This window comes from Nuphar pumila, chromosome 7, assembly GCF_984573655.1.
Source record: "Nuphar pumila chromosome 7, dmNupPumi1.hap1.1, whole genome shotgun sequence".
NCBI lineage: Eukaryota > Viridiplantae > Streptophyta > Magnoliopsida > Nymphaeales > Nymphaeaceae > Nuphar > Nuphar pumila.
Window position 1 is genome coordinate 19106394 of NC_143255.1, and position 72089 is coordinate 19178482.

The 72089-nt window shown below is 37.0% G+C and overlaps 2 protein-coding genes and 2 pseudogenes across 4 annotated transcripts; all 4 read left to right on the top strand.

The window, feature by feature from the left end:
* The first annotated feature begins 1483 nt into the window (after positions 1–1483).
* LOC149831387 (auxin response factor 16-like) lies at positions 1484–10659 on the top strand. The gene is made up of 13 exons (XM_090012044.1): positions 1484–2646; positions 3977–4089; positions 4183–4281; positions 4384–4440; positions 4678–4833; positions 4923–5007; positions 5265–5355; positions 5489–5653; positions 5754–5952; positions 6040–6178; positions 6931–8633; positions 9536–9726; positions 10073–10659. The coding sequence occupies exons 1-13, from the start codon at positions 2523–2525 to the stop codon at positions 10212–10214; spliced, it is 3264 nt and encodes a 1087-aa protein (XP_089868170.1). The 5' UTR covers positions 1484–2522; the 3' UTR covers positions 10215–10659.
* A 12606-nt stretch (positions 10660–23265) lies between these two features.
* LOC149831388 (20 kDa chaperonin, chloroplastic-like) lies at positions 23266–31897 on the top strand. 3 transcript variants are annotated; one of them, XR_016433281.1, is made up of 7 exons: positions 23266–23362; positions 23433–23616; positions 25843–26022; positions 27045–27200; positions 27992–28069; positions 28985–29228; positions 31620–31897. XR_016433281.1 is itself a non-coding variant. In XM_090013864.1 (6 exons), exons 2-6 carry the CDS (start codon positions 23452–23454, stop codon positions 29156–29158), a joined length of 753 nt encoding a protein of 250 aa, XP_089869990.1. In that variant the 5' UTR covers positions 23266–23362; positions 23433–23451; the 3' UTR covers positions 29159–29384. The 3 variants fall into 3 exon arrangements, 1 of the variants encoding a protein (XP_089869990.1); XR_016433280.1 differs by having other exon boundaries at positions 28985–29219; XM_090013864.1 differs by lacking the exon at positions 31620–31897 and having other exon boundaries at positions 28985–29384.
* Positions 31898–38201: 6304 nt separating this feature from the next.
* LOC149831389 (tyrosine--tRNA ligase, chloroplastic/mitochondrial pseudogene) lies at positions 38202–39809 on the top strand (annotated as a pseudogene).
* Positions 39810–62701: 22892 nt separating this feature from the next.
* LOC149831390 (ethylene-responsive transcription factor ERF018 pseudogene) lies at positions 62702–63747 on the top strand (annotated as a pseudogene).
* Positions 63748–72089: the final 8342 nt, after the last annotated feature.

Here is a 72089-nt window from a genome sequence, read left to right on the forward strand (position 1 = left end):
GACCTCAGGCTCGACTCGAGTTTCGATTAAGATCTATAATTTTCTCAATATAAAAAAATAATAAAATATTATTTTCTCAGGTGTGATTCATGTAGTCTTTATATGATCCAAGTATGGTTTCTCTAGATCTGTCTGGTACCATCATTTCAAATCTGGTTTGAATTTGGTTTCACCTTAGTATGAACCAAACCATACAGATTGACACCCCTACTTACCATTCTTTTAAAACTTGGATGGCTCTCAAAAAAAATTGTGAGACCTATGGAAGCTATTCATGATATGTTCTGGTTGCCGTTTGAAAGCAGTTTTGACGCTATACCACAGCTGCATCTTACCAGATCCAATCATGTTTTTTTTTTATCTTAATTCCTCGTTTTCCTTTTGTCTTAACCTATTCACAGGGATTCTTCAACTTGCCCTTCTTCGTGTCCCTTTGTATACTATTTTGAATAGAAAATTGCACAAAAATAGTGTGTCTTGTGTCCTTTTACCGGTGTCCCTTGTGACATAGGTATTAACTGTACAACTCAAGGGCCATTTGTTGCCTTGACCTCTACGGTTTTATAGTCCTAATCATAGTGACAAACGTTTTTATAAGCAATTTCTCGTTTTTAAAAAAAACTCGTGAGAAATTGAAAACAATCCATAAATCTTGCATTTTTTTGGCAAAATCTTGGCAATAAAAAAACTAATTAAAAAATATATAAAAATAATTTTTTTATAAAAACTATTAATAAAAATATTAAAAAATAAAAATACGTGATTTTTTTCACGATAAATAGTCATTTAAAACATAAATATCCCGTTTAAATCATGGTATTTATGTTTTTTCATAAAATCTTGCGATATTTTGTAAATCCCATGAGAAATTGCCATCTTAAACTTTCAGGCAATTTCTCACGAGTTTTTCATAAATCTCGCGATATTTGTCATACTGGTCCTAATCCTGGCTTCACTAGCTAATCGGATCTTTACTTGTATTCGGATATCAGTTGGATTCAAATTGGCTTTAGACTCTAATAAAGAAAACTATATGCAAAATCTGAATCCGGTTATTATTAGGATGTTCGTTGGGTGAAATCTGATTAAAATGATTCAAATTCATTCTAATATCCGACCCTAAGTCCAAACCAAACCATTGGCATTCTTCAAGAAGAAATGTAAACGGTTTAAATTTGGGTTGAGGTATTAGCTAAACAAGTTTGCATTCGAAAGGAGAAAAACTCATACTGAATCTTATTTATTTATTTGTTTATTTATTACATGTAATCAAATTTGGATATCCATCAAACCTAAACATCCCTCGGATTTAATTGCAAAATTTTAAGATTATATTAAAATTTGATTATAATCGAATATTGTTTTGGCTGAGTGAGTCCGACTAGGAGTCAGATTCGGTTGGATATCGGATAAAAATCCGATTCGTTGACATCCTACACCAAAGGGAGACCATCTTTTATATGGCGCCAGCGAGTCGGCGCGTGCGAGCATGTCATTTTCCGGCAAACAGGGAAGGTTCTCGGGGTAAGTGTCCGACGTATTCTCCGGAGACCTTTCTTTCTCTCCTTACTATACTTTTCGGGAACCGCTCTTCGGCGTCGTTTTATCGCCTCCACTCGGGATTCCCTAGCGTTTGGTTCCGGCCGTCCGGTCGGCGAATCTCCGGCGACGGTGGGGCGGGATCTGTACGGCGAGTTTCAGCTTTCTGGCCGGCTTCGGAGTTGTCCGTCCGGCGTCGGTGGGTCGAGTTTGACGGCTGGGCCCCTCTCTGGAGTGTGTTGGCCTTCTGGCTCGTTGGCTGAGCTTTCGGACGGCCGGAGAGTGGCTGGAGAGAGTTCCTTTCGCGGTCGTCTGCTCGGAGTTCCGGCGACGTTGTCCCGCAGCGCCGCTTGTTGACTTGTAGTTGGCCGGAGAGAGAGAGAGTGAGAGCTTGGTTGCGGTCGGTGTTCGCCGGAAAAGTGAATCCCAGGGGACGGGAGCCGGTGAAGTGGGGGAAGGGGGAGAGGAATGAGACTGAGCAGCGAGTATTTTGGTTGATGACGACGGCCGGAGAGTGAATTTCCAGTCGCGCGAGGACTCCCGGTAATCGGGGTGGAGGAATTCGTCGTCTCCTCGGTCGGTTGAGAGAGAGAGAGAGAGAGAGAGAGAGAGAGAGAGAGAGAGAGAGAGAGAGAGAGAGAGAGAGAGAGAGGTGGTTCCCCTGTAAGTAAAACGACATTAGCTCAGGTTAAACGGCAGGAAGTTGCGTTCCAGTTTTGAATCGAACGCACGAGAATTCGTGGAATTCCTCATCTATCTGTTAGAGTTCTCGCTTTTACGAGAGAAAATTTTGTGGCCGAAGATTTCCGTTCGCTGATTTCAATTCTCTGAGTTCGAGTTAAACTTTCCGGCAACGGTGGTGGGAGAAATTTCATGTTGTTGCGCGAAGTAGAGGGTGAAGAACGATTTTTCAGGGAATTTCCAAATATTTTTTTGTTATTGAGAGGGGAAGAATCGGTCTGGCAGCGGGATGGCCGTAGTTGATGCCAACGTTGGTGGGAAAATGCTCGTTTGATGCGTTCCCCACGGATCCTCCAGCGGACGATTTGCGAGCTTTTGAGATGAAGGCTCCCGCAGCCGGTGGGGTTCCTGCCAATTCCGGCGAAGGTGAGTTCCCTGAGAATTTGGGGTTTTCCCGTTTGTGCCCAATTAAAAGGTTCACACTAATAATCGCTGTTCGGACCCATTTTTTCTTCTTCTTGGGGTTGCGAATCGATGGTGTTTCTTCAATTTGATGCAGAAGCATCGTAAATCGTTGAATTCTGATTTTTGAATCCTTTTTTTGGATTTCTATTTAAAGAGAATTTATGGACAACAAATTGCATTAAATTTTCCTTTTTGTGAGCTTCTTTTGCATTTAAGTGCCTTCCCTTTGAATTTTACTTCCTCTCAATCCTGAGTTTCTTTTAGAACCAAAAAAGAACTATAAAAGCTGAAAAGCTGGGTGTTTATGAAGGTGGAGTCAAGAAATTAAGTTGTTGTCTATCTATATATAATTTGATCATGCATGAAGATCTTTAGGTAGAATAGGGGAAAAAATAACAGTAATTTGGAGGCATGATGGGTGCATGGCTGAATCCTATCTGGGGCTATCCCCAGCATAGTTTGGGTTTTCTGCATGTTCTGCTGCTTATTGAATTTACAGAGTTGTGTAATAAATTGCACTATTAAATCGCATGATAGTCTTAGGATTTACAAAAATCCATTGTTTCCAATTTGTTCCAATTTTCTGTTTGCGGCTAGCTTTATCCTCACCATAAATGTGAGCAAATCTTTGAAATTTTTTGAACTCTTATTTTCGCATAGGAGTGGAGCATGTCCTTACTATCTGTGACAAATGTGATTGGGAACTTGTTTCACATAATTCCAGTGCTGTAATTAAGGTTTTGTTGTGTCTCATCTAATATGAATTTAGGGAGACATCTCAATATCCTAATTATAATTTAGGACTTGATGTACACATGCTGCAGGTGAAGTGGTTTCTTGAGATTTTTTTTTTTGGTAAAATTTCATGAGAGTTATACATGATTTATCAAAATTGATCTTGCTGGTCGAACTGTCTTAGTATTTAAACCAATGCATTTACCAATATGCTTGAGCTTAGGTGGTGTAAATTAGCTGCATTTGGCCAGTTTGAGAGTTTTTGTAGCAGTTCAACTGCACAAATATGAGACTGATAATAAATTACATGCTTGTTAATAATATAGTTGATGGTTTGGTATACTTTTGTTAGCAAATATGGGAAAGGCAAGTATAAATAAATAATAAAATCAGTGTTTGTGTGCACGTATAGACATATATTTTTTAAAACAATACACTTTTAGATATTGAATTGTTATTGTGTTTTGGCATGTCGGATTTGACCTGTGTTTCCGTATACTATGTAGACATTGTATTGTTTTATTTCATCATTCTGTATCTTTTATTCTGGTTGCAGGAGAACGGAAAACTATCAATTCAGAGCTATGGCATGCATGTGCTGGACCACTTGTTTCATTGCCACCAGTTGGCTGCCTTGTAGTTTACTTCCCACAAGGTCACAGTGAACAGGTGTGCATTTTGACTTTGATTAAGTGCAGCCTTTTGTGCTTTTGTTACCTGTGGAATTGAGCCTGAAACAGGCTTTGGATGTTGTAATTCTAGGTTGCGGCCTCAATGCAAAAGGCAAGTGATGGGCACATCCCAAATTATCCCAACCTTCCTTCAAAACTGATTTGCATGTTGCACAATGTCACCCTCCATGTATGGTAGTTTTCAAATATCTTCTGTTCCTTGTTACTGTCTCCTCTGCTTGATGCGTGGATTGGATGCTTGTTGCTTAGCAGAGTTCTATTTGATATTCAGGCTGATGCAGAAACAGACGAGGTTTATGCTCAGATGACTCTTCAGCCTGTAAATAAGGTTGTGCTTGGTGTGCTACTTGCTACTGTAATATTTTCTGTTTATCTGATTGTATGAGACTCTTCAGCCTGTAAATCAGGTTGTCCATATTGTGCTACTGGCTACTCTAATATTTTTTCTTTATCTGTTTGTATATTCTGGTTCTTTTTGTTATCTATTATCCTCTTGAACCTTATTTTGGATGTGTCTTATCTTTGTGAACACCAAATTAATGCTTTGGTTCTTCTGGTACTGCAGTTTGACAATGAAGCATTGCTAGCATCTGATCTTGGTCTGAAGCAAAGTAGGCAGCCAACAGAGTTCTTCTGCAAAACACTTACAGCAAGCGATACAAGCACACATGGTGGATTTTCTGTACCCCGGCGTGCAGCTGAAAAAATCTTCCCTCCTTTGGTATGTGCTTGTCTTTCTCTATGCTCATCTGGCGCATGATGTTTTTTTTTGGGTTTCTTGCTTGTACTTATAGTAACATGGTTGTTTAGGACTTCTCAATGCAACCACCAGCTCGAGAGCTAGTAGCCAGAGACTTGCATGATGTTTCATGGACATTTCGGCATGTTTATCGCGGTATATGGCCATTTTGCACTTCTAATTTGTTATTGCGACTTCTAGGCTGTCATAATCATGGTTGTTTGTGATATCTGACCACCCAGATATCTGCAAGAACACAGTCAGTACGACATTGTCCGTGTTATTTGGCAATTAGTTACTGATTCGTCCTGGAGTCCTGGACAAAGTTGATGTGCCAGATCAGTTGCAGGCTCACTGTTGTTCTTGTATGTTGCGCTTTTACTGATGGGATACATGTAGACATATTTTTCCAGGTCAACCAAAGCGGCACCTACTCACAACAGGTTGGAGTGTGTTTGTCAATGCAAAGAGGCTTGTTGCAGGTGATTCTGCAATATTTATAAGGTATTTTTTTTGGAAGATCTTGAGTGCAAGTATTCATGTTACCTTTGCTTTTTAGTCTTCATCTTCTTTGTGGATCCTGAGCTCAAAAGTTATTAGCTTTTACATAATTACCTTTTTTTTCTTTCTCAAACAGAGATGAGAAATCACAGCTTTTATTGGGGATAAGACATGCTAATCGGCAGCAACCTGCTATTTCCTCATCAGTCCTATCGAGTGACAGTATGCATATAGGAATTCTCGCTGCTGCTGCACATGCTGCTGCAAACCATAGTCCCTTCACCGTATTTTATAATCCAAGGTAAATTAGACAGACACATAATTCTTACTCGTTTCCTAGTACCCACGAATAAATTTCTTTAATCTGGTGTTGCCATCCATGGGTATGCATGGTTTTACAGAGCAAGCCCCTCAGAGTTTGTTATCCCCTTCTCCAAATATCATAAAGCTGTATATGGAACACAGATTTCTCTTGGCATGCGATTCAGAATGATGTTTGAAACTGAGGAATCTGGTGTGCGGAGATATATGGGTACGATCACAGGCATCAGTGACATAGATCCTATAAGATGGAAGAATTCACATTGGCGCAACCTTCAGGTTTTCTTTTGTTATCAAGTTCATTAGTTTGGTTTTAATATATCTACATTGTCCTATAGCCATTCTGTTATTTATATGCTTGAGCAGGTTGGATGGGATGAATCTACTGGTGGCGAGCGGCAGAACCGGGTTTCTCTTTGGGATATAGAACCAGTTATAACTCCATTTTATTTATGCCCTCCACCACTTTTTAGACCGAAATGCTTCAGACAACCAGGAATGCCAGGTACGTCTTTTGGAAACCAAAGTTGAAAGTATGCCAAACTGGGTCAAGTCTGGTTGGGCCCCAGAGTCCTGGGCTAACCTTCTTACTTGAAGTGTGTTTTACTAGTTTGCAATCAGATATTTTCCCCCTATATAACTGCTATTAGGTTCAAGTTCAGTTTTATCTTAAAGCCACAAAAGGGCCATCGGTTCGCTTGTTGTTGATACTTCAGCCATTATATTCCGAACAACATTCTTGTTAGTTATGATTAGTTGCCATCTGTCTTTTCTTCATAATTTTTGGTTTACAATTGTAGAATTTCTATCTGTTTGTTAATTGTAGTACCACCACTTGCTGTCTATTATTGTCATCATCCTCACCCTTGTCATTATCATTGTTGTTATCACTGATGATGCTAGTAAATCATTCTTTGTTCTCCGAATTGCTTTATCTTCTGTTTAGACTGAGTTGGAGATCAATCCCTTGAACGACCAATCACCAGGTCCTATCTGTGAGTCCATTGATCTGTGAATCCTGGATTTGCTTTCACACATCTGATCTACTGATGCTGCTGAGGTGTTAAACATGTCTTAAAGATACTGCCATATTTGTTCTGAATTGCTGAGCCTATCATCTTGATACTGCTCAAAACTCCAGCCCTCATTAAAATTTTGTAGCTGAAAACTGGTTGATGATCTCTTTTAACTTTGAGTTCATATGCTTTGAGGCCCGATGTTAACTGTTATTGACCAGGAGTTGTTAATGTTCTGCAGATGAAGAGTTAGAGATAGAGAATGCCTTCAAAAGAGCAATGCCTTGGCTCACAGATGGGATTGGCATCAAGGATGCTCAAAACCCTATACAACAAGGTATGAGTTTAGTCCAGTGGATGAACATGCAGCAGAAGCTGCAGAACCCACAATTTCTTGGTTCAGTAACTCAAGCTGACTACTTCCCTTCTATCACAACATCATCACTGCATAAAGTTGGGATCGATGACCCATCAAGGCAATTGGGTTTCCAGGGCCATGCCCTACCCTCACCTAACCTACAGTTTGGACTGCCCAACTTGCAGCAGCAAACCCAACAACTTGATCACCTTCAGCAGCAAGATAGGACTCTGGCTAATCCTTACCTAAAGCCAGACTTTATTGATCAACAGCAGCAACAACAACAACAACAACCACTGCCACCTCTTCAATCCTTTGTTAATCAGCCATCAGCACAGGCTCAACTACAAAACCAACTGCTGCAGCAGAGCCTCATCCAGTCTAAGCTCCAACAGCATCAACTGCTTGGACAAAACCAGCAGCTCCAGCAGCAATTCCTTCTTCCCATTCAGAACTCCGTCCAACCTTCTCTTTTACAGCAAGGCTTGCAATCTCAGACGCAGGTATCTGAACAACAGTTACCATTAACTTCAAATCAACTTCAACTGCAGCTGTTGCAGAAATTTCAGCAGCAACAACAACAACAACATCAATTACAAGTAAGTACAAATTTGCTGCCTCAGCAGATACAGCCACCACAAGCACAGCTTCCGAACCAGCTAACTTCTCCAGCACAACAGCAACAGCAGCAGCAACAACAACAACACCGTCAACATCAACAGCATCATATGAACCCTTTGTTGCATCAGATTGATGTTGTTTTGCATAATCAATCACAGCAGAAACCACTACAACAAGAGGTTCAGTTGGTTAGTCCACCTCCAAAGTTGTTGCCTATCTCATCCAGCCAGCTACAAGCTCCAGCCAAGGGGTCACTGCCTGCACGGGCTCGTTCAGCGTTTACAGATGGTGATTCACGATCAAGCTCAATGTCACCTTCCGCTAATAACTGTTCTGCCTCTTCGAACTTCATTAACAGAGCACAACAGTGTTCTGTCAGGGCAGATGATCCCAAACCAGCTGTGAACAGCAGTTTAGTTCAAGAACCTCAGCATCTAAAGCCTAATGTGCAGATAAAGCATGAGTTACATTCCACAAAGGAAATTGATCAAGCATCTTCCCTATTATCATTGAGGAATAATACCGCTGATCACTTGGATGCAATTTCTTGTACACCGTTTAGCTTAGAAGGTGGCCAACAGAATTTCCATATGCCTTCTTTTCAGCTGTCTTCAACTCTTTTCAGAGACAATAATCAAGACGGTGACATTCAGATTGACCCTCGAAATAATCTCCTCTTTGGTGTCAACATTGATGAGCCTTTGCTGACCGGCTTGGAGACAGATAGTCTGTTCTCTAATGGATTTGGTTCGGGGAAGGACATTCAAAATATTATCTCTGGTTATAGTACTCCAAGAGATATTGAGCCTGAATTATCTACATCAGCAATGTGTTCTCAGTCCTTTGGTGTTCAAGACATGTCCTTTAAGCCTGGATGTTCAAATGGCACTGCCGTTAATGAAGCCAGCTTTATTAACAAAAGCTCACGCCCTCAGACGTTGCAGCGTGTGCGGACATTTACCAAGGTATGTTTCTACTGCATGCTGCAAGTTTCACAGAAAGCCTCAGAATGTTGCTTGAGCGTAGAAGAAAGTTTCTTGGGTGTGGTGGAATGTCAACTATATATGCCCATATTCATTCCTCTGTCACTTTGTATGAGAAGAACATCAGCATGGTTTTGACTTTTGAGAAATTCATATGGCTGCCTTTGATTTGTATGCACTCTTGATGTATTTGAATCTTCAATCTTCTCTGCTTCTGCGACCTGACACCTTTTTTAAAGACCCAACAATCTTATTTTGCATTATCTAGCAAACTTTTGAGTGGTTTTGACTGAACCATCTACCAAATATTTGATCAGCCTGTGTTCCCTGTGTAGCTATTGCTACCAAGTAGTATTAGACATGGTGTGACGAGGTCACAAGTCAGAATTTTTGCCCAATATTTGACCAGAACATAGTCAATGTCTGCGACATCTTCTGTTTGCTACATTGTTGTAATTCAGGGAAACTTCCAAAAATAACTTGAAACACCGACAACTTTTACAAGTTGGAACAAATGGTGGTCTCCAATGAGCATCCGTTTGGTTATTATATTGGAGGAGTTTTGCCCATTTCTTATTCATCTTTACTGTATGTAGTGGTCTCAGTCTACCCAACCAAGTTCAAGTTGTCAGTCGCTGATATGATTCTTCTCTTTTTTGAATGAAAATATGATTCTTACTACTGTTAGTGCCAATCATGTCTTGTTTTAGCTGTACCATGCAACTTTGATTTTTATTTTCTTGCCTGTTTTCTTTCCTTCCAGAGAGTGTTTTAGCTTTGTTTGGTTGTGAAACTTTTTAAGAGGTGTTGTTTAGACCTGGACTTCGAGAATTTCATGACAGAAGATTTCTGTTAACCATGTGGACTAAAACCTTCCTTTACAGGTGTACAAGCGGGGTTCAGTGGGGAGGTCAATCGATGTCGCACGTTACAAGGGATATGATGAGCTTCGTCATGACCTTGCCTGCAGGTTTGGAATTCAAGGGCAGCTTGAGGTTCCACAAACTAGTTGCTGGAAGCTGGTCTATGTTGACCATGAAAATGACGTTTTGCTCGTGGGAGATGACCCTTGGGAGTAAGTTTCTTGTTGAATTATTGTCCCATCTTCCTTTATTCCCATCTATAGATCCACCCACGTGTTCATGACTCTTCAATTAATTAGATGACCACATAGGTCCTGGAATAAAAATATGGTTGTACACCCCTGGTTACAGACCCATGCATTTGTGGCCCTCAGATGCAGGTTCTCTCTCATCTGTGCCCATTGGACTGTCTCTTTACTTCATGGCATTTTTTGCAATGCCACAGCCACTGTTGCAGCAACTCGAATCTATCTGCGTGAATATTGGCATGTTCAGGTGCATAGATCACCTGAGAAGATCAAGCTGCAGATTGTTGAATATTTCTTTGGTTTTCTTCAGGGAGTTTGTGAGCTGTGTTCAGAGCATCAAAATACTTTCATCCGCTGAAGTCCAGCAGATGAGTCTTGATGGTGATCTGGGGAACATGCAGATACCAAATCAGCCGTGTAGCGGATCACAGGATAATGTAAATATGCAGTGAGGCTACTGCGAGGATAACTCAGGCAATCACTCCTTAGCTTCATTTGACCAATAGTGCAGGGCTACAATGGCGTCACCATGGCGATGTTTGGCTTTTGCTTGCCCATGGTTGGAGATGGTGGGCATTAGCCTGTATTCGTCGAATGAGCATTACCATGCCCTTACAGTCTACCCCAACAGCAGATCTGCTGGTTGCTGTTAGTGTGGGTTCATTGTCGCACAGGCTTGTGCTAAGACAGACAAGCAGGGAAGATAGTCCCACAAAGGTAGGCGATTTCCCTCTCTGCCAACCGGGTGAGCTACTGTATGGTAGAAATTTTTTTTTGAAGCTCACAAGAGCGGAAGTATCCATCTTTGCTCTTATTTTTCTGTTTTTCTCTTATGTTCTTCAAATGGTTGTCACAATTCTCAACTTTAATGGTGTATATAAGAAAATGTTAAACCTACGACAGAATATGATTGGGCTTCTTGCCTTCATGGCGCAGGTTTTCGGAGTGCCTGCACTGTGAATTATATATATATATATATATATATATATATATATATATATATATATATATATATATATAGAGAGAGAGAGAGAGAGAGAGTAATGCGCTGGTTCTGCCCCAATTTCTCCTTCTACCCAATTAGGCCCTTTTGAAAATCGTAGTTTTTTGTGTTTTTTCTCACATAACACCATGTGATCTATAGTTTTGTTTAGTGGGAATGGCTTTTGGATCACCCGAATCTGACCTGTATATGGGTTTTTTTGGTGATCCAAAATCAATGGCTATGAAGGTATCAGTTTTTCCCGGCTCATAAAAATATATTTTTTAGTCAAAAAAACATGATCGAAGAGTTGATTCTCACTAAATCAAGCATGTTAAACACATCTAACGGTTTAGATCTATCATAAAATGCTTCAAACTATGGGGTTTAACGGTGCAGAATGAGTGTATATATATATATATATATATATATATATATATATATATATATATATATAGGCCCAATTTCTCTTTCTGCCCCATAGGTTTTAAGTGTTTTATAATAAATCTGAACTGTTAGATATGTTTAGCATGTTCAATTCAGTGGGAATCGACTCTTGGACCATGTTTTTTAAACGAAAAAGTTATTTTTGTGAGCTAGAAAAAACTGGTCCTTCGTAGCCATTAATTTTGGATAACTAAAAAAACCTGTATACAGGTAAAATTCTGGCAATTCAAAAGCTGGTTCCCACTGAACAAAACCTATATATCACATCTATGGTGTTGGACTTAAGAAAAAAAAACGTAAAACTACGATTTTTGAAGGGGCCTAACTAGACTTAATGAAAAAGGGGGCTTAAGGAATACATTACTCTCTCTCTCTCTCTCTCTCTCTCTATATATATATATATATATATATATATATATATATATATCACTTTCTTTATTTATTAACCTTAGGTCGCCATGCTTTGCGAACCACTTGTGGTATATATATATATATATATATATATATATATATATATATATATATATATATATGAGTAGGTAAAGTGATGTGTGAAATATTATCCGCCACCAGAAAGAATGAATATTAATTATACTTCACTCTATATGATTCAACTTTGAACCACTTATCACAATAATCCTTTAGTAGGTTACTCTCATACAAAATGAATGTAATCACATATTTGTAAGAAATCTCGCTAACCTGCCACCCTTCGCAAGAGCATAAGCATCTCTGAATATCAACACTATAATTGTGAGATCAGTCGCGGGCTTTGTACCATTGTTAGAGGTAATTCACTCATTCTACATGTATTTATTGTGCATTTTTCTTCAATTTTTCTAGCTTTTCTTTTAGCTTCGGCACCACAATGCCTATCATATGATACCTCGTAATCTTTTTTTTCTCAAACTGTTTCATCAACATGAGATGAAGCTTTTCAATGTGTGGAATTAGGGGCTTATCACATATGACGAGAATCCATAAATTGAAGCTCTCTACTATATTACATGTTAACCAGTCATATCTTTTTGCTTGAAAGTAACAATTAGCCCAACGTTTCGGATTCATGTCAGTAGAAATATAATTGTATGTGTCTATGCTTTGTTTTATAACTTTGTCAAGAAAATAATTGCATTGTTGTTTTGTGGTTGTTCGAGCTGGACTTCAGCAAAATGCACTAAGTAGTAAACTAAATTTTTTCAAAAAGTTCTTCGTCAAATGCTTCATGCAAGGTGATTCCATATACTTACCACCAATGTGTTATGATTTCCTTAAAAGACTAGATTGTGGTGATATTTGCAGATGACCCAACTATCATATTGACTTAGCCCATGCTTCTCAGAATTGATAAGTTGACAGATATGCCCACAATATAAGAAAAGGATGAAACTTATACTTTGGGAGAAATCACATCCATAATACTTTCAGGGAAATGGTCCATAAACGCCATCTCAAGACAATCATCATGATAGCTCGATATGAAGAGCATCATCCAAGAAACTTCTAGAGAATTCCAAGTCATGATGAGTTTGACCCGCCAAAAGAGTTTAAACCTTCTTTGTGTTTCTTACTGGAGGAAGAAGAGGATTTTCCAGAGCCATGTTGAGGTCACATCATATTCACTTTTGCTCTAGTGGAGATCATTAATGAATAGGTAGATAATGGATGCATCTTTTCATTGAGCCAACCAAGCCAAAATCAAGATGAGAATTCAAAAACCCCAATTGCAAGGATGGTCTTTTGTCCACACCTTCCTCTAGAAGTAGTGATGTACGAGAACAACTAGAAACATACCAATTGGATCAAAAATCTCAAATATGAGGTAGAAATGCAGAGAAAGTATGAAATGTGATAAGAAGAATGGGTTGATGAATTTGAAAGAAACCCTACATGGAGAGAGTGGGAACCATTTGAACAAAGACACTTACGTCAATTGGTTCATGTGGCAGAAGAGTCAGATTCTCTTGAGTCAGCTATGGGTCATATCTTCATCTTTTATGAACCAATAGAAACCCTTGAAAAGTATGCAAAAAAATGTGACCTACTTCAGATAAACCAATAAAATCAAGAAGTTGATGAACCAGAAGAACTCATCTCAACCATAGTTTTTTGACCCTACCTCCAACCTAAACTCATCACTTTTAGAAATAATGCTGAATATGAGAATTGGATTGGAGATTTGAAATTAAAAATTGAAGTTGAAGCAGAATATGAAATATGGTAAGAAGAATGCTGGGTAAAATATGAGAGGAAACCTATTGTGAAGAATGGGTACAGTTTTGCCAAAGCCATTTGGACCAAGTAACCCTGATAAATTTTCAAGTTATAGATATGGATTGAGAGAATTATCCAACCTGATGATATTGATCATTATAAAGAAATGTATCATATCTTCATGGCAGTCCAACATTCTATAGACACCCCAATTTTGACCTAGTTGTCTTGTGTCAAGGGTCATGTCTCGAAAAACAGTCTTACCAACAAACTTTCAACTTTCACTATATTTTTGACTTAAAAAAAAGACATTTTTGAAGTTTTTCTAAAAGAAAGTTGAAACTAGAGAGCCCTAGCTTTCAAACATGATAAAAATCGAGTTATTTCAATGTTTGTGCACAACCCTACCCAATTAAAACTTGTTTTTAGGTAGGCTCCACTTTGAGTTTTATTTTAACCTTTAAATCTATTGAATTCGATTTTTACTTAAAATATGATTTAAAGTAAAGAATGTTATCTTTCCAACACACAAAATCTCACCTCAAAAGGATACCCAGTTAGAAAGATATGACTAAAATAAGTCAACTTATCGTAGCAGTCCAAGCATGTTTGTCTGACGGCAAGTCAATTGTCATTAGACCCGGATACCCTCATTGTCATCAGACTTGACCCTTAAACCCTACTTGTTGTCCGACAAAAACTTTCAGCTTTGGCCGAAAATGCACAAAAATAAGGATAAACCTTATCTACACCTTCCAAAAACCTTGGATTTTGTGGATGAACCTTTCTTAAGCCAAAACTTATCCTCCCAGCCTACCAAAAAGCTTATTTATGATCCTTTAATTAAATCCAACAGGCTATCAAATCTACCACATTAATTTTTTGGCCAATATTGCATATCAAGTAGATATGGATATATGGATGTAGAATTTCACCATTTAGGATCCAAATTCACCAGAAAACCTATAAATAGTAATCATTTTCTCTCTTTCAACATCTAAGACCTAGCATCTAGAGTCAAGAGCCTATCTATACGAGTATTGTTTTGAGAGATTATCTTAGCCTTAAGCCTCACCTTGCTAAGCTCTCTAGCCATCCCCTATATAATGTCCTGGATTTCCAAAACAAAACTTTGTTTAAATTTTATGATTTTTTTTCTTTGCATCAGAATTGGAAAAGGACTTTAGCAGCAGAAATAAATGATAGTTAGTCATCGATTTTAGAAAATGTCGGACAAGTCATAGGTATGTGACCAATCTCTTATTGTCTATCAAAATATTTCATTTAAGCAAACCGAAATGAGTAATTTATTATAAATAATAGTATTTGGTAAAGCAGTACTAAATAAACTAGATTTGTAAATAAAATATGCAACAAAGCTTGGAGAAACCTTAGATCTTGATGCTGCTCTGCTCTATATATCAAATTGCGGGTCCAGTACCCGTATCCTCCATAAAACATGGTCAGAACCATTTCTGGTCTAGTAGAAAAGCAATCAAATTCTAACAAGTATAATATGTTAAAAATATAAAATGTCACTTAAGTGCTGCAGTTGAAAACATCGTAGCTCAAGTCTCCATGGCTTAGCATATAGGTATCCCATGGAATAAAGTAGGAGTTCCTTGAGCCTAACCTAGCCATACAATTACAATTTGGGTCATTCACGTGATCGGTCCAATAGTGTATCGAGATCAGTACCTTATATAAGGTGATACATAAGTAGTACTAACGGACATACATTCATTTATTCGTCAGTGTACCTATAACTAATGCATTATTTCGATAATTATGAAAACATTGTAGATAATTATGAAAAAAACCTAGTACGCAGGAGAACTAAACTTCAACAAAATCAAGTTGTCTAGGTGTTTATTATTTTATATATTATTGTGTGCTCAGAAGCTTGAGTAACCTTGTCTATAACGAGGCGACAGATTTTATCGGACAACCCTCGTTAGGTCATTTCAGATGCATCTTTCTATTGCAGTAATTGGGTCTACCTTTGAATCTTAAGGATAACTCGACCTACTAACCTCTGAGTGACCGGAAGACTGAAAGATCGCCTGAACTCTTTGGTTCATAAAATAATGTATATCACTCAAGGTGGAACCATTATCGTCTTTCACGATGAGCATAAGTCCTGAAGGGGTTCGATGACATAATCATTTTTATTAAAACATCGAGGGCTACATAGGCAATCCAGTGCATTCTGCGTAAATAGAATATGAACCCAACCCCAATCAGTTTTTTAAAGCACGAACTGGTTTTCGTGTGAAAAGGGTCTACTGTTATTTTTGTTTATATGCTTGTAGACATCGTTCGTGACATCTACGACCTTCATGAGCGCTTCACCTCTTGCGGGTGAATAACCAACTCTGACACAACAGTGCTTACGAGTATTTAGTAGATGACAAAGGTATGCATAATAAACAATCACTTTTGATTGACTACTTAGACGTCCGCAATAAGCATTGACCTAACAAGGTGCAACAACTACTCTAATGCAATGGCCCTTCTTACAAGTATGATGTCCTTGAAGGCAGAAATAAAATGAGTCATCTTGGTAGGGTTCTAATCATCAAGCCTTCCATACTAACTTAGGTAAGTATTTTGCCAAAAATTTTGGCACCATCTCCAATATTTAACAGGCAAAGGGCTATGTTCTTTTTAGCTCAACGAACATCTTATCAAAAATTTCGATAGCATCTTCCCTATTTAACAGAGAAATCACTATGTTCATTTTTGGATAAATGAGCATCGATGTGCATACTTTTCATCTCTCATGATTTATCAAAAACCTGGACCTTAGTTAGACCTTACACTAGTGACTTAGATGTTTACGTAAATGAGGTTTTGCTTAAATCTAAAACATTTTCAATAAGGGTTTCTTCGTGAAACAATATTTTGAACGAGACAAAACATTTTGAATCGCTTTAGGTGATAGAGATCAGTCACCATTTGTACTCTTATTATAGCGCAAATATATTTATTAAAAACATGAGCCTATACACATAACAACATGACAACAAAATAAAGTGCAAAAAGCAGGGTCGAGTGAGTGAAACCACATATTGAACTAAGTAAAATGCATAAACAAAGTCTAGTGAATGAAACCACGCATCGAGCTAAGTGAAGTGCACAAAATAAGAGTTTATGCTCATAATAGTGCAATGACAAATTAAAGTATGTAAAACAGGGTCACGTGAATGAAATCACGCATCAGGCTAAGTAAAATGTGTAAAGCAATATATATATATATATATATAATAGAAAAGTAGTTATAAGGATATGCACGTAGACTGAAGCAAACTTGCGGTTGTTTAGAGGGCATAAACTAAGGACTAAGACCTTACGACACATAATTCGTTGTTAATATCGAAAAATACTTGCAATGGCACACGCATGAATACTAAAGCAAGCTTACAGTGGCCTAAAGGGTGTGAACTAAGGACTAAGGCCATATATTGTTTTAGAAAGGTATACGGTAAGAAAAATCCTACTGTACATAATAGTTATTTCAATAAAATAACTTGAAAGAGAAAGAACGGCATGAAAACCTACCAAAATCCGACAGAGATGGCTTAGCGCAACGTAAAGGTGCTCGTAGGTCATGGCCAGCACATCCTTACATTCGATATGTTCATAATCAAAAGTGTGTCATATAGAACTTGTCGGCGTAGTGAATCAGAGAGGTATAGGCAAAAATTAGATTGAACTTGTTTAGGTCCAACTAGGTTCAAACCTACCTCAAGTGGGCTAGTCTAGGTATGATGGGTTGGACCTAGTCAAGAAAAAAATAGAGAAGGTCAAACGGTTAAGGCCAATGGGTCTTAACTCAACTACTGGGTTCAGTCTAGGTGAAGCAGGTTTAAGGTACATGCTAGAACCAAGAGAGAGAAAGGGGAGAGAGGAGAGAGAAAATAAGAGAGAGGAGGGGACGATTTTCTAAGAGCGGGGTCTCCGCTTATTTATAGCCAATACTATGGATCTTAGGTGTGGGTAAGGACTGGATCCGATCTATCCAAACCATCTGATCAAGATCTAAACTTAAGGCTAAAGTAATAAAATGATATGTATATCCCGATGAAACTTACTAGATATTTTCATGAGATATTTATATGGATCCTAGAAGATATTTTTGTGAGATGTTTATGTAGGGCCCACAAGATATTGTAGTGGGGCCCACGTATTTTTGGATTTTTGTTGATATTTTTTGCCAAAAATAAGAGAGTACATTTTTTTTGTCTAGACAAGATAAAATAGATTGGCTTCGCAAAATTCTCTCATTTTGTTAAATTAGTGAGATATAGCTCCCTGAGTGTTTGAGCATATATCCTTGAGAATACATACGTCCTAAGTATAATTGGCTATGCAAAATTCTTTTTGTTTCATATTCCATGTCAATATGATGAAATTACATAAAAAATACTTTTTATTTTTATTTAGAAATTGACTAAAAAATTATGAATCTTACAACCTATGTCTAGATTCACTGTCCCACCAAGTCCACCTTACCGTACCCAAGCCCTTTGAGTCTTAATCTTGTGAAAGCTCTACCGGATTCATCATGCTCATTAGAGTCATTAGGAGGGCTACCTAAGCTTCTGTTAAGCTCCATCTCTTCATCTATTTTTATTATTTTATTTAATTTTATTTATTAGGGCATGTTTATCTCTAATTTTACTTTTCTATCATTTTTTGTGTTTTCGAGTATTGGCACCATCAACCTCACTTTCTTTTTTAGGAGATCAAGTCAAGTTACATCAGATCACAGGCTAAGAACTCTTAGACCAAAAGTTGCACCCTTGAATCAGTTGATCACTGCTCACCCCTGCCTCATGTGTCAGACTCTGACTCCATGTCTTGAAAACCTGAAGCTTTTATTTATGCTGTCAATTTTAAGCTTCCAACCCTTTGGTTTAATCAATATGGACTAACGTATATCAATTAGGGATATACTAAATTTGATTTAGTCAAATCTTGTGTACTTGGACTTAGATTTAGATTCTGAATGGAAAAGGGTAATACCAAACCTGGATCCAGATAGCTTATTAGATATGATCTATATATGTAACCACTTCAGATTATCTGTTGGTTTCAGATTCAGTTCAGACTCATATTAGGGTTTGGATACAAAGCTGCATACCAAACTTGAATCCTATTATTAATTGGGTGCTGGTTTGTTTGCCAAATCTCATTAATTGGACTCAGATTTTGTTACATCTCCAAGTCAAAGCCGATCCATTGACATCCCTAATATTCTGCGCATCTGCTTACTTTTATTTCTTCTGCAATTGGTCAGGTTGGAGACGGATCCACCATTTGCTAACTCAAGGGACCACAACTAAATATATTGGATATGGCCCAATTAGTACAATAAAGAACTACGACGAAATTAGGGATGAAAATAGTTCGGATTTGGGTTGTATGCGAAACAAAATCGGATATTTGTTAAATCTGGACATTCGTTGAAATTGGTAGTAAAAATTCAAAACCATATATGCATCTACTTATAAACGGATGTGGTTTTGACTTACCAAATCCTACTAAATGCAGTTGAATTTGGTCGGGACATCGAATAAAATCTGATCTATTCATATCCCTAGATAAAGGTAGGGCTGCAAGGGTCAGATCGACGGAGGTTTTGCAATTTTTGATTGTTCTGGATCCAAGTATGATTTTACTTACAAACTTAAAATTTTAAAGTTTTCTTAATTATTATTATTATATATATATATATAATGTTGGTTACGATTTAGGTTTTATATTTAGTTTTTTTAAATAACATAAATATTTAATTAAGTTTTAGTTTTTTTTTTTTTTACTTTTTTTTCAATTAAAATTTAGGTGGCTTTTTAAATGAGGTGAATATTCAATACCTTAGTATTTTTATTTTTAATCAACCAAGCGTGATTCTATGTGCTTAATTTTAATTTTTTTATATTTACATGAAAAACTACCATCAGAATCAAAGACCTAACTAGCTTTGCTTGTAGTACTTATCACTAGGGGTGGCAAAACCTGACACGACCCGCCAACCCGCCTCTTAGGCGGGTTCGGGTTGGGCAAAAATGAACCCGTTTAATAAATGGGTCGACCCGCCTAACCCGTTTATTAAACAGGTCGGGTTCGTGTTAGGGGTATGCCAACCCGCAAACCCGGTTGACCCGTTTAATAAACGGGTTAGGCGGGCGGGTCAACCCGCCAACCCGACGACCCGACCCGCCAACCTGCCAACCCATTTACCCGACCTAACCAGTTTATTAAGCGGGTTGGCGGGTCATGTCGGGTTACCCGTTTAATAAACGGGTCGGGTTCGGGTTGAGGTATGCTGACCCACCAACCCTACCAGATTGCCACCCATACTTATCTAGTTCTTCTGACAATGTAAAACTCTGTGGACTTATCAGTTTCCCTAAAAAGGCACCATAGTTCGACTTGCAGAAGGTGTGACACATGGGATTTGAACTTAGACCACCTACCTAGCCGCTTAGGTCCCATCCCACTATACCAAACCCTTTTGGGTGCTTAATTTTAGTTGGAAACTTAAATTTTAGTTTTTTTAATTATCGTATATATATGAATGATGTTTGCTTGGGATTTAGTTTTTTATTTTTTAAACAACATGAATCATGAATATTTTATTAAGTTTTAAAATTTTTAAATTATTTCTAATTTGCATTAGGTATTTATGTATTTTTTCTTTAATCATCATTGAACTTGATTATAGGTGCTTGATTTTAGTTATAAATTTAGAATTTTAAGAGTTTGGGTTTTTTAATTATTATATATATATTTAATTTTTTATAGGATTTAATTTTTTATAGCACAAATATTTAATTATAGGTTCATTATACTTTTTTCCCTTTTTCAATGTGCATTTGTGCCCACCTTACTTTTAGATTCGTGGCTCCACCACTCTTTTATACCTAATTAAAAATAGGTCTACATAAAACCTAACCTGTTTACATATGATCGGAGTTATACTCCGAACCCATTAATCCATGCGATTCTATAATTTCGGTTATATCAAGACCTACACCTAAACCCAATTTAGATTGGATAGGGTTTTAATCCAATTTTTAGACCCATCTGAACCCACCCCGTTGCACTCTATGTCACAGGGACACACCATTTTGGGTGTGTCCCTAGTGACACAAGCAGACATGCTTTGGACACGCCGACATGGACACTGATACGACCTATTTTAATATTTTTCAATAAAATTGCATTTTTACCATAAAATATTAAAAAGGTTTGTAATGATTAAAAAAACTGAAAATTTCTGTGTCCTCGTATCTTATTTTCTGAAAAATGCGAGTCGAACCCTCGTGTCGACGAATCTTTATGGCATAGGTTGCACTCAGTCGCACGTCAAGCACGCTGTGGGCACGCGTCCGACGAACGAGTCTGTGACGATGTCAAAAAGTAGCGGTTCAACCCCCCATTGGCGTTCTTTTGACACCCTCGTGACGCGAATGCGGAGTTCGCTACAACATTCCCGAACTCTCCATTGACCGCATTCAATTTCGAGCACTTAACAAATTTGCCCTTGAACAACTTTATTAATGACAGGACACTCCTGGAAAGTTCATCAGAATGACCGAAAAGCCCTTACTTATGTATTCCAGTGACTGAAACCCCCGGCACACCCTAGGTGTCGTGATTTCATCATATTTACCAAAATACCCTTCACTTTTCTTAAAACTTAATATCCTATCGGTCAAGGTTGACCCAACACCGGATCCAAATTTAACAAGTCTATGTAGATGTGCATTTGGATCCGACCTGGAATACATAGCAAAAATCTGGATATAGATGTGGCCTGACCCTCTCTAATTCTGGATCCACAAAACATAGGTCAAATGTATTGATTTTCATGTGAAATGGATAAAACGGGTCATGTTAGACCAAAATTTGACTTGGCTTAAAAAATACATATTTAATCAATTCCGATCAAGCCTGACATTATGGTGTAAATCTGATCCGGATTCGGATATGAATTATTTGGGTCTAATAATACAGGTTGGATCCAGTTCAGAACTGGGCACCTCTAGAAAAAGGGGTCTAATAGAATAGCTAGATTAGCCATAAAATAAGAATTTAAAGCCAATTTACCAAATCCAATTAGCCCTTCTGACCTTATTATAACTAAATTTGCTCAATGATCTTCAATCAATCCATATATGAAAGCAATGCATGGAATACAATTTGATTATCCAGTGAACTAACTTGATTAATGTTTACCAAAATGAATTTCACCTTCGCTTAATAATCCATATTATCTAGCAATCGCAATGCGTCCGTAACTAGCTCATAACCACAATCAACAAATAACTAGTCATTCTTAGATGTATTTCTTCACCTGCAAATGGTTGGGCTATCCTTAATATTTCCAATCCAAAAAATCAAAATTAAAAAAATCAAAGCAATTGTTTGCCTCGTTAAATTGTTTGAGGTATCATCTAATTGACAAGATGGGGTAAGTTCAAAATCCATGAGTATAAATGTGCTATTTGTTGATTGGTCGAAATTAAGTAATTTTTTTTTTATAAAAAAGTGAGTTGGCTTGAAACCCCCAAATAAGATTTAAATAATGAATGTCATTTGTCATATAAAGATTTTGAATGCTAATCTTTTTTGAATAGTATTCTTACTTTTCAAAAGCAACCAAAAACGTATCCCAAGTATACTCTCTTGTGAAAAAGAAGGGTCTTAGTGGTATGAATAACTATGGGCAGGATATACAAGTTTATGCTGTTTGCATGTGTTTTATATACGGGGTATGACTTATAAGTTTTTTTTAACAATCACACATTTTCTAAATACAACAACAACAACAATTAGGCCTTCATCTTAAAACAATTGGGGTCGGCGATATGAACCAAAAAAGAAATGGCGATATGAACCAAAAAAGAAAATCATTCTGGGTCTTTCACATGAATCCTTCTCCTCCAATCATTTCTATCCAATGCCATGTCCTCGGCGAGGTTCAAAGCATTCATATCCTTTCCTATCAACTCCATCCATGTCTTCCTAGGCCTACTCTGACCTCTTTTAACTAATATATTTTCTCATTTCTTCATCCTTTTAACGGGAGCATCATTAGGCCTTCGCCGAATATGTCCAAACCACCGTAAACGATTCTCTCTCATCTTATTTTCAATGAGTGCAATGCCTACCTTCTTACGTATTTTCTCGTTCTGAATCTTATTTTTTATTGTATTTTCACACATTCATCTCAACATACGCATCTCAGCTACACTCATTTTTTGAATATGATGTCTCTTGGCAGTCCAACATTTCGTACCATATAGTAAATAGTAAAGCGGGCCTAATAATCGTCCTATAAAACTTTCCCTTCAACCGCAATGGCATTCTACGATCTCACAACACTCCAGTTACACATTTTCTAAATGCATTTCAAAAATTATATCCAGAATAATATTCACATCCGATATTAAAATCCAATTCAAACCCGTTCAAATGCTATTTGAATATTGTGGGTTGGATCATATGATCCAAAACAAAGTGACCTGACCCAATACTTGTTTATGTGCATGTGTGATTTCAATGAATCAAACAATGCAATCCCACCCAGCTTGTCCAGCACAAATTTTCGCCGGACCAACAGTGTCCAGATTGGACTGTTTGGAACACACCCTTACCTAATGAAATGATGCGGGTTTTTTCTCAATATCCAAAAAGGAAAATTTCAAAACGTAAGGGCAATTTCTTGCATCGAATTCCAGACTAAGCTCAAAAAGCGATAAAGGAATAATGTGGGTCATCTGAATTGAAATTAGGGGCATTATAGTAATTTCACTTTCAATCTTCCACGATAAAAACCCTGGTACTACCGGGCAGCGTTGGGAGGGTTTTTAGGTTTTATCTTCGTCGTTGTTGCTTCTTCGCTCACGAACGCGCTCTCACTCGCACACAGTCCCTCTCTCTCTGGTTCGTCTCGTTGCCCTAATCCCTCTCTCTCTCGCCTTTCTCCTTGCCCTAACTCTATCTCTCTCTGCAGATCCTTCTCTCCGTCTGCGATGGCTACCGTCCGGTTCGTCGCTTCTTCCACTGCTCTGTCCTCCTTCGAAGGGCTGAGGCCCTCCGAGATTGGTGTTTCGTCCCTCGCCCCCAGCAACTTGGCGCTCTCTAAGTGGTCCTTCAGGGGACTCACCGTGAGGGCGGCGACCGTCGTCGCGCCCAAGGTATAAAAGCTTCTCTGGCTGTTTGGGTTTTCTGCTATTTCTTTGTCGAATAATGAAGTTTCATTTGCTGTCATCGTCTGGATGCTGTAGACGAAGTAGTTATTGCTACCGTTCTTCACAATGATGAGGCTCTGGTGTTTGTCCTTGTGGATTCTGTAGTTGGAGTTTGGCCTTCTTTCGTTTCTGTGTTGTGTGTGTGTGCGCGTATGCAACTGAGTTGGCGACGGATTACTGTTTTCACATCGATTACGTGTGTGTAAGAATTATGGGACTCTAGTGTTTGTTCTTCGTTGATGATCTCTGTCACGGGTTTCATCCTCATTTCTTGTTAATCTTGGTGTGTGTGCAACGGAGCCGATGTCTGGTTATCGTTTTTGGATCGATTTGTTGTATATTTGCTACCTTCTAGCTGAATTGTTAAAGCTTCCTTAGTCTTGGAACTTGGTCTGTGACAAGCGGGCGTCTAGTTTCTGTTGATATGCAGGCTACTGTTGGTATATTACTGTTGATGTGCTGCTGGTTGTTACCGTTTAAAAAATTGCCTGGGATCACTAAAGAATGGAAGTGAACATGGCTAGAGGTACAAGACTGCGTTGCGCTTTTTATGTGTGTTCAATGAACTTCGAATCAATGTATAGCGTCTTATACACACTGAATGGACTATTTTTAGGTTACCAGAGGACTTATTCTGTGTTAAAAAAGATGTAGAATATAATTCTAAGATTGTTATTGCCATAATTCTTAACCTTGTGGAAATGGAGAATCCTTATACAAGATATTCTAAAGTGATGTGTCTGAGATTGTTCATGTTGTCAGAATGGTTGAAATGCATTATTTTTTTTCTTTCAATCTTGATGGAGATGTGTGTATTCATAACAAGAACAATTTGCCATCTGGGTTGGTAGCAATTGATAGTTTCATAAGAACGGCCGTTCCTTCTCATTTCTTATACCAATCTCTATTTTGAACCTGCTTCAGTGCATCCGTGGTTGTCAGAAACTTGGAAATTTGCATGGCTTTGTTACCCTTATTATTCATCTAAGGAGATGCTTCTTGTACATGCACTGGTTTTAGTTGTTTCAATGTACAATTCCATGCTTTTCTGATAGTCAGTTCTACTAAATCCTCCAGAGATTGTCTGAAATTGTTAACCTTTTTGTTTTGTTGGAGATGCACAACTAACATATTCAGTGTAGTGACTGCATTGGAGTAAACAGTTTGTCCCATTCCTTTTGTTTGAATTTGTGTTTTGGCTTAGGGCGTTTTGCTTATGCTGCATTGGCAACATTAGATTGAACAGAAATTCTCAATCATTTTGTTTGAATTCTTGTTCTCCGTTGGGGCGTTTTTGCTTCTGTTATATTTGCAGATTTCCTGTGTGCTACAGCCAAAATTCGCCTGCACATGTAGGTTAATTTTACAGCATGACACTTAGGCAGGTGTACACGAAGCATTTTGTGCAGTAGCAATTAGGTTGTTTCTGCAGCTGTGTTTTTTCCTGTAATCTTATTATGGTTCCATTTAGCATGCGTGGTTTATATAATTGTTTAGTCTGTTCTTCATGTTCAGTGCAGCTCTTGAGTAGTTTGATTACCAACTTTTATCATGGTTTCAGTTGCAATAAATGCAGAACTCTTTTTCTTTTCTCATCAAAATTTCTTTGTTTATTTTTCACGAGCTTTCTGCTCAAGTTGTTTATAGCATGTGCATCTTTAATCAGGTCTGTGATATTTAGTTGCTTCCTTCCCCTCATTCCCAGTTGATATCAAGTTTCTGGTTGCAATGGTTGTAACTATATGTACTTTTGCTTTTCTCTCTGGCATTAGCCTTGTTGTGGTTTGATATGCAACAGTGGTTGGTGATTTGTTCCCAGCCTCTTTTTGTTGAAATTTTGTGGTATTGAAGTGCTTATTGTCGCTCTCTTGTCACCTAGTTTCTGTGGAGACTTATAAATTTATATTATGTTGCACATTACAGTCTTTGGTTATTCTGTTATTTCCTAATTTGTGTGACCTCTCGCCATGTGGGTAGCCATATGGCTCTCATCTTCTTGTACAGTGTATTTTGCCTTCTGCTTTAATAGTATTGATTTTGAATTGGGAAAACTTTATGATGGTGTGGGTTTATTCTGAAGCTTTCATATATCAGTGCTCTAGTTTCATTTAGAGTTTTGATTTATCAAAGGTTCTACTTCTATCTAATGCTTGTATGTGTTCTTCTCTATAGTATACCAGCATCAAGCCCTTGGCTGATCGAGTCCTAGTGAAAATTAAGACCGTGGAGGAGAAGACTGTAAGTGGTATCCTACTCCCTACAACTGCCCAGACCAAATCTCAAGGGGGAGAGGTCGTTGCCCTCGGAGAGGGTAGAACTGTTGGTAAGAACAAGGTTGAAATCAGTGTTCAGGTACTCACCACAGTTGCTACCTGATTGTCCTCTGTCCTCTTTTCTTCCTAACCTAAGACAATTTGATGATCTAAAACATAAAATTGCTGTCTTTGGCGTGATTATCGTATTTCAATCAAATAAGTCTATGTCCTAGCACTTTTTTATGATCCTTCTTTTTTTCCTCACTATCTGCGAAAAGATATTAAAAAAGGCGAACATATGTTCTGCTTTGGCTCCTCCCAAATTTTCCTGGGTCTAACCCCATGGTGTTTTTGCTCGCTCTTGTTTTGGTCAAACCCATTTGCTCCCTTGAGACAATAAGACAATACCAAAGACCAAACTGGATGGTGCTTTACTGGTACCCATGCGAAGCACATTTGTCCCCATGAGATTGCAATAACAAAATACTGAAAATGATCATTTTCACATGTCCCTCAGAGCACATTTGATAGTTGCACTGTTGACCGAAGCATCCAGGCTTGGAAGAATAGGCAGAATTTATAAACTGAAATTCTTAGAGAATATCATTCGATGTGTTGTTTTTCCTCATTTCTGCCCAAAAAACGTTAGAAATACAACAGTTTCAAAATGCCATGAGATTTTCTGACTAATATGAATGAATTAGGCATTATCTTTGATACTATCGGAAGTGCTATATACAATCTAATTGTCCCATTGTCTTCATGATTATTTTAGTTGAATTGTTGGTGGATCCAACCATACGAATTTCATCTCTACAGGCTTCTAGTGGAGTACATGTATTAAATGAAGAGTTTTTTTTCAATGTTTGTACTGGTTTTCAAAGAAATCTGATGTGCTACATTGATCTAAAAATTCACAAGTGTTTCACATCAATTAGATCCAAAGCACTTTCTTGGTAAATAAACCAGTCACCACACTTATGAGGTCTGATTGATTTGATCATGCTTGCAACTTCAACTCTAGTATTTTTCTATCGGTTAGTAACAATTAAACACACACAATTTACTGCATAGTTGGTCTATTCCAATACTAATTCTTTTTCCTACTGTTCATCATAGACTGGTGCACAAGTTGTGTATTCCAAGTATGCAGGCACAGAGATCGAGTTTAACGGAAGCAACCATCTTTTGTTGAAGGAAGATGACATTGTCGGTATTCTTGATAGTGATAATATAAAAGATCTTAAACCTCTCAATGACCGAGTCTTGATAAAGGTTTGTCCCTATATCGGCATTCTTTCCCTCATGCACATGGACAAAAGCTTTAGACAATAAAAGGTAAAGCCTATGGGCGTGTCAAAGTCAGAACCTCTGTAACAAATATCGCGAGATTTATAAAAATCTCGCGATAATATTGTGAGAAATTGCGTGAAAGTTTAAAACGGCAATTTCTTGCGAGATTTTCAAACTGTGACAAATATCATGATATTTACCAGTTTAGCAGATATTTATCTTGAGATTTTCATTTTTAAATGTATTTTATTTATATTTTCCTATAAAATTTATTTTTTATATTTTTAAATTTATTTTTTATTACCGAGATTTTGCCAAAAAAAATGTGAGATTTATGAAAATTTTCAAAATCTCTCGAGTTTTTTACTCCCGAGATTTTGCCGTTTTTAACTTTTGTCACTATGGTCTGTGGCACCACACAAGTCAAGTTAATCTTTCCGAATAATTGTCAGTCTGTAAACTTTGTATACCTATTTATTATCGATTCATATTTATTGTGCACTAAACTTTTAGGATATATTTATTATTGTTCAGAGTGTGGCATCATCCACCTCATGACTTAGACGATGGCCTGCTGACTTTTTAGGATGAACCCTTTTATTGTAGTTTATATCTTTCTGTCATATTCTAGAAGTCTGACTGCCCTTATGCTGTTAACTATTTGTTTCTGCACTATAAATGCTGTGTGAACATGGCTGTTGTAGCTGGTAGATTGAAACTTGATGGATGTTGAAAAAATAAATGTACGCTCAAGCTTTTACCTTTTAATTTAGGTTGCACAAGCTGAGGAGAAAACAGCTGGAGGTTTGTTACTGACAGAAGCAACCAAGGAAAAGCCTTCAATTGGCACGGTGAGTTGCTTATCTAGTTTAATTTAGCCTTGTGGTTGTCTTCCTTGTACGTTCACATACTTTTAATTTATTCTTTTCTGGGAATTGCTGTATTCTGTATTTTTTTCAAGTTCATTCCTCTCTAGCAAGGAAAAAAAGCCCCAGATATCCATCAATTTTTAATTCAATTTGGGGAAATTTTGTCCCCTAGAAATGCTGTTGTTTGCTTGCTTACAATTTTCCGTTACTTCCATAATGAAAATGTCAGATTTGGTTTCATTCTTTATTCTGCACAATTTGCAAAACTAGTAGCAACCTTCGTATATAAACTCCCTGCAGCTACAAAAAGGGAGATCAAATAATTTTGAGAATTGTTGGCTTCTGTAAATCGGGTGAGTATAAAGATTGATGTCAAAACTTAATTAGCTTTATAAAAATCTAGCTACGATATGATTGGTGCGTGTGGATTACCAGACAGCCCATGGGCAACCTTTAAGCGCTGTAACGCCCAAATGTCTTGCATGGTTATTTTTTTTTCTATTTAAGATGAGCTTTCACTCGTGCCTCTTTTTTAAGCTACAGAATAGCCTCTGGGATCATGTTTCATCTAGTGAACCTAGTGTAAACCAATAACGATCTTCATCTCATACGGAAATGCTTATGCATAATGTGCAATGGCTATTGCAACGCATGAGATACATTTGTGTTGTAAGTTCTGTTGTAAGATATTTTGTCCTACATTGGCATGACCAATCGAGTTCCTAGCAATTCTGTGATTCTAAGAATCTGCACTTTTGCCCCAAGCTCATGTATCAGCCAGCCGTCAATCAGTTTACTGTCTGTATTCTAAACTGTCATACTTTGAGTGTTAAAAGCACGATTTTCTTGCCTCTGGTCTTTTTTGTGCATGTCTGAAAGCTGAGTTATTATGTGCAGGTTGTGGCGGTTGGACCAGGACCTTTGGATGAGGAAGGTGGCCGTAAGCCGTTGGACATTTCTCCAGGGAACACCGTCCTATACTCTAAATATGCGGGCAATGACTTCAAGAGCAGTGATGGCTCGGAGTACATTACTCTGAGAGCGTCAGATGTAATGGCTGTGCTATCTTGAGCCTGCAACTTGGGCCTTTTGTGATTTATCAAGGGGAGCTGGTTTCAGGAAATTGCAAAATGTAGGGATTGTGAGTGATGCTGCTTTGTCAATTGTTATTGCGGCTTTTCTGCTTATTATTTAGTTATGATTGAAGTCCATACAGCCTTTTGTTCTCTTGTGAATTGGAGATGCCACTGGCAATCAACTAAAGGGTTTTGATAAGGGTCACCAATTATTGCAGCTACTCATTCTGTTTGAATAGCAAGAAACTGGTGTGAGATAGATACCATTTAAATTAGGTTGGGCGTATGAGAGTGTTTCGGCTCTAGATTAGCTATGTATATAAAGAATAGTTTAGGTAGCCCTGGAAATTCACAATGTTGATCGACACAAAGGAAGAGCCGTAAATCGGTCATCTGTGATTAAAATCTGGGTAAACATGTTAATCTTCTAGAGAGAGAGAGAGAGAGAGAGAGAGGACGCCTAATTTTTCATTGTGTGGTTTCTATAGTTTTCGGTGGAACCAAGGAGGACAATTCTTGGTTTGCCTTCATGGGTATAATTCGTTTTTATCATTCAGACGATCTGGCTCAGACTTGGCTTGAGCTTATGGTTAGGGGTGGGCAATGGGTCGAGCAGCTTGGCTCACCTTGAACTGGTTTCTGGTAAGGATTTAGAATTTAGACCCTGACTTGTTACGGACGGAGTTGAAAACTGAACCGTTTAATGGGTCAGGGCTCATCTTGTGCGCCTTAAGCATAATCGGCAATGAGTGCAGTGCATTCCGATCAAACTGTGCTGGCGCATGGGAGTGTCCATTAGCTTTTAGAGTTAGGGTTAAGTAAGACAGGCGGTCATGGGGCTCCACCTGGGATTTTCCTGGCTTTGGAGATGGTTCTTTGTTATAAAAAAAAAATTTCTTTTGAAAGGCAAGCTGGGGTTAGACCGACGCACTAGTTATTATTCAATCGTACCACTGGGGTTTGAACCTGCAATGTCTCCACCAGAAGGAGACATGCACTGACAGCTCTTACCAACCAGGTTGAGCCCCCATTGATTTTTGCATACAAATGTTCTATTTGTGCTCGTTAAGACTCCGATCGATGCATGACCCATTGGCCGAATGAACAACAGGTTTGTCATGGTCATTTAAAAGCGGGCGGAGTACCTACTCCCTAGTACTAGAAATCACGATTGGAAGTTGCATCTTTTAAATTTTAGATAATGTTTTTTTGACATAAAAATAAGATTTTTTAAGTCATTTGTTATAAAGGTCTTAAAAAACATACAGCTATAATCACATCCAAAACTTGTTTTCTACTAAACAATGCTTATAGATCATATTTATAAGGTTTAATAAAAAAAAAAGTTTAAGAAATTTGAAAATCTAAAGTTTCTATTAAGTGAGAGTAGGTACTCCGGGAGCACCTTATCATTACCAATTCACAAATGGCAGGGCAGCCCACTAAACCTGGTGGCCGAAAGATAAAATGGGCTTAAGTCGCCTCGTGTCAGGCAAAGAACGCCAGACCATATTGCCAAAGTAAACCATGCTTGAACAAGGTAACCCAGCTTGTTCAGCTCGTTTACAAACCCTTGCGTGGAGAGAGAGAGAGAGCATGTTGGGGTCTGCTAATTAGTTACCTGGTTTGACATGGGTTCTGGGCCGATTTTTTGGGTCCTAAGTTGAAAAGATCTCGACCTAGCCTTATAATTGGTCACATTGATCTTTTGGTAGGGTATGGTATCTACTCAAGTAAGGGTGTAAGCTGGTTAGGTTCAGTTGAGGTCTTGCAAGACCCGTTCTTGAATCAGGCCTAAAAATTAGACCCAAACTTGATGTCTTTTGATTTGGATTGGATTCAAGTTTGGGTATGACTAGAATTGAGGACCCATATGAGTTAATGGGTTCAGGTCTTAAGTAGATCCATTCTTTAATTGGATTTAATAAATAGGCCTATCATATCTAGTTTGATTCAGGTTCAGGTCTTAAGTAGAGCCATTATTTAATCAGATCTACCAAATAGATGTATCTTATCTAGTTTGATTCGGGTTCAAGTTTGGGTATGACTAAAAAAGTGTGGATCCATATAGGTTAACAGGTTTAGGCAAAAAATGGGCTGATTACAAATGGGTTGGGTCTTAATTTAATTTATGCTCTAGTTGGGACTAGATATTACTAAGATTGCAGACTTGCAAGGTGTTGAGATGTCATAATGTAATCATTGTAATATTTTAGTTTGTGCATAAATTGTTATTTCATTAGCATAATGCATTGTAGTATGTTTATCCCGTAATATGAATGTAATCATGATTAATTATACAGATGTAAATTGTGTTTAATTCTGATATTGTAATGTTGCATGATTTAGATGTTATCTGAAAAAGTGTCAATGCTTATTTTTATGATTGAAATATTTGTATTCACGTGTTTTGGTACTACAGTTATGGACTAATGTCTCTACTTATAATATTTCAGGTAATGAGTAGGTTGGAGGGTGATGATTGTAGGTTCGAGGTGGTGCCAAGATAGCCACAGTTCTTTAAGGCTTTTGAGAGGACTTGATACATTTTGTTATTATTTAATTTGTTTAAATCCTGTAAACTCTGATAATAGTTGAGACTAGTGTTTGATTTATTTTAATGCAAACTATGGTTTGATTGAAGTATTTTAGTCTTACATGTATGTATTGTATCTGTAACCCGCCCAAGGCTTGAACAATATTTATAAAAGAGTTTTTGTTATATTCTTGAAAATTGTGTAGAGGGGTTTAAAAAAAAATCCTAAAATTTAGGTTTCAAAAATTAGAGAGTTACAGTCTTAGTATAAGAGCTGTGTGAAGATAACCATAAGTCGATAAGGCTCTTCATTTTTCCGTGTACATTAGAAAGATATTGCATATTTTTAGAATCCTACTTTTTAGGTAAGAAGTTGCTTCAGTCCCTATCATGTAAATGGTGGAATCCCACAATTAGTGGAAAAGCTATATTTATCTTTCTTCATTTTCTAATGAAAAGTGATTTTTCTCTCTGTCTTGGTCATTCACTTCTCATGGTATAAGAGCGTGGTGATACCTGGACGATTCAAGGCCCATTTTCACTCTGGTTCATTGCCAACAAGGGGCATAACTGAGGTCAAGTTTTGATTTCAAGTCATTGTTGGGAGAACTCGCATAGTTGGCTCCCTGTTGCTGCTCATTTGCTAAGTTGTTGTTCATTCAACGTCTTCTGGTTCTCAATCGTGAAGCTATCTTTTGCAACTCATCTTCTTTTCTCGATCTTGGGTTGCATGGTTGGAGCCTCTCCTGCTCTCTCAAGCCCACTTGATGAAGTTTGAGTCTATTTTACTTGTATCATTCTAATAGTTCAAGGATTGTTCTTGTATTTCAACCTCTTGACGAAGACAATTATGCTACTTGGAGTCAAGCCATGATAATGACTTTGAGTGCTAAAAATAAAATCGATTTTATAGGCGGTTTTGTTTTAAAGCTTGATAGTGGATCACCGGGTTACCCTAAATGGGTATGATGCAACAACATGTTGTTTAACTCGATTTCTTGAGACTTGGCCAATAACGTCATCTGCACTATCACAACCCATGAAGTATGGTTAGATCTTCATGAAAGATTTTCACAAATAATTGCTCCCAGCATATAACAAATTCAATGTGCAATTGTTCGTCTTTGTCAAGATACCATGTCTGTTGCCACATATTTTTCTAAACTCAAAGGCTTTTTAAATGAATTACCATCCTACAATCCCTTGCCCACCTGCATGCAGTTGAACAACTCAAAGAACAACAAGAATATGAAAGAGTGTTTCAATTTATCATGGGTCTTAATGATTCATATGACACTGCTAGAATGCAAATCCTCCTCAACAACCCCTTGCCTCCTGCTGATAAAGTTTATGCCCTTGTAATATAAGATGAGCAAAGTAGGGAAGCTCATGTTGTTCCTGTGGCAGTCTCCAATAAATCTACCCTATACTCATGCTTCTCATGCTTCTCATGCTGAGAACGTTGAATCAAAATAATAGAAACAAAAGCACTCATCGTGGCCGACCCATATGCTCTCACTATGGTGTTGCTAGTGATGTTAAAGATAAGTGTTTTAAGATTCACTGGTATCCTCCAAGACATAAACTGCATAAATCTAGTGCAAATGAAACTGCCCCTACTTCATCTATCAATGTTGTGTCATCTCAAAAAAATGAGGTAACCCAGAGTGAGTAGTGCAGATGAGACTGTTGTGCTCACCTAGAGTGAATACAACCAGCTCATGGCATTCACCAAGAGCAAGCCTTCAACAACCAATTTTTTAGGTTTGTCTTTTCATTCTCCTTCTCATGTTTTATGGATCATTGATTCAGGAGCCAATGATCACATTGTTTCTTTTTTAAGTCTATTTGATAAATCTCAAAATTCTAATATTCATGTTAAACTTCTAAATGGGTCATGTGTTGGTATATCTCATCAAGGCTTGGTAAAAATTTCACGCTTCATCTTCTTAAACAATGCATTGTATATTCCATCATTTAAATTCAATCTAGTTTTTGTTAGCCAATTGACTAAGTTCTTAAATTGTTCAATTGTTTTTTTCCTGACTCATGTATTATTCAGAACTTTGCATAAAAGATGAAGATTGGAGCGGGTTGGGAGAGAGATGGGTTGTACATGCTAAAAGTCTCAAGTTCGATTGCTGCAACCTTGGCCTCACCTATGGCTCAACTTGAAATTTGGAACCAACGTCTTGGCCATCCCTCATTAATTCATATGATTTTTTTTAAATATGATTCTAAAATTTCTTTAGAAAATTTAAATTTATGTCATTGCGATGTTTGTCATCGTGCTAAGCAAATAAGATTATCGTTTGTTCTAGTGAGATTACTACCAATAATATTTTTGAACTCGTGCATGTTGATATTTGGGGACCCTACTCTCAAAGTTTTTTAAGTGGGGCTTATTATTTTCTTAATGTGGTAGATGATTTTTCTAAAAGTGTTTGAATTTATATGATACATAACAAAAGTGAAGCCAAATATCTTCTTTAAAACTTCTTTCATATGGTCCAAAATTAGTTTCAATGTCATGTTAAATATGTTAGGTCTAACAATGGATAAAAAAAAAATTCTTATAAAATTCAATATTTCTTTGAAAATAATGGAGTTTACCATCAATATAGTTGTGTGTCAACTCCTCAGCAAAATGATGTGGTTGAACTTAAATATAGGCATTTGCTGAAAGTAGCAACGACTTTAATGTTTTAAGCCAATCTACCATTTAAGTTTTAGGGAGAATGCGTTTTAATTGCAGTTTATCTTATAAATCAAACTCCTACTCATCGTCTTGGAGAAAAACCTCTTTCTAAAATTTTGTTCAATAAAAAACCAACATATAATCATCTTAAAGGTTTTGGATGTCTATGCTATGCAACTAACATAGATAAAAACAAATCCAAATTTAATTCAAGAGCTAAAAAATGTGTTTTTATTGGTTATACCTTTGATTAAAAGACTTATAAAGTATACAATTTAGAATCCAACTTCTTTTTCTAAGGCTGCACAACGAGCCAAACTAGCTTGATCTCGACTCATTTAAACTTGACTCAGACTCATTCGAGTAATCAAACAAGTCGAGCTTGATCAGGAGTTCAATCTTGATTAAGCTCGACTAATAAAGATATATGAGGACTGATTTTAGGATATGTATTATTTTTGTTGGCTAATAATCATAGTGTGTGCATTTAGCTAAGTGGGTGACATGTTTGTCATGTACATGTGTGGTTATGAGTTCAAATCCTGCCCTATATAGAATTAAGTTTTTATGTTTTTTAATAAATTAGTGCGTCTTGAATTTGAACTTGAGCCGAGTTTGTATACCTCCTTTCAAGCTCGGCTAGATTTGAGCCAAGCTTTTTGAGTTTGAGCTCGGCTCGAGCCTGGCTTGTGTGCACCCCTATGTTTTTCTCTAGTCACGATGTTATTTTTCATGAGTCTATTTTTTCTTACCATAGGATAAATGATGGTGACAATGATGTTGTGTTACCAATCCCTACGCCTATGTATGAATCTCCTACTGAGCAAAAACTCAAAAACTTCCAAACTTTAGTGCCTACCTTTGAGAGTTCTAAACCTGAAGTTGAAAACCAGCCTCATTTATGTGATCCACCCATTGTTGAGAGAGTAACCTTTGATGATTCATTAAGAAAAAATGACCTATCATGCTAAAAGATTTTTACTGTATAGTCACTCAATGCGAGTTTGATTCAATACTCACTTCGAATAAAGGAACAATAAGTACATGATTTCTTTTAATAAATTGTGTCCAAAAAAATCTTATATTCTGATCAATTTTTTTTTGTTAGCCATATCTTTAGTAGATGAACCCATGTCATTAAACAAGCTATTAAAGAGGCTTGCTAGCATGATACCATGAGTACGAAAATACAAGTATAGACACCCTCACTTCCCTACTATGAGTGAAACTTGTAGGGTGTAAGTGGATATACAAGGTAAAATATAAGTATGATGGGTCCATTGAACATTATAAGACTATGCTGATGGTAAATGGCTATTCCCAACAAGAAAGTCATGAGACGTTTGCTCTTGTGGCTAAATTAGTCTCTATCATATGCCTCATTGCCATAGCTGCAGTAAAAAATTGGACACTCCATCAAATAAATGCTTACAATGCTTTTCTGCACAAAGATCTTGATGAAGATGTTTACATAAAAATGCCTTCAGGTATTGCCAAATATAGAAAAAATTCAGTATGTAAACTCAACAAATCATTGTATGGTCTCAAGCAAGTTCCTACAAAATGGTTTTTAAAGTTCTCCACTATGCTTGTTCAATACAATTTTTCACAATCTAAGGCTGATTATTTTTTGTTGATGTTTTCCTTATAGTCATTCTCATATTGTTGTTGTTGTGTTTTCCTTATAGTCATTCTAGTTTGTGTTGATGATCTTGTGATAGCAGGCAATGATGACATAACCATCACTGAGCTGAAAAAATATCTAAGTAAAAAATTTTGCATGAAAGATCTAGGCCCTTTGAAATATTTTTTGAGAATTGAAGTATTAAGATCTAAAGCTGAAATATATTTGACTCAAAGAAAGTATGACCTCGATATCCTGGACAAAACATGAATGTTAGGTGCTAAGCCAGTCGAGTTCCCAATGGAACAAAGGTTGGCATTAACCTTTACTGATGGCGAAGGGTTGCAAGATCCATCAATGTATAGAAGATTAGTTGGACATTTGATATATTTGACCATCACACATCCTGACATTATGTATGAAGTTCATATGTTGAGCAGAATCATGCAGTCATCAAGGAAACCTCATCTGGAGGGAGCATTGTGTGTAATACACTACTTGAAGAAGTCCCAATCAAAGAATTCTATTGTTAGCTACATCAAAATTACATATTAAAGGTTACTGTGACTGAGATTGGCCATGATGTTCCAAGTCTCAAAAATCTATCATAGGCTACTACATTTTCTTGAGAAAAAGTCCAGTGTCATAAAAAACTAATAAAAAAAGCACTATTTCATGATCAAAAGTAGAATATCATGCTATGGCTGAGATTTCTCTTTAAAGATCTTTAAGTTGAATTGTCATATCCGGCTGATTTGGTGTGTGATAATTAGGCAACAATTCATAGTGTTGCTAATCCGGTGTTTCACGAAAAGATAAAACACATTAATTTCAATTGTCATCTTGTTCAAGAAAAGCTTGTCAAAGAGGTTATCAATACAAATTTTATTCAATCAAAAGATCAAATTGCTAGTCTCTTCATAAAAGCTTTGGGCAAAAAACAATTTTCATCTTTGGTAAACAAACTAGGAGTTCGAGATCTCCACTCTCCAGTTTGAGGGGAGTGTTGAGATGTCTATAAGAAGAGTCATGTGAAGATAACGATAAGTCGATATCTGTGTACATTAAAAAGATGTATATCTTTAGAATCTTACTTTTTAGGGAAGAAGTTGCTTTGTAACAATTCCTGTCGTGTAAATGGTGGAATCCCACAATCAGTTGCTGTATTTATCTTTCCTCATTTTCTAATGAATGACAAGTGAATTTTCTGTCTAATCATTTTGTTAAAAAATAAAAATAGGGATTGAATACAAATAAAATCAGAATATAAGAATGAGAAAAGGATAAACACACCAAATATAAGTGATTCAGCTAAAGATGTACAATCATGAAAAAACACTTTCACACTATTTCTTTCTCGTATATTCAATTCCTCAAGTTATATATTTATACAGGTTCAAGATCCAAACAAGAAAGTTTATCTACAACTCATATGATAACTAATTAAGATAAGATAATGACAGATTAAAGCTCATGTAATCCATCAAATCTTGATAAATCTTTAGCTGTAAATCTTTTTCAGATTTAGATAAAACCTTCCATATCGTTATAGATTCCAACACATGGTTAATTGGGTGAGTTTGTTTTAATGCAAGTAAGTTCTATTAGAATTTTTTAACTTTTAGAGTTAGAAAAGATGTTATCATAAAAGAAACCTATTGAATTAATGATAATTACATTCATAAATTTCTCATTATCGATATACATCATGCTCGAGTTAGGATCAGTTTTTGGGTGTTTGTCCAAGATGGGTTCAGTTTTGGGTTGGTTCTGGAATATATTGTATAGAACTGTTTGGTCGGGTATAAGGTGGTTTTGAGTACATACCGGATTCAAGTTTGAATCGGTTCAGATATAAATTACATAGAGCAATAGAGTCGGGTCTAAAAACCAGATTGGATCCGATCCTGATCGGATTTGAGTTTATATTTTTCATACCCAAAATTGACCTGTTTTTTAAAATGTTTTAGAATTTATGCCTGGCTCGAACTCATGAGTCTATCCAAATTAGGTCGGTATGAGGGTAATCTGTTCGGGACACACCCCTATTCTCAATAAACAAGAAGCTGAAAATGGAACCAAACTAAGATTGGTTCTTTTGGTTACCCAATTCAAACTTATCATGTTGGGTTAAGGAGGTGTGGCTCAGCTACCGACGAGACAACTGGGTTAAGGGTAGGATGGCTTCAGATTGCACCTTGTTGAGTCCTGGTCACTCCAAAAACTCAGTGAACTGAAACTTTTTTGGATCTGCCACACACCCCTGCGATAGTGTGGCACTTATGATAGCGCAAGTCCGTTAGCCATGTTAGCTGCTTCAAGGAGTCCACCACCTTGCCACTCTTTCTCTAGCCAAAACCCCCAAAAGCCACTATTTTTTTCAGGCCCGTCCACTCGTCCAGACCCCTCAGAATCACCCAATCCCAAAACCAAGATGTGGGTACCTCAAACACCATCGAATCATCCCACAAAAGCCCCAATGTCATTGATATTCTTGAAGAAAGAGGCCTCCTTGAATCCATCACAAGCCAGGAAATCAGGTCAGCTTCCTCTAATCCTTCTCTGAATCCTCTGAGAGTGTATTGTGGTTTGACCCAACTGCAGAAAGTCTGCACTTGGGCAATTTGATTGGTATCATTGTTCTCTCATGGTTCCATAGATGTGGGCATAGGATTGTTGCCTTGATTGGGGGTGCTACTGGAAGGGTTGGTGACCCTTCTGGTAAAAGTGTGGAAAGGCCTGAGCTTGATGAAGAAACTCTGGTGAAAAACACTCTAGGAATCCAGAAAACACTGATTACTATCTTGGGTAGGGGGAAGGATTTGAATTTGGATGTGGGTAATGGGGGTTCTGTGGAAATCTTGAACAATTATGATTGGTGTAAGGAGTTTAGGCTCCTGGATTTCCTCCGGGACGTGGGTAGGTTCGCGAGAGTGGGGACGATGATTGCAAAGGAGAGCGTCAAGAAGCGGTTGAATTCGGAGGAGGGGATGAATTATACTGAATTTACTTATCAGCTGTTGCAGGGGTATGATTTCCTTCACTTGTTTAAGAACGAGGGGGTGAGTGTTCAGATTGGTGGGAGTGATCAGTGGGGGAACATCACTGCTGGTACTGAATTGATTAGGAAGATTCTGCAGGTTGATGGTGCATATGGTCTGACGTTTCCTCTTCTGTTGAAGAGCGATGGGACGAAGTTCGGGAAGTCGGAAGGCGGGGCGATTTGGTTATCACCAGCGATGTTGTCGCCTTACAAGTTTTATCAGTATTTTTTCTCGGTTCCAGATGCTGATGTGGTACACTTTTTGAAGATTCTGACCTTTTTGAGTATGGAAGAGATTGAGGAATTGGAAGAAGGGATGAAGAAGGATGGCTATGTGCCCAATTCAGCGCAGAGGCGGTTGGGCGAGGAAGTAACTCGCTTTGTTCACGGTGAAGAGGGTTTGTCAGAAGCTCTGAAAGCAACAGAGGCATTGAAACCTGGAGCAGAGACAAAACTTGATTCAAGGACCATTGAAGATATTTCTGGGGATGTGCCATCTTGTGCATTAGCTTACAATGAAGTGTTGAATTCCTCTCTTCTTGATATTTCTGTTTCTTCAGGATTGCTTGCCACTAAGTCAGCTGCACGTCGCCTATTGAAGCAAGGGGGACTTTACATGAACAATAGGAGGATTGATAGTGAGGAGAAGGTGATAGAAGAAGATGATATTGTTGAAGGGAAAGTGATTCTATTGTCAGCTGGGAAGAAGAACAAGATGGTGATAAGGTTATCTTAATTATTTTCGTGCATTTATTTCATGATGCACACATCTTGTTCCATGTTTTGATGTTAAATTCATTTATGGTACTTAGAAAGAGGAATATGTCTTTATTAAATGCTTTTTTGTTTACGGTTCATTATTAGATTATGTTTCACGTAGATAAATGATATTGTTTTCCTCCTTTTCATATTTAAAATTTTCTTGGCAATTTGGCACGAATCATGATAACTTGATCGGGTTCCTTTGGGAGTCTATGCAAGACACCAGTGAGGTTTTTCCATAGTTAGGGGTCTCAGTTGCATGGTGATTTGAGTTACGAGGTTGGTCTGCCATTTCAGATTGGGATGAATTTGCATTAGTAAAATTGAGGCACCTAAACTGGTAATCCATGTTTTAATAAGCCTTTGAGGAAGACAATAAGTAGGGACGTGAAAGAATTGTCGGGTCTGATTTTTGTTTTTAACAGAAATGAAGTAATATGACTTGTATGGCTGACCTAATGTAGATGGGACGATGCATGATGATAATGATGAGTAGAACTTCATCTACTCTTGCATTTATCAAGTAGATTCAACCATATGGACATGATTTTCATCTTTCAGTTATCATGGAACCCACATTAGATCAAGAAATTGAATTAAAGTAAAGTTTCAAAGGACAAAAGTGAATAGCCTAAATTGGATGAAAATGCAAGTCAAGAAAATGAATCTTAACTTCCAAATTATTTGATGTAAAGAGTATTGGATGAGCCATAGATTCATTTATACCGTCAAATGCAAGTGAAAATGCTTATGTAGGCAAAGTTCTATTGATCCATGCAACATTTATGACATGCACATCTGCACTGGAGATTTATACAGAAAATTCCCAGTTCTTTTATCTGAATTGTTAAAGTTCCTCCAAGGTGGCACATTAATGTGATCAAGTAATGTGGCACCTCTGGTATTTATTGGATGGGCATATCCTCTTACACACTGTTTAGCCAGTAGCCCACTTTTTTCTCTTTTCTTTCTCTTTATCATGGTGTCCGTTTGAAGAAAAAGATGAAAAAGGTGAAGTAGACAATGACAAAGAAGAGGAAGGTGGTTTCCTATCTCGGGTGTTGAACACCATTCAATAAATGCAAGATCTACATAAGGTCATCCTTCTTTGATAAACCGGTTCATGTCTGAATATAATGCCATTGTATGAGTATATATCTTTTGAGCTAGTGCTGGTATTTCTTTTATAATTTTTCCATAACTGGTTTTTGACTCTTATACCGGCAACCTATACAAGACCTCAATGCCTTTGTCCAGATGTAAGTGTACTTGTTTTCTTTATATACTTTTCAGTGTTAATGGCTTTATCATTCTTTAAAAAAGATCCATGAATCTGGTTTATGTGGATCCTTCTTAAACCCAAAGCTTAAAATTGAATGAATTTTCAATTTCTTAGCATAAGTACTGAGTTGAGTAATCACTTTTTGCATTTTAAAGGATGGATTAGTTTATTGACTTCTAATTTATAAGAGGAGAATTGCATAACTGCGTACATTACATTTACTCATTTAGTGATTTCATATGCTTGTCATTTTGATCTTACATTTTAAAATTTTGGCGACAAAACCAGTTCTTTATGCATAAAAAGTAGCACTTGACTTTATTCTATTTGTGCAGGTGTTTGTGAATTAATTAAGAATTACCCCTTTTTCTATAAAATATTTTGTTCTTTATCTCTGCATTATAAAAGTTGACTAGTTTGTTTATCCTTATACAGTTATTTGGTGGCTAGTTGTTTATTTGGAAATAGATTTGATTATGCAATAACTAATATTTACTGTAAATTGAGAAGAGGGAAATGTATTTATACCATGAACCTATGTTATCATCACTGTCCACCTTAACACAAATGAGCATATTTTTGAGAATTGTTTTGTGCTAGATGAAATTATGCTTGGAGAAGTGAGCCAAGGTAATAGAACTAGACTTTGGTATTTGTATTGTTAATTTGAGAATGGTGCAAGTTTCACACTCCTGCTTCAATAATGTGTTTGTTTCTGCAGGTCTTTGTGTTTCTTAATTTCCTATTGTATGCATAGGCATATCTTACCTTGCAAAGAAGGCCACTTGTATCGGCAGATATTTTTGCTTTTTAAAGGTTATTGTTCCTTTAATGCACAAAACTATTTTTTCTTTTTAAAGGCAAACTGGGTATACCCATGCAGGATTTGAACTTGGGACCCGTCAGTTGTGATATTGTTGTAATGAAACAAGGTACAATGGAACAATAGTGAAACAAACACAATACCAACAAAGGGCTTTAATAAACTCACTTAAAGTTGGTCACTAGTGGACCAAATACAATCTCAAGAGAGATAAAAATACCAAAACAGGGTCATTTTGGTCTATTTTTTGGATTTTTTTTTTTTTAAATTCTGGTCTACAGAATTTAAAAAAAAAATCTTAGGGGGGGGGTGGGGGGGGGGGGGTGGCGCTGCCCCCCTATAACCCCCCGCCAAGGGCGCCCCCCTGGACCGCTGACCGCACAGCGGGACCCGCGTTGGGGGAACCCCCCCCCCCCTCCTGTAAGGAAAAAAACCCTGAATCAGGCTTCACAACTCATCACCTGTCCCCTAATGGGCATAACTTTGACCAAGTCTTTATATATATAGCCGAGTCCTCGTGTCCAAAATTTTTGAAATTGCGTCGCACCCGCACCCGCACCCATGTGACATAGTCTACGACTAATTTACCTTGTAGATCATGGTTCACACTTATCATGCTGAGAACTAGTTGAGCTGTTTATGAATATGGATTTGGCCCATTTTAAGCTGGATTTGGGTTTCATTCAACTGTAATATGACTTAATTCTGACCCAGGTAGAGTTCTAACCAAGTCCATTTGATGATCATCTTGACATGCTACGCAGTCATTATCTGTTTAAACAGTTGATGCACAACTTTAACTTTTGGCAAAAAATTTAGCTCTTTACGCATTATCTGTAGCAGTTTAGGTGATTAAGATATTTTTGCATGCGAGTAGAAGTAGATTTGTTTTTTCTTAAAGTAGTTGTTGGATTAAGGCAGATAGCAACGATCTGTGATAACCTCAAAATTATAGATGTGTATGTGTGGTGATTTCACTAATTAAGTTTAACTGTGATTACAGAATGCTAGAATGTTGTGCGTGTGTGTGATGATTTCAATTATTAAGTTTAACTGTGCTTACAGAATGCACGATGTAGCCTTTGGTGTATTCAATATGGTCTGCCATCTTTATACCAAAGCCACTATGTCATGTGATGTATAAATTTTAAAAGAAAAAGTAGTCTTCAAATTCCACTTAGGTAACCTTGACTATAAGGTAACTCTTAAACAACTACTTTCTTCAATCTTCTGGCCATAAATTGCTGGTTGGATTCACTGTGAGGAACTGCACTGGCCAATTTCTCTAAACTAGATTTGTTAATGGCAGCAAAGTATCGGGCTAAGAGAGAATGGGACTGGTGGAAAAATATTTTATATGACCGAGAAATCCCCCAATGTCATGACTGAATCTTCTCAGGTAGATTTACTTTTGATTGATCAATAAACTGATTGGGAGCCTGGTTCGGCCAAAGTTTCTGTTATATATGATGTACCGGTTTAACTGATTCCAAGCTCAACTGATGTCCAGATATTGTGATCACATGGCTAGGAATGTGCCCAGGTTTGTTGTTATATGTCATGATAAACCTTAGAAAGATAAACCATCGTATGTGTGTGTGTTCGCATGTATAGTCACATCATTTTCACAGTAATATCAACAAGGGTTTCTCATAAAAGCATTCAAAATTAAGTGTTTCAAATTGAAATCTAGGTAAGAATTTCATCGACATAGTAAATCTACTGTGTAGATAAAATCATCACACTGCACTAAGCTTAACATGATCAGTTACCAATAACTAAATCTTTCTAGAAAATTGGCAAAATCAAGTAAACATGATCAGTTGATTGTGACCATTATTAAAAATCCTTTTTGTCACTTGTACCAGCAAGCCACTATGCAGAGCAGGTTTTTTTTATATCCATTTTTGTTTGTTTGGGTTGGGTGGGGGAGGTTATGTTGGTGTTTGTGTTTGATCCATAGATCCACCATGGACCAAGAACCATTGTCCTATTGAAATCTCAAATGGACGTGAAATTCAATGTCATATTTTGACTTATGAGCACTGCACGATCTCTTGGGGTTATTCTGTGCTTGGAAGGAATAAGAAAAGGAATAAATATAGTGATATTTTTATTCTTTCTTGCCATAAATAGAAAGAAAGAAAAAATAATGAATGATGTGGATGGATGAATTGCAGGATATGAAAGAAGGTGAAATGCTCAACCAAAAGAGCTCCAAAGACTTACTGAAATTTCTACCTGTGTACAATCTCATCTACAAATCAACTGTCATCAAGTAGACACCAAGCTTGGCATGAACGTCCCCCGAAATACCAAACTGCTTTTTATTGCTTGGGCATCATTTGGTATCAACTAAGAAGTTATATCCATTTGTCCCAGTTGTCACAGTAACATGCCCCCATCCCCTGTTTTATCTCTTTTATCCTGCTAAACATGAACTTTCAGATGGAATGGCGAAGCTACAATATCATAACTGAGAGATCTTGCCATCTTGGACTCGGCTACTCACCAATTTGCAAAAGAAGAATAATTGTAGTTTAACAGGTCGGACGAGTCTTAGGTGAAAGTAAAAATGATTTATCTAGTTAAAATCTTCTTAGAATTGGATCAACGGATCATCCAATTGAAAATGTTACCACAACACTTGGGCCGTCAGAAACAGTTCAAATAAGCAGGTACAAATAGCATACAGTCGAACTACTTTATTATATCTATTAGGGTGAAGGGAAATTAAATAACCCACTGACAAATTTTGGCAACTATGACCAAGGACTATTCATGGACATGTTTACTTTTTTTTTGGGGGGTGTACCATGAAGTGAGTATTCATGGCTTCTCAAAAAGATTTTTGTTCTCACCAAAGGCATGAACTTATGTGTGTTCATTACCATATATTAAGATTCCGAGAAAAAAGAATAACAAAAAGAGGAAAAACTGATGCTTAATGTATGTGTCATGCACGTCAAAATCACACCTTTTTGTTGACTAACTAATTTGCAATTTAGTGGACATATCACCCTCAAATTTTGCTTATTTTTCACTTGTTTATGTTTATAGAAAAGTTTAGAGTTATATCATGAACATTATTATCTCCCTCATCGTTTGTCCAACAAAGATCTCATCTAGGGATGGCAATGGACCGGGGTGGTGGCGGGGGACAAGGTTTTCACCCCCACCCCATCTCAAAATCCTGCCCTCCATCCCCGCCTCCATCCTCACACAGGTTTTGATTTTAACCTCCATCCCCTGCCTTCATCCCCGTTTCATGTCTTCGATCCTCAGTCCAAACGGTGTGAGGCAGGGTGGGCAGGGCGGGGCGGGGCGGGGCGGGGCAAGACGGGGATCGGGACAGAGATGGGGCGGGGCAGGAAAAAGCATAAGTTCATCCCCGTACGGGTTTTGATTTTAACCTCCATCCCCGTTTCATGTCCTCCATCCCCGGTCCAAAAGAGGCGGGTGGAGCCCCGTTTCCCCTCCGTCCACTGCCATCCCTAATCTCATCCTCAATCAAATGAAAGAAGTCATAAGAGTATTAATGACAAACAAAAGAAAAGACTTCATCAACTCGAGATGCTCAAACAAATGGTGATTCAGGTTAAATGTTAGGGGATTCATAGTTAAAAGGAATAAATATAGTGATATCTTTATTGTTCATTGCCATAGAAAAAAAATATATGAAAGATGTGGATGGATGGAATTGAAAGAGTGTGAAATGTTCAGCCAAAAGAGCTCCAAAGACCGTTGAAACATGCACTTTTATACAATCTCATTTACAAATCAACCACCATCAACCGGACACCAAACTCGGCATTAACAAGTCCCTGGAATACCAAACCTCTTTTACTACTCGGGCATCGTTCTGTATCAAGCAATAAGAAGTTATATCCATTTGTCCCAATTAGCACAATAATATGGTCCCACTTGTAGTTTTTTTCTCTTTTATCTTGCTAAACATACATTTTCAGCTGAAATGGTGAACCTACAATATTATGACTCAAAAATCTTGCCATCTTGGATTTGGCTACTCCCCAGTTTGCTAAAAGAAGAATAATTGTTAGTTTAACAGGTTGGTTGGTGGAGTCTCTGGTGAAAATAAAAAGATTTATCCAGTTAAAACCTTTTTCAGTTGGATCAATGGATCATCTAATTGAAAATGATACCATAATACATAGGCCGTTAGCAGCAGTTCAAATAAGCAAATACAAATAGCATACAATCAAACTACCTTAATATATCTGTAAGGGTGAAGGGAAATTATGGAACCCGCGGATCTGGGCAAAATAATGACATTTTTTATGACAATGACCAAGAACTATTAATGAACACGTTTACTTTCTTTTTCTGGTGTACCATGAAGTGAGTGTTCATGGCGTCTGCTCAAAAGGATTTTTTTGGCACAAAAGGCATGAACTTATGCATGTCCATTACCATATATTAAGATTTCGAGAAAGAAAAAGAGAAAGGAAAAAGAAAAAGAGGGAAAAAGTGATGCTTAATGTGTCATATGCACATCAAAATCATACATTTTGTTGGATGACATATCACCTTCAAATTTTGTTTTTTTTTTATGGTTAACAAAGTTTAGAGTTATTCCATGAACATTATTGTCTCCCTTCCTTTCATCATCTTTTGTCCAACAAAGATCTCATCCTCAATCAAATGAAGTAGAAGTTTATAAGAGTATTAATGACAAACAGAAGAAAACACTCTTTATTAACTCGAGATGCTCAGACCAATGGTCATGCAAAAAGAAAAAATAATGAATGATGTGGATGGATAAATTACTGGAATTGAAATAGTGAAATGCTCAGCCAAAAGAGCTCCAAAGACCTATTGAAACATGCAACTTTGTACAATCTCATCTACAAATCAACCGTCATTAACTGGACACCAAACTTGGCATGAACCAGTCCCTTGAATACCAAACTTCTTTTACTGCCCGGGCATCATTCTGTATCAAGTATCTGACAAGTTATATCCATTTGTCCCAGTTGTCACAGTAATATGCTCCCCACCCCTTGTTTTATCTCTTTTATACTGATAAACATAATTTTTTAGCTGGAATGGTGAAGCTACAATATCAAAGCTGAGAGATATTGCTATCTTGGATTTGACTACTCACCAATTTGCCAAAAGAAAAATAATTATTAGCTAGTTTTACAGGTTGGAGGACTCTTGGGTGAAAGTAAAAAAGATTTATCCAATTGAAAATGATACTAAAATACTTATCAAAAGTTCAAATAAGCAGATACTGATAGCATACAGTCGAACTACCTTATTATATCTATAAGGGTGAAGGACCATTAAGGAACCCGTGAATATGGGCAAAATAATGACATTTTTTGACAACTATGACAAGGACTATTAATTGACATGTTTACCTTTTGTTTTTTGAAGTACCATGAAGTGAGTATTCATGGCTTGTCAAAATGAATTTTGTTCACACCAAAGGCATGAACTTATACCTGTCTATTACCATAAGAATAAGAATAAGAAAAAGAAAAAAGAAAAAGAAAAAGAAAAAGAGGGAAAAAGTGATGCTTAATGTAAGTGTCATGCACGTCAAAAGCACACCTTTTGTTGGCTAATTAATTTGCAATTTAGTGGACATATCACCCTCATTTTTTGCTTTTATTTTTTGCTTGTCTATGGTTATAGAAAAGTTTAGATTTGTCATGAAAATTATCACTACAAGAAAATCCTGTATTAATGGCGCGTACTCCTTTGCGCGCCAGTAAAAGAGCATTTTCACTTACGCTATTTTACTTAGCGCCAATGAAAAAGTGAGTTATACTGGCGCAAATTGTATTGCACCAGTATAATGAACTTTTTCTACCGCACACAAAAACTGAGCCAATAAAAGTAATTTTTTCTGGAGCAACAAATAAGTGCGACAAAAAAAATAAATTTTTTTGGCCCCTTCACGCAGTGCACCAGTTAAACCTTAGTTTTTTCTAGCACACTACAAGAGTGAGCTAGCGAAAGTAAAAACGCAAAAGGGACAAAATGTGTCCCTTTTTGGGTTTTTACACACACTCCGTATCTCTCGATCTGGAAACCAGCGATTGCTAGTGACTACTGGTTGTCGTTGGCCATCATTTTCAAAGTTCTCTCTCTATCTCTCTCTGCTACATCCAACTGTCGACTCTCTCTCTTTTGTGTTTGACTTAGTTCCTCTCTCTGATGTCCTGCTCTTCCGGCGGCATCCTTCATCGAAGGTGCTCATTCTATTTCTCTCTCTTCTGCTCATGCTAAATTCATTTTTTTTCGTGTATGATTTACATTTTAGGGGTTTTACATTGTAATCTACATTTTTGTAATATATTGAGTGAATGCATACTAAATCTATTTTTTTTATGTATGTTTTAGATTTTAGGGTTGTTCATTTTAATTCGTAATTATGTAATTTATTTTGTAAATGCATGCTAATTCTATTTTTTTTCTCATGTATGATTTAACTTTTAAAAGTTTTGCATTTTAATTCTTAATTGTATAATTTATTCTGTGAATGCATGCTAATTTTATTTTTTTCATGTCTGATTTAGATTTTAGGAGTTTTATAATTTAATTCTTAATTTTTTTAAATTTATTTAGTGAATGCATGCTAATTATATATTTTTTTCATGTATGATTTTAGAGATTTTGCATTTTAATTGCTAATTTTTTAATGTATTTAGTGAATAAATGTTAAATCTGATTTTTTTCTCATGTATGATTTATATTTTAGAGATTTTTTATTTTTATTCTTAATTATATAATTTATTCAGTGAATGCATGTTAAATCTGTTATCATGTATGACTTACAGTTTAAGAATTTTGTATTTTAATTGCTAATTTTGTTATTTATTGAATGAATGCATGCTAAATTGATTTTTTTTCTTATAAATCATTTATATTTGAACTTATTATTCAGTTTTCATATGAACAACCCATAGGGTGAGAAGCACAATACCTTAGTAGCTTCATAGTAACTATCGCAGGAGATCCTTATAAGACACCTTTATATTTTTTTCACTTGGCATGCATTGCCAACTTCTCACAAGCTTATATACATACTTTTATAACTGATTTAATTTTTAGCATTTATTGCTTCAACAATAAGTAAGATACATATATTGTAAATGCAGAAATGTTTAAAATTTTGGAAATGATAAAGGGATGGGTATTGAAAAAATACACTAGAGCTTGAAGAAACTTCAGAGTTGATCTTAGAATGATCTACAAATAGTACTTTTCACGAGCATTGAAGCATGATTTTTGTTGAGGCTTTCAGAGAAAGAGAGTATTAGAACCAATCTGTGAGACTATTTGAAGCAAGATTTTTGTTGATAAAAAAAACACACCATCCAGGATTCACTTGTTTAAAAGTGCAGCATTGAGAGGAGGTTTCGACCTCCTATCTCATTTAAGTAAAACCAATCCTTTTTGGTCTAAAGAAATAAATGATATTTTGCTATTCTGTGCCCAGTATCTAACTTAATGGAGCTTGCATTAACACGATCTTGTAACTAAAGCACTAAAGAAACACCATAGGATTATCTTATTGGCAATGTGGCCCCTTTCTATGTCAAGCATTATTTATCAAGATTGGCAAGTCAAATAACATGCTTGAGTCAACTTGCTCGATGACCTGAGACTCTGACTTAAAGGATGGTTTCATCAATCCTCGACCATCGGTTGACAAAACATGTCAAGCACATCTGTGAGGTTAGTTTGAGTGGGTACAATTGCATCTATGATTTTTCAACTAGGTTGCTCATTATATATATATATATATATATATATATATATATATATATATATATATATATATATATATATATATATATATATATATATATATATATATATTAATTTATTTATTTCTACTGCTACATTAGACATTTTTCAAGTCAAATAGGCCTTGATCTCTATCCGAAACAAACACTTAATTTTAGTGGGTTTGACTTAGGTTCTACAAGCATTGTGAGTAGGGAGAGGGGAAGGCAGTCCATGCGCACACCGTGCAGGTCTGAAAAGGGGAAAAGGGTTAATTATTTTGAACGCATATATAGGTCAAGTGAACAGGATATAAGGCATATTTTTTAACCATGATGGTATTGGATATATGGTCCCACACTTAGTCGTCAAAGGCGCTAGACGGAGCTTAGGCAGTGAGTACTTAAAAAGACTAGGCAAGGCTTAGGTGGACTAAGCAGTACCTCAAATAAAAAAAATACAAAATATTTTAACAAACTACTAAAATTAATAACAAACATGTATACAACATAAAATCAATCAACAATAAGCAATAGACAAATAATATGTTGTCAAACACTGTAAAATAATTATATTATATAAGACAGTCAAATAGATAACTCATACGCTTATAAATTATATATGAATTAAGTGCACAGATATGTATATATATAATTATATACAATTACACATAAAATATATGTGTGTGCAACTGCACATCAGACTGAGAGACTACCTAGGCTTTGTATTTAACAACTAAGCGGAGGGATGAAAGGAAGGGGAAGAAGAAAAAAAAAAGGAAAAAAAATAAAAGAAGAAAATAAGAGAATAAAAAAGGAAAGCTTTTGAAGCGAGAGGAAGAAAAAAAAGAAAGAAAAAAACAAAAATAAAAATTAAAATTAAGCACGAACAATCTAAGCAGTTTAGGTAAAAAACATGATCCTACCGCCTAGACGCGTAAGCCTACATGACCCTACGCCTAGCCAACCTAGGCCTAGGCAGAACCTAAACACATTTTTTTGACAACTAAGTTCCCACACTATGATGGACAAATGTAGATGGTTGTGTTTTTTTCCTAAATATTAGCCTAAAAGTGTGTGGGACAAGCCCACAAGGTCTCCCTTGTTTGGCCTTATGAATGCACCAAATTGACAGAGGGATGTCACAAAGTTTGAAACCCACAAGTTGCATCCCTTGACATAAGGTTGAAGCCGGGTGTACTTCCTGGTGGACAGTTTGGACCTCAAGGGTTTTACTAACTGGAGGCCGGTCAATATGCGGTTGTGGGTGTTTTTTTCTCTTGAATTATAAAAAAAAAAAAGTGTGGGACAGATGACTCTTAAGTGGATTGGATATTGGTTCAGCTAGCCAATCAACCGAATATCTGCGTTTGTTTGTGTGCGCGTAAGTACGTGCATGTATTTTTGTGTTTGCAAGTGTGTGATTATATTTGGTGCACTTAACTGCACGAAGTCACACTCATGTGCAGCTTGGAGTGCAATTAGATATGGTATACCTAACCTGACCCGATGCCCTAAACTAACTATGATGGATCCAGCGTGATCTTGATAGACCCGTGGATTTAGGTTGAGTCTAAAATCTAAACTCATTTTAGAAATAGGCCGTTTCTTGGGCAAAATAGTATAAAAAACTGGATCTCCATGTAGCTGACTTGATTTTTTGCCCGATCAAAATGGTTTTAGACCTGAATCTGGTTTGTATCCGAACTTATTTCAAACCCACCCAAACCTGAAACCCCACCACCCAAACCAACCCAAAGCCCAACCTGGTTTGTACCCAAACCAGTTTCTTGGTATGCTTTAAAATACTGATCTTATAAGCTTTTCATTTTTTTTATTTATAACATGAAGAAACCACACCCGGCACAAAGACCTGGTCATGCTGGTTCAGCCTGCCATACCTACAGTCATCATAAAACTCCGAGGCTAGGACCTCTGCCCCCGGGCTTATGCTACGCATTGGCTTACGCAGAGCAGAGGGGTGATGCCCATGAGAATCCAACATTGACTGCCTACAAATGTTTATATCCAATATAGTCTATTGTACTGTGCCTACATTCTAGTTGGAATCTCACGATGCATGTCCTTCTGACTTAATCTAACATCATAAACATGTTCAGCATGATCGATTTAGTGGAATCAACCTTTTGTTCATATTTTTTTGATGAAAAAACATGTTATGATGCGTTTGCAATGGTCGGTTTTTGCATCATTGGAAGAACCTCTACTGCCCTATATAAGTCGGGTTCCAGGGATCCAAAAGCTGGTTCATACTAAAAACAATATGTAGATCATATCCATGAGGTTATTTTGACCCCCAAAAAATAAAAAAAATGAAATTTAGTAAGTCATACAAATTAATGATTGTAGCAAACTTTAACCCAATATATAATCCCGTTTAAAGATAAAATCCAAGCATATTAAAATATGGGCCTGATTAAAACTCATCTATTTATACCAGGCCTGATTTAGACCCAAACCCATTTAGCTCATATGGGTCAACAATTTCATTCATACCCAAAACAGAATATGAACCTGAATCAAAATTGGGTCATGTTTGGGACCAATTTTTAGACCTGATTAAAAAATGTGTGTTTAAAAGAGAGCTATCTATACTGGATCCAAGTTATACCCAAAACCATTAACTCATAGGTGTCTGTAAGTTCAGTCATACTCGGACCAAAACAGGAACATGAATCAAATTGGGTAGTGTTTAGGTTCAATGTTTAGATCTATTTCAAAATGGGTCTGACAAAACCCAACCTAAACCGACCCTATTACACCTGTGTAACCCACAATTAGGGGTGCCAATGGGTCTGGTTTATGTGGACCTGACCCGGACCAAACCCTATAGGGTCCAGGTATGGTGATAAATAAGAAGACCTGATTAAGACCTGGGTCTGGACCCAAAGGTCCGATTAATACATGGATCTGGGTATAGTTAATTTGTGAAATTTGTACCAGACCCAGGCCCGACCCGAGTTCCGAATAAGACCCACAAATTTTCAATGAAAAAATGATAAAAATATATTATTTTACTCGGTATAGTCCAGGTCTGGTTCATGTAGTTCTTATCGGGTCTGGGTATGGTTTCTTTTATAGTGGACCCGATTAGACTCAGGTCCAAGTCTGGTTCCACCTAGGTCCGAACCAAACCCTACCAGTTGACACCCCTACCCATAATTCATCGTGCCCATGCTTAATTGGGAGGGAAAAATATCTCAGGCCTATTGAAATGCAAAAATCTAACCCTATCCTAACCATGTGTAGAAAATCTCATCACGATTTTTATCAAAGTCCAATACAATTCCCACATATAAAGGCCCAAAAACGGCCATACATATCCAATCAGTTTTGGTTCCACCAAGTCGGGTGTGTTCTCAATTTCTTTTTTGAAAGTCTAGCTGGGTTAGGCAGACCCCTATCAGTTATACAACGATATACCATTGGGATTTGAACTTGCACCGTCCCAACACAAGGTGACGTGTACTAGCTGCTCCTACCAGACAAGCGGAGACCCCCGATGGTGGGGTGTTCTCAAAGTTGGTCATAGATTTTAGGACCAGTCAAGCTATACCTTAGTTTGGTGACAGGTCATTCTAGTCAGGTTTGGTTCCTGACCCAACTAGCTTGGTCTAACCATCCTATAGGCTTATCAATCTGCTAGGGTTAGGGCTGGACATATAGGTCAGTTTGGTTCAGCCATACTGTTAGCCATGTTTGCAAATCATGTGGTTAGGCAAGGCCATGTCTGAGCTAAAATTGTATCCATTTCAAAATTTCAACCAATGCAAGGCCTGGTTTAGGGCATCTTGCTTTGGAAAGTGAGCCCTCTAAAGTATACCCTCCTTAAGTTAATTGCCTATGTGCTAAGTGTGACCTTTCTTGGCAGGTCTGCCCCCACCACTCCTTCACTGTCAATTTCACCACAGCACCCTCTCTGCCCTTGTAAAGCTATGTCATAGGGATGCTCCAACTTACCCCCATGTCTTGTCCTTTAGGGGCATGTTTGATTAGTTGTGCGTGATTTGGGATGGAGCGGCCGCAAATCAGGCCTGTAGAAATACAGGCTGAACACGGCTTTCATGAACAAGTCACCAAACGTTGGATTGAGTACACTTGTTACACGAAACATGCATTTTGTCTGTTTTGTTCTTTTCTTCAGTCAAATCTTGAACCAGCCATCAAACAAGCCCTGATATACTCTTAATAAAATCACACAAGAATAACCTGTCTAGTGTCTTTTTGTAGAATAGTTGAAAAGAAAACACGTTTTTTTTTTGCTCTACGGCATTCCAATAAAGGTAGAACAAGTGGCCTTTCAATCACTCCAAAAGCTGAATACTACAAAAAATGAATCACTTTTTTTTTTTTTAAATATTGAGTGGCCTACTATTATTGGAAAAATTTGAAGAATTTGAGATTCTTTTGTGGGCCCACGATAGTTTCGGGGGCAATTTGTGAATGTGACTCATGAATTTGAAACCTACAAGAAGCATCCCTTGCCACAAGATCGAAGTTGGGCGTACTCCTTGGTGGGTAGGGAGAGGGCAAGGGTTTTATCAATCAAAGGTCAGCCAATGTGCTGTCATTGATAGCAGAATTCAATGGCTAACAAGAACCCTTGCGATTTCGGCATTCATTGTAAACGACTGACAATGGTGCAACATTTTTTAAACTGTAAAAAAAAATGATTAAAAACTAATACTACAAGAAAAACTTTAATTAGCGACGAAAATTTATGACAATTTTTTTTCATTGCAAATTTGCGACGAATTAGCTAGAGAAAACTATTTGTCGCTAACATTCGAATTATTTGCAGAATTAGCGATGATTTTTTTTTTCATGATCTTATCGCTAATTAGTCACGGATTTGCGATGGAAAAATTCTGTCTCAAACTCCGTCACAACTTAGCGACGGATCAGCAGCAAAAATTTTCTGTCGCTACTTGGCAACGAATTCGCAATGAAATTTTTTCCGTCGCTAATTTCTCCCGTAAAACTCTAATGTGAGCCCATTTCTTTCTCTTTCTGTTTCATCCCTCGTCTGTTGCCCGTTGCCCACCGCTCGTCGTCCATCGCCTGTCGACCTCCCCCTTCGACTCAGTCCCCCTCTCACCTCTGCTCCCCTCTCTTTCGCTCTCATAATTTTTCTGGTCGGTGAGCCCCGTCCGACAACCCCCTTCTGACCTCACCCTGTCTCCCTCTCCCGACTTTGGTCTCTCTTGTATGCCGACACCAACGCCGGCTCCTTTCAGGTAACCCCCGACTCCCCTCTCTCTTTCCTTTTTCGTCGGCCGGTGAGCCTCTTTCTTTACCTCTGTTTCTTTTTTCGCTAGGGAGGGGCCGAGCCCCCTCCCTGTCTCTCGGTCTTACGGGATGCGACGGAGGGGCTTGGCCCCCTCCTTGTTCTTTTTTCGTCAGGGAGGGGCTGAGCCCCTCCTTGTCTCCCTGTCTTACGAGATGCGAGGGAGGGGCTCGACCCCCTCCCTATTCTTTTTTCGTCAGAGAGGGGTCGAGCTCCCTTCCTATCTTACGGGATGCAAGAGAGTAGATTGTTTTTCATTGTATTATTTTATATATTTGTGCTTTGTAGGTACGTAGCTGAGCTAATTACGCGATGCTTAGTGCTAAGCATCATATGCGGTTAAAAATGTAATACAAAAAGAAACAAGAAAAAAATGCAAAGGCAAAAGCAATGCAAATCAGATTAATATCCATGGTGAGTAAGTGATGCATGCACATCACAGGTTATTTAATTTCTTAGATACAACACTTTTCTGTTCACACACTCACTTAGTTGTGGATATCAAGGACTGCTTTGATGGAGTTTGGAGATCATGCTGAACATGATTTTATTGTATGAAAATAGAAGTGTTTTTATTTTTGGAGTTTGGATTTCATGCTAGTAGTTAATGGGATATTAAAGTGTGTTTGCTGCAAATATATGTTTGATATTGTTTTGATATGAATGATTCGAATGTATTGCAATGTTTGATGTGACTGTATCCATGATTGCCTGAAGTTATTTTCAATTTGATTATGCCTTTCATGTGAAATTGTATCATGAAAACATGCTTCAAATGAATGTATCGTGTTATGAATGAGTTTGCACATGAAAATGAATGATAAGTTATCAATGCTTCAAACATGGTTCTAATGAATGATTTTGCACATGAAAATATTAAGTTATCAATGCATGCATCATAGTTCTTATGATTGAATGACATTATATATATATATATATATATATATATATATATATATATATATATATATATATATATATTTATGTGTGTGTGATATATATATATATATATATATCAAATCATTACATTCACCATGAATGCATGATAAATTAGATATTTTCTTCATCACAACACTCTTATGATTCTCTTTTAATTGGTTAAAATAATATCTATAACATCATAGGATAACATGGCTCTAAATCGTGAATGGATGTACTGTAGGATCGTTGACAATGAGATATCGCTTGAATATATGGATGGTGTTGACAGTTTTATTGAATTTGCAATGACAAATGTCAGTACAACGAATCCCATAGGTCGGATTAGGTACTCCTGCACGATGTGTAAGAACAATTGATTTGTAGAACCTCATGGCGTAAAACATCCCAAATACAAGAAAGGTTTTATGAGTGATTATCAGAATTGGATACTTCATGGTGAAGAATTTTGGAATAATTTTGATGCACGGGTGGATGTGGTGCATGATAATCCATATATGGATTTGATATTTGATATAGCAGGACCAGAACTGAGTTCTGCTATGGATCCTAGTGATGTACCAACTGGGGTAGAGGAAGAAGCAACAAACAATGCAGCTAGTAGATTTTATGATTTGCTTAGAGATGTTGATGAGCCACTATAGAATAATTGCGAGAGTCACACTATCTTCTCTGCAATTTTTTAACTAATGAATTTGAAGTTCAAGTATAATTTGAGTCAATCAAGTTTTGACCGTTTGTCCTCAATTGTGAAGAGTATGTTGCCCAAAGATGAGAAATTGCCACAAAATTTTTATCGTGCGAAGGTTATAGTCAACGCTTTAGATATGAAGTATCAAAAGATAGATGTTTGTCCAAATCACTGCATATTGTATTTTAAAGATCAAGAAAATAACAGATCATGTTCGTCATGTGGGCATCCTCGGTTCAAGCCAAAGACAAGGAGCAATGGTGGCACGAGGTTAAAAGAAGTGTCATACAAGTCGCATAGCTACTTCCCTCTCACCTCTAGATTGCAATGATTGTATATGTCTTCAAGGACAGCTACACACATGAAATGACATGCAAATAAAGTTTGACATGATGAAAATAATATCACGCATCTTATTGACGCGAAAGCTTGGAAGCACTTTGTTCGTACTCATCAGACCTTTGCAATGGAAGTGAGAAATGTTAGGCTCTGTTTATGTATATATGAATTTAATCCATTTGGGGGTAGATCAACCCCATACTCGTGTTGGTCAGTATTTTTTACCCCATACAACCTTCCTCCAAGCTTGTGTATGAAGCGTCAAAATCTTTTCTTGTCTCTATTGATCCCTAGCTCGACGTCTCCGGGTCAAAATCTTGATATATATTTAAGGTCATTGATTGATAAACTGAAAATACTGTGGGATGATGATGTTCTCACGCACGATGCCCACAAAAAATAAAACTTTAATATGAAGGTTGTTGTTCTATGGACAATTAGTGACTTCTTTGCATATGGTATGTTATCTGGTTGATGCACATATGGAAGGTTGGCATGTTCGTACTGCATGGAGGATACAAAATCTTTTAGATTGACGCTTGGAAGGAAGTCATGTTGGTTTGATTATCATCATCGATTTCTACTCAGCGTTCATCCGTTTCGACGACAAAGAAATGCGTTCAAAGCAGACACAACTGAAATAGAAGGTTCACCTACACGGTTGCCAGGTATAAAGATTTTAAGACGATTGTGATACTTTTCATATGAACTGACAGATGCCCGTAGTACGAGGCCCTTCCTTGGATTTGAGAAGGATCACAATTGAACAAAGAAATTTATATTTTAGAAACTATCATATTGGCCGACCTTATTGATACGACGTTATTTGGATGTGATGCATGTGAAAAAAATGTGTTTGATAATGTGTTCAATACGATAATGAATGTCAAAGGAAAAATGAAGGATAATCCGAAGGCCCGTATGGATTTAAAAGTAATATGTAAAAGACCAGAATTGAAACTCAAAGAGTATAATGGAAAAGTACTGAAACCAAAGGTAAGGTACGTGCTTGGACCAGATCAAGTAAAGCAGGTATGCCAGTGGTTGAGATAGTTGAGATTTCTAGATGGATACATCTCTAACATTACTAGGGATGTAAAGATAGACAATGGACAATTATATGGGTTGAAGAGACATGATTATTATGTTATCATGCAACAGTTGATTCTCCGAGCATTCTATGATATGTTAGACAAACCTATATGGGGGGTATTATCCGAGTTAAGTCAATTTTTTAGAACATTGTGTGCATCAGAAGTTGTAGTAACAAAGGTAAAAAATCTAGAGGATTCTGTCGTCACTACTATTTGTCAGCTAGAGAAGATATTTCCTCCAATATTTTTCGACGTTATGGAACATATGATCATACACTTGCCATATGAACTTAGGGTTGGTGTTCCTGTGCAATATCGGTGGATGTACCCATTTGAAATATAATTTTTTTTTATATTTTCTTTCTAATGCTATTGAAAATTTATTGTATTACAAGATGTATATTGTTGACAAATGCATGTTTGACATAAAAAAAAAGGTTCGGAATAAAGCAAGAGTGGAGGGTTCAATTTATGAGGCATACACTTTAGAAGATATTTTAAATTTCTTATCTATATACTTTGAGTCTCACATTCCAACACGTTACACTTACACACCTCATAATGATGATGAAGAACAAGTTATTGTGGCTGACAAACTATCGATATTTAAACCACTTGGGAATGCTTTTGACAGTTGCCGATCAAGACTCTAGGAAGATCGAGAGCAAGATGCAACACAAATCTATATCCTTTTTAATTGTTCAGAGATCAACCCCTACATCGAGTAAGTATACATAATATGTTACACTAAGTTCTCTACGTACATGGTTCGGTAATATAATTATTTGTTAAGTGCAGACGATTTGATCTAGAGTTGCAAAAAGAACTTCCCCATCTCACTAATTCAGAATTACAAAAAGAACATGAAAATAAGTTTGTGGCATGATTGAAATAGTTCGTAAGGACGATGACATGCATTCTTTCTGTGTAAAAAATAATATATTACTTAATTGATCGTGTTTATAGTCATTGTTTATGCTTATAGGTTCGTCATGGTGATGTTAATGACTAAGGAATATGTGATTTACAAAATGGTCTGACCAAAGTTGTGCAATGTTACAACGGATACATCATAAATGGTTATTGATTCCATATAAAAGACTATGGTGTAAATAAGTCAACAATGAATAGTGATGTATGTGTGTCAAGGGTAGCAGTTATGGTGAAAATGAACTTGACTACTACGGTTTTATAGAAAAAATAATGGAGTTGACTTACTTAGGCTTAAATAATAAGGTAACTTTATTCAAGTGTCATTGGTTTGATCCCACAATAACAAGAGTCGACAAAGCCTCAGACATTGTGGAGGTGAATCATAAATCAAGGTTTGAAACATATGAATCATTCATATTAGCATCGAAAGCTCAACAAGTTTACTATACTTCATATCCGAATACAAGAAAGTCAGATAGAAATGAATGGTGGGTGGTTTGCAAGGTGAAGTCTAAACTATACTCCGAGTATGATCAGTTAAAGAAAGACAAGATTGTTAAAGAGGGTGATTAATATCAATCAGATGACATGTATGACTTCTCTTATGGTCACGATGTCACACATAGTCTGCATGTCACATCTTCATTGTTCGATGGCACACACATGAAAGAATGTGATCCAAATGATATACCAAGTGGATGGGCGCCCAATAAAGAAGAAGACGAAGATGACGAAGAGGAGGAGAAGGAAGAAGAAGAATATGAAAGTCAAACAAGTGATGAGGAAGCATACTCGAGCTAATGAAATACATCTTGTAATACATACCACATCACTTTCTCATATGCTCTTATTTTTGTAGTTTGAACATATACAAACATTCTTTCATCACTATGACAACTTTAGAACATATATGACCATGATATTAGCATATATGAAAGTTTTTTTACTGCTTTATAACACATATATGCATGATTGAATCAATACAAAAGTTTTTTAACAACCTTAAAACATATATATGCATGATTGAATAACCATGAAAGTTTTTTAACTGCCTTAGAACACATATGAGCATGATTGAATCACTATGAAAGTTTTTTGCCAACCTTAGAACACATATGAGCATGATATTAACATATATGAAAGTTTTTTTACTGTCTTATAACAAATATATGCATGATTGAATCAATATGAAAGTTTTTTGACAACCTTAGAACACATATATGCATGATTGAATCACTATGAAAGTTTTTTGACAACCTTAGAACACATATAAGCATGATTTCATTAGTATGAAATTGTTTTACTGCCTTAGAACACATATATGCATGATTGAATCATTATAATTTTTTTTACTGCCTTAGAACACATATATGCATGATTGAATCACTATAAAAGTTTTTTGACAACCTTAGAACACATATAAGCATGATTTCATCACTATGAAAGTTTTTTGACTGCCTTATAACACATATATGCATAAATGTGATACATAACATATTTATTTGACAGCCTTATAAACATTATATGCATGCATGAATCACTGTGACATTTTTTTAACAACCTTAGAACACATATCTGCATGATTGAATTACTATGAATTTTTTTTGTCAGTCTTAGAACACATCTAAATTTTGTTATTGTCCTTCACTTTATTGCTAGTTTATATGTCATTCAGCCGTTTACTTTGATTGCATTAGATTAGGTGCATTGCATATAATTTATTTCATTATATTTTGTTTATCAATTCTAACATTTCAATTATCTTGTAGAATGCTGGAGATGATCAGCGTAGAGGAGCTGATGGAGGCATGGATGGAGGGGCAGATCGAGACAATGAAGAGGATGATGCCCCGAATCTTGGCGAGGATTAGATTCATGTGTTTATTTTGTTTATCTAAGATTATTGTTTCAAACGAAACTCTTTGTATATGTTCACTTGTAACTAATTAGAACTTGACAAGGACTGTACTGGGTTATTAAATTTGTTTAAATTATAACTTGTGTTAAATTTGTTTCACCTGCTTTGTATATGTATTTTTATGTGTACTTTATTTTTTATACACATGTTATATAAATTGTATAATGAGAAATTTTTTCGATATTCATATTTCAAAAAAAAATTATATATATTTTTTTAAATTTACGATGGATATTATCCATCGCTAATTTAAATCAGTCGATGTTTTGTGACGAAATTTAATCCGTCGCTAAATTGGCGATGGACATTAGCGATGGATATGTATTCATTGTTAAATTTTAGTGATGGATTAGTGATGAAATATGATTCATCGCTAATTAGTGACAGATTGACGATCAATAAATTTTGTCGCATTTTAGCGACCAGGATTATGCGACAGACGCTTTCTGTCCCAAATCCGTCGCTAAACACGTTAGCGACGGATTAGCGTCCGTCGCTAATCCGCATTTTTCTTGTAGTGTAAACCATTTTCCAGTATTAAATTAATCGAAGGTGAGCCACATACAGCATGGTTGTTGTAGGACTCACCCGGAGTTTGCTTTACTGGAGGGTGGGTCCATTAAGTGACCTAGTCATCGGTTCTTTGTCATAAAAACAATATTAAATTAATTTTGAGCACCAATAAGCAAGTGAATAAAAGAACTACATATTAAGAAAAATGGTAATAAAAAATGCAATGATATATGGGTGGAACACATTTTTTATTGGAGAAAATCTTATATGGTTTATTGGACCAAGCACCTCATGAGAGAGAGAGAGAGAGGAGTAGGAATTTTGACATTCATTTTTGGATCTGGTCAGAATATTCAAAGCCCACAATCATATCACCATCGTCCATCCTTACCGCATGCCACTCACAGTCATCCGCAATCATACATGCATGCCACCATTCACCGTGATCCAAATCTGATCTGAATCCGACTAGAATGTACATTCAAATCTTACTTAAAAGGATCCATATCTGAAAAAAAAAAACATGTCAGACTGAGATCTAATATCGGATCCATATGCAGCCCTACCCAATGATAAGCACGCTTAGTTCACAAACGTGCCCCCCTCCAACACAGCCAATTCAGAGCGTCCCGCCTGCATAATTGCCCACATTCCTCACCATTTGTTCATGCCCTTAACCAGAATCGGACTTGTATCGTTTGGCCAACGATTCAAGCGACTCGGGCCCGATACTGATTCTCAAGTGAATCGACCAAAAAATAATTAAAAATAGTATGTGTCAATCAAAACACGACACGTGTTAAAACCATTAAAATTAATGTTAATTTACTTTTATATTTATAAAAAATAGCCTATTCAAGTCCGTATCGTATCAATTTTCTGCCGATACGGTACAAATAGGCTGATTCAGGCCTATTCTTGATACTGACAACACTGCCCTTAATCCATAAAAGAAAAATTCAAAAAACATCCCTTTCAGTTACCACTCCACAAATCAAGAAGAAGAAAAATAATATGGTCTTGACAAGGAAGGGTCCTGGAAGCGATACTAAAATATCAAAAAACGAAATCTTATCCACAAAACTCAATACACGTTGTGGAAACCCTAACGCGGTTGCCAACCCATCAATTTCTAGAGAGAGAAAGAGTTGAAATCAGCCACGTTGCTTGACTATCACTATTTACACGCTTTAAACTCGTTGGCATAAGCAGCACACAACGAGCTGACTATATATATATATAGTCACTGAACTACACCTCACTCTCACTCCTCAAGCAATCAGCAACTCCAAAGAGAGACCCTCTCAAAAACAAAAAATCTTGTCAGCCGAGATTTTTTTTCAAAAAGATCACTTTTTTCTTAGTACCCAATTAATTGGACAAGTGATTCGATCGATCGAGACACTTAGATTGAACATTGAGTGGTCATCTTGTGAGAGATTGAAGCATTTTTTGTTTTCTGAAAGGAAGAGTGGATCACATGGTGATGGCAAAGGCTGTGGAGAGGAGCAATTCTGAGAGGGACATGGAAGGTGGAGCTGTAACAATGAAGTTCAAGGGAGTTCGGAAGCGGAAATGGGGCAAGTGGGTGTCGGAGATCCGGTTGCCGAACAGCCGGGAGCGGATCTGGCTGGGGTCCTACCACACGCCGGAGAAGGCGGCCCGCGCCTACGACGCCGCGGTGTTCTGCCTCCGAGGCCGGAACGCGAGGTTCAACTTCCCCGACAGACCACCGGAGATATCCGCTTCCTCGTCGCTCAGCCCCGCCGAGATCCAGGCCGCAGCCGCGAGGTTCGCGCACGGCGCAGAGGAGGCTGCCACCTCAGATTACACGAGTGAGAGACACGTGGCAATGTCTGCATCCTCTTCGGCTTCCGACGTGACAGTGCTGGCTTCTGTGAGCGATGTGACGAACTTGGGCATTGACTTTGACTGGTCGAACTTGGAGTGGGCACTGGCGGATTCCGGCCAAAGTGGGTTCGGCCTCGACAGCAGCTGCATGTCTTTCCAAGAATATTCCGGCGGATATGCTGTGCCTCCGGTGGTGGACCTGGAGGAGGAGGAGGCAGATGGGTTGGGGTATCCGCATCATCAGCCCCTTCTCTGGACGTTCTGAGATTGGACTGTGTCAAATTCCGGCGACCGGAGCTTTTGGCCTCAGGACGGAGTGAAGCCGGGGAGAGTCGCACATATCTTTTTCCTTTTTCTTTTTCTTTTTTTGAGAGAGGAAAATATCTTTTCCGAATGGCACATTTTTCATACGCCATTTTTCTCCGTCATTGTATTTTTATTGATATTAATTCATTGTTTATATTTATTTAATGGATTTTTAACAAGAGAGGAAAAACCCAGGTGGCCCCCACGTGGTCCACCTCACTTAATTACCTTGGACTATTGTATACATACAATTAAAGAGGAATGATCTTGTGAGTCCTTCTTCGTATAGCTTGGATGAGCTTAATTCATATCCCGCAATCTACAAATCAAACAGCTGGTGTTAAGGATATAAATGGTTTGGATCATGTTTGGATGTGGATATAAGGGGATCCTATATGATGGACATGAATTCGGATTCAGATCCATACTGGAAGACTATGCATGCATTTGGTTTTGGAAATTGATCAGATCAGGAATCAGGATTAATTAATGGAAAACACAAACTGGATATGGCTGTTTAGGATATTGGATCCGAAAGGAGAGCACAAGTCGCTTGCAATCCATCTCTTGCCCGATCCATTGGTATAAGATCCATCATTTCAGAAACAAATGTGTTTGTGTAGGAGAATTACGGACCCAGATCGGATAATCACTTGCTCAGTCTACTGACTCCCCTTGGCTTGTGTGAGAAGAATCGACTGTTCTCTTCCGTTTTGATCTTTTCTACCCCTTTTTTGTAACAATCAAATCGAATCGGCCCGATTCATCATATTCAAATCGAATCAGCCTGAATCGGTCGAATTGTATCAAATCCGTCCCAAAACATATTTAATTTTCGGGTCTGTTCGAGTGTTTAAGAAAGATGTCTGTTTATTATTTGAATCGGCAATATCGGCCCGAATCAGACCGGTGCAACCTGAATCGGTCAACTTTATGTTTTCTAAAAAAAATATTTTTTTTTGTTTTTAATAAAAATCAGATTTTAAATGGTCCAATTCAAACTGATTCAATTCCATTCACACCGATTTTCTGAATCATTTTGAAACCCAATTTGATTGCTATAAACCGATTTTGACAACATTAGTTCCATCTGAAGTCAATTGGAGGTACTTGATCGGATCCATAACAATTTTGGACCATCCAAATTGGTTGATCTATGCTCTCTGACCCACAATAATAATAATAATAATAATAATAATAATAATAATAATAAGTTGATGTAGCAGCAGCAGCATCCGTCATGGATTCATAATAGATAATGACATAAATGACACTAATTTTTCACACAATACAATAACTGGCCACAACTAAAAAATATGGTAAATTTAGTGGATTTACTTTTTTCTCGACAGTTTTGCCCTTTTGTCGCCTGAAAAATCAGGTGCCTTGGTCGAAATCACAGTGCTTGATTTTTTTTTCCAGATGAAAAAACCGCGAAAAAAAAACATAATTTTTGCCAGATTTGTCATATTTTCTAATTAGCAAATCATTATAAGTAATTATAATTATTTTGGGAACATGTAATAGGAAAGAGGCGAGAAGGTGACAATGAACCTTAGCCAAGGTTGAGTCCACCACGGTGCAGCAAGACTAAGACTAAGAGAGTTGGGCTGGATTTTGGTCTGGGCCCTGCTGCTTAGGGTCAAAGAGAACGTGGATGACCACATAGACACACGTGTATGAGCTGTACGCGTCATCAAGTCAAATACAAAGATCTAGAGCATCCTAGTTATAGCACACTGACTTTAACAGTTTCAAAATACCAGGTGCTTTTCCAAGTCACTGTCTACTAGAAAGAGTGAGTGTTGTGATACTGCTCTTGTGCACTTTGGTTTTTGTGGTTTGACATAATAACATGAACTTTGTTCATAAAAAAATAAAAAAATCTTCTTCAAAAATAACATGAACTTTATTTTTTTTTAATCCGGAAGTTTTGGGGGTATGGTGCGCCATTGATTTTCTAAACTCGCTTAAAATAATGTGATTATGCAACGACGATCACAAACATGTTCTTTTACTAAAGAAATTATGTAGTAGTTATTTATGGGACTTGATTGAAAAATTAGAAAATGTTAAAAACGGGTGGTTTAATGGTTTTAGTTGGAGGATGGATAGTAGCTAATACCTCTCTCTCTCTCTCTCTCTCTCTCTCTATATATATATATATATATATATATATATATATGTGTGTGTGTGTGTGTGTGTGTGTGTGTGCACGCGCACACGTGCACATGAGAGTAACTGGTAATTGTTCATATGGTAGGTGCTAAATGGGGTTTTCAGTCTTTTTTTTATTTATAAATTCTGACCATACATATGTGATCTATGTACTTGATTTTATAGGGATCAGCTCTTGAAGCATTCGACACATGGGTGGGTTTATACAAGGTTTGAAAAATCAATGATCCAAAATCTTTGTAAAATTTTGAGGTTCCAAATATCATTTTTTCATAAAAAACACATGATCTATGTGTGGATTCCTCGTAAATCAACCATGCCCAACACATTTAAGGGGTTGGAATCGCGAAAAAAATACCAAAAGGGCAGAAAAACCCATTTAGCATATATCATTTAGCACCTAGCGTGTGAGCAACTACCAATTTCTCTCTCTCTCCGCATTTGATCCAATTTGAATGTACGCAAGGAACAGAACCCAGTCCAAATTGCCGTATCGATGACTTCCAAGAAAAAAATACCCATTTTGGGTCAAAATGGTGTATAAGGATAATTTTGTTATTTTATATTAATTAATTTTTTGATATTTTTGTTTCATCCATCTCAGAAAATACATATTGATATGTGGTTTCAATTTTGTGTTTTTTGGAATCACTCAGAAACATTTGTATATTTTGTTTTATTTTTTAAAATTTTATTTTTTAAAATTTTATTTTTTTTATAGGTGCCGGATTCCAGTGTTGTGAGAGGCGTACGCCTCAGTACCTGAAGCGTACGCCTCAGAGGCGAGGCGCACGCTCAAGGTACTGAGGCGTTGTTGTGATGCACAAATTGCCCCTCATCAACCTCCGGAATCCCCTCCTTCATCCCCAAGTCTTCCTCCTCCGCCCGATTCGTCGGTTGTGCTAACCCCAAGTGCCAGTGGATCCACTGCCACGTGTCGGCCAACTGCTCCTCCGCCGCTCCCTGTCCCCCGTACATCCTCCTGTCCAGCTTCAGCATCACCGGCGGCAGCCTCCTCCTCTCTGATACGCTGTCGGGGAAGCCCCCGGTGGCGAACTTCGCCGTTGGCTGCTCAGTCTTCTCCGACCACCGGACGACCGACATAGCTGGTTTCAGACGTCCCCCCCCCCCCCCCCCTCGTTTCCGTACCAGCTGGGCGTGTGGTCCTTCTCCTACTGCCTCCCCTCCCACCGCTTCGCTTCCGTACCAGTTGTGAGAGGCGTATGCCTCAGAGGTGAAGCGTAGGCTCAACGCCTCGCTTCGCCTCATCGCATTTAATAACCTTGCCGGATTCTACTGATCTGGATAGTTTTGGTATCAGTTAAAGTTAACTTTGGGTACTAGAGGGTGTATAGAGAATATGAGTAGTTTTTATTTTTTGATCCAGCTTTGGATCTGAACCTTGGGTCCATTCTTTTGTTAAAGATCAAATTTTCAAGTTTGGATCTTCAGAGAGATTTAAAATTCAAACTTTGGATATACATTGGTCCCCATGAGAGAATGCATTTATTGGGCCAATGTGAATCTGGATCCATTGTATTGTAAGGTTTATTACATGTGGCCTTGTTTCATTGGATGTGAGGTGAGGTGGCCTCTTATGTGACCAATTCCTCTTTAGCCACCTCACAATTTATCCATTGGCCCTTCTTGAGGTGGCACTGAGCTGCCTTCTCTTCCTTTGCAAGATAATTTTTTGTGTAATGAGAGTGCATATTTTGAATTGAGGCATCATTGGCCTCAAGAGTAACCGCCTCCTACATGGCCAATAAGAAGCCATGCTAGTTTTGACTTTTCTATAAAAGTATGCTGGAAAAAATATGGAGGACTTTTTTTTACCTCTTTCTAAAAAAAAATTGGACTTGAAAAAGTTGTTGTAACCTCCTCTATGGAAAAAACATGAAGGTTGCACCTTGAGGGTGAGTCGATAGTTCGTAAACCTTGTGGTGAGTTCCTGGACGTAAAAGCTTGAAGTAGCTTGTTGGGTGACCATTGTGGGTTTGTGAACTCGTGAAGAGTTTAACCCTTGAAAGGATTGTTTGTGTGTTGTTCAGAGAGACTTTGGGCATGAAGACCAGTTGGGTGTGTGAATGCGTGTGGAGACCAACGTTGGGCTGACACTTGTTGCTACTTTATCCGTTATGAAAGAAAGAAGTAAGTTGAGATGACTCCTGGTGCTTAAATCGGCTAACCCTCATTGTTGTCGGTTTGGCTAAAAAAACTTGTTTATTATGTTGAACTTGTGCTATGAAGGTGGTTGAGTCTTGGATTTAATATTACATTGAGATAGTTTTTGTTTGAGTTTTGATTTGTATTTGTAATATCTGAAATTTCATTGCATGTTTTAAAAGAATTTGATTTTGTGTTAGTTATCGAATGTTAAATGATTTCCTTGTTCGTATTGTAAGTGAATCTTGTTTAACTGGAGTTTGGTATTTGGTGGATGAGATTGTGAACATTGGAAAAAATATCTTTAGAAGTATTTTTTATTGCAGGTTGAACTTTAATCACCCCAAAGAATTAAATTTTGGAAATATATTCTTGTGTGGTTGTGTTTCTGCATTCAATTCTGTCTGACCCAGTCTCAATAATCTGACTGCATATTTCTAAATATAAGTTGGATTTGGATGTGATTGGATTTGTCGAAAAGCTGACAAAAATTTTAACAACTTTTGTGTTTTTGATGTTGGCAGATTATGTTTTTATGGTCTTTGAAAATGGAACAAAACATAGAGCCTACCATTCACGAGACTATGTTTCTTAGTTTTTTTGTGATATCTTGACACCTCAATGTCAGACTTTTGTGTTTTGGATTCATCAAAAAGCTGACGAATTTATCTACAATATTCATGTTTAAGATGTTTGAAGATTTTGTACATAAAAACTCTGAAATTAGGTGTGAATAGTGAATACTACTTTTCACGAGACTGTGTTTGTGTGTACCAGTCTGTCTTGATGTTTTGATGATATCTTTGCAAACCAGTGTTAGTTTTCAGTGTTTTTAGAGTTGTTCAAAAGGTATCGAAAATACCTTTGACTTTCGTGTTTTGTTCATTAGCAGGTTCTATCAATATAGTCTCTAAAAATGGATGTAAACAGAGTATTTATCTGGTGTGTGATTGTGCTCCAAGTGTGTCAGTCTACCTTGTTCATTGGATCATATCTCTGCGCCCCGATATCAGAAAACTTTAATCTTTGGTGCACATTTTTTCAAATTCGATTATCTACTAGGATAAATTCCAGTATTATCAGACACTTGCTCTATTTCTGAATTTTCACTCAAGTGCTTCCGCAATAGAACTAGTAGGGACAGTCTCTCCGCTGCGAACCGATTCATTGTCAGTCTGTACCACTCTCTCTCTCTCTCTCTCTCTCTCTCTCTCTCTCTCTCTCTCTCTATATATATATATATATATATATATATATATATATATATATATATATATATATATATATATATGTGTGTGTGTGTGTGTGTGTGTGTGTGTGTGTGCTATGGTGCTCCGAAAGCACCTACCCTCACCTGCTAGAAATCATACTTGTAGGTTGTATCTTCTCAATCACAGCTTATGAAGGTACTCAACATAGTTTATTTGATAGGAATCATGCTTTGGATAATGTTTTTTGACATAAAGATTGGATTTTTTAAGTTATTAAATTTCACCATGGATAATGTGAGCCATGGAATTTTAAAGGTCTTAAACCTACATGTATGCTTTACATAAAAATTTCACAGCATCTAAACATGAAAAGTAGATAGCTCATAATTTCACAATACAAAGTATTTCTTGGTGCTTTAAAAATGTATATAAATATAAATATTCATAATCTGAAATATATTGTTTACTAAATAAATGATAAAAATATAATATGTAGAACCCGATCGATAAAAAACTCAATCCTTGTAAAAAAAACACCACCTTATCATCATTAGTTATAGATGTTGCATCTTCCTTTGGTTGCACGATCTCTCCCCACCCCCAACACACACACACACACACACACACACACACACACACACACACACACATATATATATATATATATATATATATATATATATATGTTTGCTATGTTCCTGGGTAAATAACCCATACTAAAAAACTACAATACTTTTAACTTTTTACTGTTTTTTGCACATCTGGTCTTGTAAATGTGATATATTTCTTTTGATAGGCCAATGGAAAATCTTCCATCATCGATTGCACATTGGTTGATCTACATATTTGGGTAAGTAGAAATTGATGCTTGGATCATGTTCTTCCAACATATATATAAGATTGAGTAAAAAAATCCTACAATGTAAGAAATTTCAAACCCTCATAAAATCATATTTTTATGTTAAAAAATACCATCCAAAAGTTTGACAATGTTAACACATCCATGGGGTTAGATTTGGTCAAAATAAGCTCCCACTATATTAGGGATGTCAATGACTGACTTGGGTTCCATTTAATTGCATTTGGTAAGTCAAAACCATATCCAATTATAATTGGATGAAAATATGGTTTTGATTTTTTGCTACTAAATACGAAATATAGTTGAATTTGACGGATATCTGAATCCATTTACATGCAAAAAGCAAATCTGGTTTGAGCTTTCCACCGTCCAAATCCGAATTGAATTTGTTTAGCCAACATCCTATTAGTTGAATATGCTATTAGCCACATCTGATATGAATCCAAACTGATTACATCCCCACCCATTGTAGGGTTCCAACTAAGGGTTATTTACCCATGAGGATACCAATATATATATATATATATATCAGTTCTTCCTAATGTTAGAAGGGTGAAGACATATGATTTGCAAATCAAACCCACAAATGTGTTCAATGTTGGCCATTTGTTAGGAACCAACTTTAACATCATATTTTTTTTATACAAAAGGAATACGATTTTAAAGATTTGATAATCTAATGGGCCATTGTTTCCTCCAAACACTTCAAAAGTATGCCTACATGTCTTAATCAGGTTATCCAAAAAAGCCAATCCTTATTATACACATCATGTACATGAAGTTTGCAAAGATTAGATTAAAATTTTTTAGCAAAATAAAAATAAAAAATAAAAAAGCTAGCACTGTTGGCACCCTCGTTAGGAACCAATCACTCAATCAATAGTAAAATTTCATCTTCATGTTAATTAGGAAGATGCAAAAGCCGTTAGTTTTGGATGTTCCCAGACATGTTTTACAAATGAGGACTCGCATATGTTCAACATGGTTCATTTATTATTTTTTGATGAAAAAAAAGAGTTTTTGAGTCTTCAAAAGCTTGCCCGCGCATCATAATCAATCAATCGAAAATCCAATTCCTACTTAAAAAAACCAGATGTATCACATTTGTACGATCGTATTACAAAATTAAATTTTTTTTTTTTTTAAAAACAATGTTGTTCTCACCTTCCTAATGTTAGGAAGAACCATGCATATATTGAGAAGCATGAGGAACATGTTGGAAACAAGGACACCTACTTTCTTTTCTTCATTTTATTTAGTCACGACAGTTCCGAAGGGTAAAGAATATGTCATCCTTTTTTATATATTTATACGGAGAAACCCCACCCATGATCAGAGACCTAGCTGCATTGGCTTTGTCTGTTGTACTTAAGATTATTATCCTATCAACATAAAACTTAGTGGACTTACCCTTTCCTCCCAGGGAGTACGTCATTTAGACTTCCTACCATGGACTTCAAACTTTTTTACGCATTAAAAGGAGAGGGTGGTGTATGTTCGCCCCCGATGATTCACTGAATCCCACGTCTGTGTTCGGGGCTTTGAATGAGCACCACGTATACAAGCACATGGGGCTCGTATTCCTGTGTATGTTGACATAACTTTGCATCGGACTCTGATGTTGTTACAAAGACTTAAGTACCCTTTCTTGCTATTCTTTTCATAAAGTGATAGTTTGAGAAAATAACAAAAATGCCCTTTATTAAAAAAAAAAAACAAACAGTTTAAAAAAAGGACAAACATGTCCTCCATCCAGAAAGTCGAGGATGATGTTGACTCTTCAAAGTCTTCTTCTTCTTTCTCTGTTCAAAAAAAGGACAAACATGTCCTCCATCCAGAAAGTCGAGGATGATGTTGACTCTTCAAAGTCTTCTTCTTCTTTCTCTGTTCAAAAAAAGGACAAACATGTCCTTCATCCAGAAAGTCGAGGATGATGTTGACTCTTCAAAGTCTTCTTCTTCTTTCTCCGTAAAACACTGTAAAACCCTCTCTCTCTCTAGAGAAAAAATCAAGGGAGGCAAAGAGTTCTTCTTGGAGAAGGCCATGAACATCAACCCTCTCACTCTCTCTCCCTTCTCTCTCTACTTCTGTG

Excerpts from the sequence above, each read along its gene's own strand:
- LOC149831388 (XM_090013864.1), top strand. The coding sequence starts at position 23,452 with ATGGCTACCGTCCGGTTCGTCGCTTCTTCCACTGCTCTGTCCTCCTTC. Across the intron at positions 26,023-27,044 it reads AGGTTGAAATCAGTGTTCAG|ACTGGTGCACAAGTTGTGTA; the intron begins GTACTCACCACA and ends TGTTCATCATAG. Across the intron at positions 27,201-27,991 it reads ATGACCGAGTCTTGATAAAG|GTTGCACAAGCTGAGGAGAA; the intron begins GTTTGTCCCTAT and ends CTTTTAATTTAG.
- LOC149831387 (XM_090012044.1), top strand. The coding sequence starts at position 2,523 with ATGCCAACGTTGGTGGGAAAATGCTCGTTTGATGCGTTCCCCACGGAT. Across the intron at positions 4,282-4,383 it reads TGCACAATGTCACCCTCCAT|GCTGATGCAGAAACAGACGA; the intron begins GTATGGTAGTTT and ends TTTGATATTCAG. Across the intron at positions 5,953-6,039 it reads CACATTGGCGCAACCTTCAG|GTTGGATGGGATGAATCTAC; the intron begins GTTTTCTTTTGT and ends ATGCTTGAGCAG.